The sequence below is a fragment of the Amborella trichopoda genome, chromosome 3 (assembly GCF_054954075.1).
Source record: "Amborella trichopoda isolate Santa Cruz 75 chromosome 3, AtrichopodaSantaCruz75HAP2 v2.0, whole genome shotgun sequence".
Classification (NCBI taxonomy): domain Eukaryota; kingdom Viridiplantae; phylum Streptophyta; class Magnoliopsida; order Amborellales; family Amborellaceae; genus Amborella; species Amborella trichopoda.
Window position 1 is genome coordinate 18270425 of NC_142338.1, and position 72089 is coordinate 18342513.

A 72089-nucleotide genomic window follows, 5' to 3' on the forward strand; every position below is an offset into this window, starting at 1 on the left:
TATATATATATATATATATATATATATATATATATATATATATATATATATATATATATATATATATATATATATGTGTGTGTGTGTGTGTGTGTGTGTGTGTGTGTGTGTATGTACGTGTGTGTGTATGTGTGTTAGGGTGCTCACACTATGGAGTAATTTATCATTATACTCAACAAAATTTGGACATTTATATACCATTATTTTGTACATAGAGCTTTTTCATAGTAATGGTATTTTTGGCGTAACCCGTATCTGTATCCACTTTCAGATGAGATATGCCTTGATTGACAACCTAGAGCTTTGTGTTTAGAAATTAAGTCGAGATTCTCAAGGATTCATGTTTGAGGCATTACAACCCTCCTCCTTAAAGTATCATTCAATCAGCAGTTTAAAGCTGCTCGGTGATGGCTTAATCAATGGTTTTAAAAATGGATCGGTGCCCCGGATCGGGCACTCCAAAAACCCATCCAGATCGATGAATCAGCGATCCTGATCGATGAATCGACGATCCATATCAGGAATCGACCGAATCGATTGGATTAAACTTTAAAAAAAATCTAAAAAAATATATTAAATTTCATTATAAATGTTGGCTTTTAGGAATCCAGTAAAAAATGGGGGTACTGCGTTATTAACTTTCATTTGTTTCATAAATTTTGTGAATATTGAGATGTTATTTCCCAATATGAACTTATGTTAACCATTAAATTTACATCATACAAAAGAAAAATCATAGAATTATTATGAATAAAGTATATAATCATACATATACTACAATAAAGAGTGAATTAAATCGATGAAAAAAATGACCACTAAAATCTCGAATTAGTGGAAAACCTTAATCCGCTAAAAAAAACCCCAATCATTACAACCTAACTAACTATAATATTATATACTGAAACTGAAAATTTTTATTTATATTTTATATTTATTTTATTATACAAATAATAACAAATCCAAAAAAATAATAAAATGTTGTGCTACATTTTTTTTTACTTGTTGTATTACCTTTCTTCTTCTTTTTTTACCACAAATATAAGAAAGCGATGCTACCAAGGTACCTTCTAATTTTTTTTATACTTTTTATTTTATTTTTTGACAATAAATACTTATTATATTACCTTTTAATACTTGTTATATTGCCTTTTGTTTTTTTACAAGAAAATAAAAAAAAAAAAATTTGTATTACCTTCTTTTTTCTTTGAAAAACTTTTATTTTTTATTTTTTTCCTTTTACTTTATTTTCTTCATTTTAGATTTTTTTTTTTTTTGAAAAACCTTTTATTTTTTATTTTTTTCTTTTGCTTTATTTTCTTCCTTTTAGGCAACAAAAATAAATTCCTTCTATTTTTTTACCTTTTACTTTATTTTCTTCCTTTTAGAATTTTTTTTTTTTTGAAAAACCTTTTATTTTTTATTTTTTCCTTTTACTTTATGTTCTTCTTTTTTTCCTTTTAGACCTTTATTTTAAAAAGAAAAGTTTTTTTTTTTATTTTTTTCTTTTTATTTTATTTTCTTGTTTTTAAGCAACAAAAATAAGTTAAAAATAAGTTGGATGGCGACCATAGGGCTCAAAGCTGAGACATCCAAGAAGAAATTGTGAGTCATAACCAACTTCACCACATAATAATAATGTACTTTGAATTGTCGTCTAAACATTTATAATAATTTTGCTTGCACTTATCCACATCGAAGCTTTAATATAAAGTTGTATGGTATAAATACTTCTATCGGGCCACTAACAAACACATCAATTACGTCGCAGGATTGAGACCCATGCACTGCCTGATGTGTGGCATAAAAAATGCCCATCAATTTTAAAAAAATTTCAGACTTTATCCTTGATCGTTGAAATCGCCCGTATCACTGTAGCCACTCGCCGAGTTATCATTATGAATCGCCCTGTTCTCTCTTGACATGAGCGATTTTACGTAATGTGGTGGAATCGACATGAGGGTGCCGATTTTCACGTACTAGGTGAGTTTGGTTCGACTCAGCGTCAAACACTGGGCTTGACCCATTATCATATCAATGAGCAATTTAAAGCTACCTGATGATGGCTTAATCCATCATCATATCAATCGACAGTTTAAAGTTGTTTGATGATGACCCATCATCCTCATCGCCCAACAATTAAGGCCTTAAAAGCTTTACGTATCGTGCGACATTTAGTTACCAAAATGGGGGATTTCTTCCTCGATATGAGGAGTGTCTCTCATTAAAACAGAGCTATTGGATTTTTGACTCATTGCTTTATCACCCTTAAAAGAGGTACCATTTATTAAGCTGAACAACATAAGTGGTTGCAGCTCATTGTCATCAGTGATGAATTCTTGTTTTTTGCTCACACGAGATCATGAGGTTCGAATGTTTCAAATTCAGGATGAGTATCAATGATTATCATTAAGAAATATCTGCGTGAACAACCCAAACAGTGAGATTAGTAGTATGAAAAGATAAACATGAAAGATATTAGTGTTATGAAGATAAAAATTATGCCTTGCAGATCCTGTGATTCGAACGAAAGGATAAGTCTAAGATGAAGATGAAGGGTGATGATTCAAAGATGGAAAATGCATAGTTATCCCTTGAAAAATCATAATTTGATAGTATAAAAAAGGGATTTCTCGATTAAAGAGGGGTCACACATTTTTTATAGACATGGTTAGCTGAGATAAGCATTCTTGTGGGGTTTTACCTCAATAAGAATTGAGAGTGGAAAAAGAGAGTGAGATATTCAAGACATGAAGAGAGAGGTAATCGTCTCCTACGATCCACTTGAGAACCATTATATTAGGAAGACCAAACTTGAAGGGTAATATCTCTGCATACGTCCACAAGTATATGGGCCACTATGCCCCCTGGTAATATCTTTTCTCTTTTGATATGTCTGTATATTTTCTTTCTTAAAAACAAATGTATAGGTTTCAAGGCCAGAATCAAAGGTATTCAGCTCGTTTTCTTTTTTCTTTTCTCTAGCCAATGTAAATTGTAACAAAGGATTGAATCTCGGAAATTGTTCAGTTCCCCCTATAATATAAAACATGTATTTTCTGATATGGTGTGCGCGGGCGAATTTGGCCTCGAATGTGATGTCATATGGTTTATGTTTGGAGTCTAATGTTCGTTTAAAACACACACACACATACACACACACACACACATAGACGAAAATGAACAATGATTTCACTTACCTTCATCACCATCCAAACTTCATCGCATGGTCATAGTTGTCCAGCAGTATTTCAATTTTCATATTTTTTCTACAAATCCAAATTACTTGAAATTTGGACTGTGTATACATCTTAGTGAAGTGCACCCAATAAAAATATGAAAACAATAATTCGCAAAATATAAATTGACCAAATTCCCTCGAAAATTTATGGGAGTATTTTGGTCAATTTATATTTTACAAATTATTTTTTTCATATTTTTATTAGGTGCGCCTCACTAAAATGTACCCACACTCCAAATTTTATTTCATTCCGATTAGTAAAAAAAAAAAAAACACTACGAGACAACTGTGATCGTGCGATGAAGTTTGGATGGTGATAAGGGTAGGCGAAATCACTGTTCATTTTCGCCTATATGCGTTTTATAATATCTTTCATTATATATATATATATATATATATATATATATATATAACTTTGACTCCCTTCAACGACACATTCACGAGTCATCATAACCACCCAATTTGAAATCTGATTGACAAGAGTAATTGATACCTCCTTGATTAATAGTAAAGGAAAATGGTTTAATAGGGCTGCGACCCAATCAAAGTAAGGAAAACCTTTATATTGATCATCTTGGCTTGAACATTATGGTTGTAAAAAAATTAGGATTTCAAGTTATAAAAATAGTGTATATTGTAAAAAAATTTCTCAACTGTCTATTTAGCACAAAAATTAAGTGTGCATGGGTTTGCAAGATTTGTACATTTTTTTAGCTTTAAAATTTATTGCTAGTGTTGGAAATTGAATTTAGAGCCATCATGGAGATTTTCGTTACCGAAAGTGCTTTCCTGACGAGGATCTAGGCATTTTATTTTGTTTTCATAAAGCCCGGGTCTTATAGAAGCTTCATCCTTTCATAGGTGGCAACTCCATCTAGCCCTTTAGGGATGGAAAAAGTTTATATAAGGGTGAGCCCTAAACAATCAAATTAAAGCGCACATAAAAAATGCACTAAAAGAGGTTTTTGATGCTGAAAACTCTCGATTCAATCATCTTGACTAAAGATATATGGACATGAGAAAAAATAAATTTCAAACCTTGGAAATAAGTGCATCTTGTGATGTGTTATTTAGATCGTCTATTTTCAAGAATTTGATGTGATCATAGATCTGCTTGATCTATACTATTTTTTAATTTTAAAATTTTTATAATTAGAAATCGAAATAAATTTTCAGGGCATCACAAATATTTCTTATACTGAAACAACATTTTTTGACACTATTTGAAGACACGCCTTACTTTGATTATTTAAGGGCTCGGCCTTATACAAACAACACCCATGATTATAGATTATTATTATTATCTTTCCAAATTTTTTTATCACATCAGCTTTATATTTTATTTAAGGAAAACGTTTATATATGGGCAAGGCCCTAAACAATCAAATTAAGGAGTGCCTCAAAAACTCACTAGAAGAGATTGTTTTGATGCTAAAAAATCCTCAATTCGATCATCTCGACCTCAAGATGTATGGACATGAGAATAAATAGTTTTCAAATCCTGAAAATAGTACATCTTGTAATGCATTGTCTAGACTATCAAATTTCAAGATTTTCAAGTATTCATAGATTGCTCAATTTACGCTATTTTTGACGTTTTCAATTTTATAATTAAAGATGAAAATAAATTTTCAAGCGATCACAAAGATTTTCAGTACTAAATAACTTTTTTTCGATACTATTTGAAGGCACGCCTTACTTGGATTGTTTAAGGCCTCAGCCTTATCACACCATTAAATAAAATGGTCAGCCTATTTTCACATCTCTCAAAGAACTATTTTTGGGGGTTTTGCCCTTTTTTTAAAAAAACGGTTAGCATGCGGCCTGCCCAAATATGGTAGAAATGCAGGCTTGACAATAAATATATTTTTAAAATATTAGTTGTTCTTAATTTTTAGCGAATATATAATCTTTAACATGGAAATCATGAATATGAAAAAAAAAAAAAATTGAAAACTAGAAATAGTAATTATATTAAAAAACATTTGGACATTTAGTTAAAATTGTTTTTAGATAGACCATCCATCTTTAAGATGGATGCTTTATACCTTTGGACCATATATTGTAGAAATATGGTCCATCCCGCAAGAAACTAACTCTCTTTACTCGTGTGCTAAAGCTCGAAGCAAAACTAAGATGCGCAAAGAGAATCCATATGCCAAATTTGGAGCCAAAAAGTGAGATCCTCGTGAGCCACCAAGACAGGAAGGAGAACAGATGTGCCGCTCTTTCTCTCTCTCAGGGTACTTTTTTTAAATTTTTAGTAAGTACTCATGGTACCTTTCCGTTATGGATAATTGACGAAATATTAAATTTACCAACAAACAACACCAGTAAAAATAACTATGTTTAAGAGAGATAAATAAAAATTGTAAAGGAAATCACAAGAAGAAAGAACAAAATATGCGGATACGAGTATTCTGACACGAGCGCATAAATACAAGAGAAGAAACACACCCACAAATGGTCTCTCTCTCTCTCAACGATCTCAAAGATAACATTTTTTTTTCATTCATCAAAATTCCATCCCCTCAATTACCATTCACATAAGTATGCATTCACAACCCTAAACATAATTGCCAAAAGAAGATGACTTACAAATAGAGTATTACTCAAATCTTATCCATTGTCTTACACTTCCTATTTCAAAGGACAACATAAACTTTCTTAATCTAACTTTGTCTTTTATTAACAACCTAATCTACTCCTATCAACTAAGAAAATAACCTTGGGAAAATATCTACATTTGGCTTATTTTTACGTTTCATTTTTTGATAAACCCAAAGTTTAAAAAAATATCTTCTAACCCCATGGCCATTTTAAACCTATTTTTTAAGCTAAACAAATGTGAGAAATACATGCTCTTTCTATACCCAATCATTTCTCTCTTCAATTATATACCCCAAACTTCTTTTTAATCTCTCTTCTTGCATATCTCATGCTCTCTCTCCTCCTATATTTCTCCAAACACCTCTCTCTCCTTCTGATAACCTATCACCTCTATGATATCCAACCGAGTCATTTCTCTCTCTTCACTTATATACTCCAAACTTCTTTATTTTCCTCTCTTCCTACATCTCATATTCTCTCCAGAAACATGAAGAGAGAGAGAGAGAGGAGGAGAAAGAGTGAGGGGAGAGAGATGGGAAAGACAGAGAGAAGTGGTGTAGGAAGAGAGAGAGAGAAATTTGGTGGGAGAGACAGAAATTTGGGAGGATGGCCTTTAGAAAACATATATCTCTTTAGATTTGTTTGGCTTAAAAAACGAGGTTTAAATTAGCTTAGGGGGTTAGAAGAAATAAAATTTACAATTTTTATTCCTCAAGATATCGTTTAAAGCCTTGGGTCTATTATGAAATGAAACCTAAAAATAGAGGCTATGGAGATATTTTCCCAATAACATTTTTACAAAAAAGAAACTACCAATTAATACTTTATCATTTATAACCAAAATACTTATCTTACTAAAATTACATCCTTATCTCTTATTCTCATGCACCAACAACTACTATTATACTTGCAACTAATAACTTATCCATTCCATAAAAGATAACTCCTATTTAAAACCCATAAAGATAGCTAAAGATGACCATAAAAGATAACTCCTATTCAAAATATATTATTTCAATTTCAGAACTCTTTTTGATGGCTTGAAAAATTCATTTTCATATCTAATTGTAAACTTTAAAGATTAAAAAAAATAAAATTGTTTCATGTGGCTGGAGTGCTTTTCTACATATGCGGTCTAGAAAGTATAAAGCATCCATCTTAAAGATGGATGCAAGTAGGTGTTCCATATAAAAACAATGGAAACTAGCAGTACAAATGTTTTTTTATTAGAACTATTATTCTAGTTTTTAAAATTCATTTATTTATTCATATTCACGATCTCCATGTTAGAGATTACATGCTCTTAAAAATTGTCTTAAAATCCATCTCAAAAATAGATTTATTAAGAGACCTGCATTTCTACATATGTGGGGTTGGTGGCATAGAAACCGGGTCCTTAAAAAGGAATAAGTTTATATAAAGATGTAACCTTATAATGTAGAACTACATATGCCTCTCAAAATTCCATTGGGAAATGTAGTTTTAATGTTGAAAAACCCTTTGATTGATCATCTCGATATCTAGATGTATGAATAAAAAAGATTTTAAGTCTCAGAAATAGTGCATTTTACAACATATTATCTACACCGTCCATTTTCAAGATTTTCGTATGCTTATAGATCAACTTGATTTTAACCATTTTTTAAATTTAAATTTTATAAAAGTAGATTTTGAGATAATCTTAAGAAAATTTTACATCAAAATTATATACCATGATAAAATTTGAAGGTGCACCTTACCTCGACCCCTTCACATGCATCAGTATTCCAACTGCACCAGTATTCCAACTGCACCGTTAAAAAAATAGCCTAGATCGAACAAATCCATGAGTACATAAAATTTTAAAAAATCGACGATCTAGATAATACATTAAAAAAATACACTATTTTCAAGACTTGAAATCTATTTGTTATCCTATTCATACATCTTCGGGTAAAGATAATCCAATTAAGGGTTTTTGAACATCAAAACAATTTCTTTGAATGAATTTTTGCGATGCGCCTTAATCTAATGGGTTACCCGTATACCAACTTTTTCCTTATAAGTAACGGTTGCAGTACCAAGGCAATGCTACTTTGGTAATATCCTCTACATACATGGTCGATTCCATCTCTCGTTTCAGCGTTTACTGTATTTGAAGGAAGGTTCAGCATTTTGTGCAGGGCAAGCCGACTCTGTGAGTGAGAGAGAGAGAGAGAGAGAGAGAGAGAATGGGTAGAGCCTTTCTGTATGTAATTCTTGGGGGAGGGGTTGCCGCTGGTTATGCAGCGCTTGAGTTCACCAGAAGAGGTATCGGTCATGGAGAACTATGCATTATCTCTGAGGAGCCTGTAAGTCTCTCTCGCTGGACTTGCGGATTTATTAATCTGTTTTCCTCGAATTTACTATTTCATTTATGTTTTATTTGGTATATTTTTACTTTTTTGTGTTGTATTTCTGTTTCTCTGTTCCTTTTATTTCTTGCTTTCAAATTTGCAGTACCCAATATCTTCAACATGCTTTCAAATTTGCAGTACCCAATATCTTCAATATGCTGTCAAATTTTTTGCAGTACCCAACAACTTGAATATGCAGTCAAATTTTTTTGATGGGTTTCTCTTGGTTTATTTCCATATAAGCTGTTTGTTGGTACATGCTATTTATCTTTTTATTTTATGGATTATTCGCTATTTCAACGTCGTAGCATCCATCCATCAGTAACAATCTTGCTTGTTTCTTCCTTTAATAGGTGTCCATCCTCTCTCTCTCTCTCTCTTATGGGAAAACTTTATATAAGGTTGCAACCTTATACTATAGAAGCAAGATGCACCTCAAAAATCTAGTAGAAAAGAGTCTTTCAAAGTTGAGAAACCTTCCCATTGATCATTTCGATCTCAAGACGTATGGATATAAAGAAAAAAAATAAATTTCAAGTCTTGAAAATAGTGCATCTTGTAATAAGTTATTTGAACAGTCTATTTTCAAGATTTTCAAGTGTTTATAGATATGCTTGATCTGCATAGCTTTTAGAATTTAAAATTTCATTATTAGGGTTAAAATGGTTTTTCAAGCCATCGTAAGATTTTCAACAGTGGAAGTACACCTTGTCTCAAAATTTAGGGGTGCACCTTATTTGGGCACCTAAAACAAGTTATATCATCATCCCTCGAGTCTTATCCCAACTATTTGGGGTCAGCTACATGAATTCTGTTCCATTATTGTTCTCTTTCTAGGGCCATACCCTCAGTCATGCCATAGGTCACGACGTCTCCTTATATGCTTTCCCTTTGCCCTTTTAGAGCTTTCTATTTGAACCAAATCACCCCTCCTAATCAATGTTGTTCTAAGTCGACGCTGCACGTGGCCAGACGTCTTAAGTCTACTTTTCCTGATCTTATTGCCTATTGGAGCCGCCACTAAGTTCCCTCGGATGTATTTATTTTGAATTCTATTCTTTCTTGTTTTATCACTCGTCCATCTCAGCATCCTCATCTTAACTACATTCATTATATGAATATGTTGTTTCTTGACCGCCATATTCCGTCAGGTAAAGCATGGTTGGTCTAGCAGCCGTCCTATTGAACTTCTTCTTCAGTTTCATTGGTAATATGACGATAACATAAGACGCCGAAAGCATATCTCCGCTTGCAGCTCTAATTCAATGGGAGACATCTTCCTCAATCCCTCCATTCTCATGTATTATTGATCCAAGATATTGAAAATACTATCTTTTAGGTACTTTTTAGCCATCAATCTTAACTAAATCCTCATTTCTACTTCTATAAGTGCTAAACTTGCATTTCATATACCTTGTTTCTAATTCTACCACACATACACCCATATATATATGTGGAGAGAGAGAGAGAGAGAGAGAGAGAGAGAGAGAGAGAGAGAGAGAGAGAGAGAGAGAGAGAGAGAGAGAGAGAGAGAGAGAGCTTTTATTTTTAATAATAGAGGTCACATTCAGCCATGGCTGTTGGATGTGAAATAGGGCAGCTGGGGGGTGTTCCATTTTCTAACCTCAAAGTCCCGAGAATTTTTTTTGGACTTTATGCCACATTCATACTGTTAGATTTCACATCTTATGGCGATGGGTGATTGTGACCTCCATGTACCAAAGTAAGTGGTCTTATAATATTTTATATTTCTTCGATTATGTTTCTTTTGCTTGTATTCTTTCTTGGTACCATTTATGCAACATAATGTAAATAGACTTCGTATATGAAAAAGTGGACAAATACTTGCAATATCCCACAAATAAAGTCTTGAAAACCTGTTTTCTTATTTATCTTCAACGTGTATATTCTAATGTTCATTTTGCTTCACATGGTTATTTGTTCCTTTGTTTACAATTCTTACCGGCTGAAATTATAAACTTCACATGGGAATTGAATATAATCCTTTATTTTCTTTCATTCCATTGTTGTTGTTGTTGGTGGTGGTGGTAGAAGTGGTGGTGTTGAGGTTGTTTTTTTCTGAAGTGTTGGAAATTCCTGAAGTTATATTTGTCATGCCCAAAAGTTTGACCCTACTTTTTGTTAACAAATTATGCACATATTTCAAATCGCTTGCCCATCTTAAACATTTCCTTTGAGAATAATTTTTCAGAACTACTCCTTGTTTTTCTCATTGGTTCTTCTTTTAACTCCCATTTGAAGTTTCAACATGTTCTTTCTACCTGGAACTGCTTGGGTCGATTTGGGAATTTTTTGCTTTGGGGACCGCATAATGTTTAATCTTCACCTTGTTTCTAACTTCTGAGAGTGCTTAAAGATGATTCAATAAATAAATTTAAATATTTTGTGCCAGAGGAATTTACTATTGCTTTGGGAAGAGGTGACCTAAACACTTGCTGATCTATATGGACGTTTGAGTTGCATTACTCTGCTGTTGACCCAAAAAGGAAGAAATCAAATGAGAGTGCCTTTTTTCTCATAATTAGAACAGTTGTGGATGTTGGCAATGCTGTTATGAATTTGTATCCGTTGAATCATTCATTCTTAACTATTTGTGGCCTGCTTATTGATCAATCTTTTTCACACCTTGTTGTTAGAGTTTTAAGTTGGATGGCATGATTGTATTCTCTGATTAATTTTCCTATTTAGTTTACACTTTTTAATGGCTCTAAAGGATAGGCTTTATGTTACTTTATAATTAGATTAAGCCAAGCTCATGAGTCTGATGTTTATTACTGTGCAGAGAGTGCCTCTATTTATGCTTGTGCCAAGCATCAATTAGATGAACCTGAGCACTTGAGTCAGTTTTTATTAGCATAAATATGAATATAAATTTTTGGTTTTAGACTGTTGAAGTAATTCTTACTTCCAGTCTTGTTGAACTAGCTCCTCTCCGTTAACTTTCTAGATTGTGAACATAATCTCATTTAACATTGCTTCTAAAAAGTCATAAACTCTAGGGGAGAGTTCTTGGAATAGATAGTGCAAGCTCATTTCCCTTGCAAGAGCTCAAATTCACACTATCTCATTGCACATAAAGACATCTGCCGCTATTTGTATGTCCTTGTTTTTGTTTTTGATAATATTTGTATGTCTTTTTTTGGATTAAAAAATGGTATTTTATTACTCGCTCTCTTGTTTTCCGTGATCAAGTTCCTAAGCAAGACTGAAGTGGCTAAGTAAGATGCTGCACTATGTTGCGGATTGAATTCTATTCTTGCAACGGGAAATACAGTCCAATGAGTACGTGAGCAGGTCAAGCAGACAGCCATTCTGGTGTGGACTGAAGATATCAAAGACTTTGAGGAGTAAACAAATATTTATTGAGTATCTCTTTTTAGTTGTCTGTCTACCTATCCAATGTCCATAATATCTAGAATAGCACCAGCCAAGTATACAAACCTTTCAACTAGCATCTATACAGGGTAGGTTTAGGAATTGCTGTTAAGCATTTACAATATTTCATGTTCAACTCAATGGGTTTCTTAACTATGAAAATATGATCCCAAGACTGCTCATTTTGGGATACTCTACTGAGCATGCATTCTTAAATGTCAATCAGGAATATATCATAGATGACCCATATCTGAAATTTATTGTCAACCGATTTTTAAGGTTATGGCTTGTTAATTATCACCTTATATGATTTATCATCTGCATGGGCTATGACTTGTTAATTATCACCTTATATGATGTATCATCTGCATGGGCATGGAGAATCACTGCCCCTTTTGTGTTATGTCCTGGGCACATTGAATAATCTATTTCTCTTTGTCTTAATCTGAAGGAAATAACGGGATTTTGGAATTTCCTTGGCTGTGCTTTGGGTGCATGTTTGAGACCCCTATTATACCTTTTAAAGTCATCAATCTATGGATAGAAGCTATCATATAATTGGGGTGACTTAATTCATTTGCAAAAAGAATAAATGAGTTGGCTCATCAACTACCTTGGTGAGATTTTTAGGAAGAGGACATTGCCTCCCATTAGGCTGGTAAGTTTGTGAAAAGGTCTAAAGCTTGCTTAGTTGGAGCCTGACATCATCACCTTACATGGCTGATCATCAACTAAGAAACAGGATGAATCACAATCCTGCAGCTGCAAGTAGATGGTCCAACAAATATTGAATAGCCTGCTTGGTTCTGTCCAAATCCATAGGAAATAATTCTGGTAATGGATTTTCCTAACCTGTGCTTATAGTTTAGGAGCATGTTTGAGACCATATGAGACCTTTGTAGTGGGCAAATCAAGTAAATGGTGTCAAATTACTGGGTGAAGGAGTCATTACAGAATACCTTGATCTCTACGAGAAAGCCACTGTCACATCCATTGATATATTAAATTTTTGGAATCAATAAGGGTGGTTTCCTCTTGCATGAAAGTCTCCTTATAATTAGTGCCATCTTGGAAAATGACTCTGTGCAACTATGCCAGCATTGTACGTTTGCCAGAACCATCAGTCTTGATTAATAGTGTACATCTACTTGTATTCGATAACATGTTTTCCAAGAGTCATAGTGGCGAGATTCTTTTTCTTTTGGTTTTTTAGCCCTAGGTTTGATTTGTTTGCATGAGGGAAAAAATTTTGAAGTTCAAACCCTCAATCTCATTTTAACCAGGTGCTACACGATAGGCTCAAAGGCCACAACATAAGCAAAGTAACAAGATCCTGGGTCTAATTTTGATGGTGACCATACACCCGTGATCAGTTGCAGCCCGGGGATGTGGTTCCATATATGAGTGGGGAATGCATCCATGATGAAAGACGAGTAAGACACAAAATTAAGTATGAGATAATCTTCACTTGGTCTGGAAAGGGTCTGTCATGACTTCCTGGGGACCCAGTTGAGTGCTCTGTTGAGTGAACTGGACACAAAATCTACATTAGCGAATTAGGTATCCTTTCAAATGAATCAAATTTAGCAAAAAAGGTGATGGTGAACTCGCTATAATATTTGAAACTATCCAGAAGAATGTTTTTTTGAAAATTCACTGTATCTCATATGAAAAAAAATTTATGAGCTTCAAAAGATTAGTTTAAAGTTGGATATACTCCTCCCTAAGAATGGTGGAATGTCAGCAATTGTAACATACTGAGTTATAAAGACATAGTATGTGGATTATAACTTCTATTGCCGTTTTCCTGAAGTCTTGAAGTGGGATTTGTCATTCTCATTACATTTTTTTCGTTGTTCCTCTCCAGTTTAATTGGTGATCTGTTATTGTGGCCTAAATTTCTGGATTTCGAGTCGAGTTATATCGCTTATGTTGACATCTGAGAGTCAAATGCTAGTCATTGGGAAACCTCTTGGAATGATGGTTTGTGGCTTAGATCGCTGCTTTTTATGTTAGTTTTTGGATAGATAAGCAGTGGGGTTGGAACCCTGGATGGTACGTTGTGGTTAAATACCCTAACCACTAAGCCAAGACTGCTGATCACATTGTTGCTCGCTTATCATTCTCAGTAATTTTACCATTGCTTTTTCCTTCTTTTTTTTTTTTTTTTGAGAAAAAGGTTAAATTTTATAATAGATATGTAGTAATAGCTTTTTCCTTTGATGTTATCTTTGTTTATTATCAATTCATGAATAAAAGTTATGGGGCCAAGTTATTTTAGCAATGGCCCTGTTGGAAGATTTGTCTTAGATTAGTATTTTGTAGTGGTCTTGAAATGTGTTGGCAAAACCGTAAGAAATTTTTCTTCGTTGAGCAATAGAACTAGGAGTTCGACCAAAATTGCTCGTTGAGCAATAGAATTAGGAAATTCGACCGAAATTGAGATTCCATTTCATTTCACTGATGTAAATTATGAGATCTCCCGTACATGAATTCATTTTATGCTTCCAGCTAGTTTCCCTGTTAAATCATGCAAGATCTAAAGAGAATACAACCATTAAAATTATTATATTATCGGTCAACCTGAAAGGAAAAGATCTTAATCATTGAGTAGTCTATGTAATGAATCCATATCTATATTTTCCAGACCTAGTGTAGGGGGAGGAAACTGGCATTATGGAATTGTTACTACATAAGTATTGATTCTCATGCAAAACTGAAGCCTCCTCCTTGTGATCACCATAGCCACCTTCCTGTGATCACCTTGTGCGTCTCATTGATGAAATAGATAAATTGTACAACCAGTTAAGCAGGCATATGCAGCTGCTGCATTTGTTATAAGAATGTTCGTTAATGACATTGGATTTATTTCTGAAAAATGTAATCATTGGAGAGGAAGATGTATGATGCATTTTATATAACTGGTACATCTTAGTCACTGACTCGCAAGCAGCCCCTTGTGATGCATGAGCATGAGATAGCGAGAGTGAGGGAGATCATTGAAGGAGCATTTTGGAGGAGAAATAATAGTAAAGCTTGAAAAAGAAACTAATTTTTTTTTTTTTTTAATAATGAAGGTTAGCTGTAATATTAAATAGAACTTTGTAGCCCAAAACCCCTAATAGGCAACCCACAAGATCTAGTGCTCTGTTACAAAATGGGGTGTAAATGTAAGGAAAACAGAGCAAAAAGAGCTTTAGCCATCAAGAGATAGTGTTCTGTGAGAGAGAGAGAGAGAGAGAGAGAGAGAGAGAGAGAGAGAGATGGAGGTGAGAAGATAGAGAAAGGAGAGATATTGAGATATTTTAGAGGGGAGAAGAGAGAAAGAAAGAAGATAGTTATAGGAGGGAGGTGTACAGTACAAGAAAAAGATAAAGAGACTCTGATTGAACTTGTGCTTGTTGTGTGGGTGGGGCTGCTCCTTTTTTGGCCAAGTTGACCTCCCTTTGAGTAAGGTTGAATTTGACCCAGTGTTCCCTATAAAGTGAGAAGATGTAATCAAAAGAATGGGCTAGTGTCCGTAGGGGTTGGGTTTTTCTGGTGGCCGAAGAAATGATGTTACTAAAGTTTCCCCCCACTATAAGGTTTGAGTATTCTCGATGAAGGTGATCACTCGCTTAAGACCCACTAGAAGGGCTATGGTTTTCGCTGTGGTAGAGTTGGTAGAGTCCTGTGCCCTAGGAAGCCTGAAAACGATAGAATCTCGATGTGGTGATCTGTGAGGTTACTCCTATACCACGTGGGTGGTGATTTGTATGGTTACTCCCGTACCTTGAGTGGCCCAGATTTTCGAGAGAGAATCCATCATTATTGAGCTTTAAAGTGCCCGGGGGAGGAGGGACCCAGCTGACCTGAGCGGGAAATGACTTAGGGACAAGGCAGAGAATGTTGTTCCATTTGGAAATGGGTATAGAGGAGCCCAAATTGCTACACAAAAGCAATCTTTCGGCCAGAATATGGTGAGAGCTTTGGCGCGGTCAAGGAGAAAGAGTAGTGATTGGCATTGAGCTTGGAAATGCATGAGTTCCTTTCCTTCCAGACAATCCAAAGGAAAGCTAGTAAAGTCGTTTTCCATGTGTTGCGGCCTGTTTTTGGGAGCAGCGAGATAGATAGGCCTCAAAGAGTTGCTTCACATTCTGTGGGTAGATCCAGGGCAAACCAAAAAGACCTAGAAGTTGGGCCCAAAGAGGAGAGATAGCAGGGGCATGGGAGAAGTAGGTGGGTAGCAGTCTATTTGCCCTGTTGGCACATTATGCATCGATTAGGTAGATGGAGACCACTACTTTGGAGTTGATCGATGTCAGGGCTTTAACATGTGCGAGGATCCAAGCGAGGCTTGGATCTTTAGTGAGACTGGGGCTGACGAAATCTTACCAAATATGGGTTGGAAGCTTGGATTGGCTGTAGTGATAAATAAAGGAGGCTGTCTATAAAATTCCATAAATCACCTACAGAGATGAATTCCTATATGGAATGAGCAAATTCAAGTAAGGGCATTTTGTGAAAAATCTCACATACTACCCTCCCAAATCACCTATAATACTTATTATAGATCATAGTTTTAAAAAGCGGACCACCCAGCACCTAAGTGGCCGCCTAGGCGGTCCAGAAGGCCTGGGCGCATCGCTCAGGCCTTGGCGGCCAAACTAGGTGGATATCCTTGGGTGCCCGCCTAAGCGCCCGGGAACCCGCCTTGGCGGCCGTCTAGGGCCTGCGCCCCACCCAGGGGTGGAAATGCGGCTCCTTGAGGTTATTTTTTGGTCATTTTTTTAATACTAAAGGGGAAAAATTGTGGGTTTTAGGTTCATTTTAAACTTAAAACCTATTAGAGGCCATTTCAGAGAGAGAAAACCCAAAAAAAAAAAACATTTCTACTAGGCTGCTCAGGTTCTGGGTGGCCTGGACCCCCAAGATCGCCTAGGTGCCGCCTAGCGCTTTTTGAAACACTGTTATAGATAGATTAATGTCGTTATTTAAACTTCAAATATACTTATGAAAATAGTACACATGGCTAACTTGTAATTAATGCGGGAAAATAGTACACATGGCTAACTTGTAATTAATGTGGTTATTAAGACTGGACATTATTTAAGAAAATCACCTAATTTTAGATGAGGTTATGAACAAATTTAAAAAACCATATGAAAGAGATCGTTTTTTATGGAATTAAGGCCATTTAAGCATGGCGTTCTATGAAGAAGATGACATGCGACCATCTCATGCAATACACAAGGAGTGAATGAGAGAGCTGTTTTACCAGATTTTGGTGGTCCGTTTGCTTTAGAAAATGTACAAAACTTTAAGATAGTTATTATTATTATTATTATTTTTAATATATATATATAAAAGCCAGTGTAGGCCAGTGGGCCTACAACGATATATGAGCCCAATGGGCCAAATTGAATCTGAGCCGATCCAATGATCACGATTGCATTTCGTATTTGAATTTTAATTTTTTTTCTATAAATCCAAATCACTTGAAATTTTGGGGGTGTGTTCTTTAAAAATAGGAGAATCCAATAAAAATATCAAAAAAATATTTCATGAGAAAGAAATTGATCAAAATACTCCTGAAACTTTTCAGGGGTATTTTGATCAATTTATATCTTGCGAATTATTTTTTAAATATTTTTATTAGGTGAATCTTGATGAGAAGAATATACGCCTAAAATGTCACATGATTTGGATTTGTAAAAAAAAATTAAAATTAAAATCCAACATGAGGTCGTATTCCTCAAATTGGCTTAGATTGAATCTGGGCCGTTGGGCTCATATGTAGCTGTAGGCCCATTGACCTACGCTAGCATTTCCCATATATATAGGGAGAATCTAAGGTTAGTTCGCTAGCTGACAACTACAGTAAACACGGAATGGCCCACATTGAATCTGACCCGATCCAATGATCATGATTGCATTTCATATTTGAATTTTAATTTTTTTTCTAGAAATTCAAATCACTTTAAATTTGTAGCATTTATTCTCTAAAAATAGTAGAATCTAATAAAAATATTAAAAAAATAATTCACAAAAAATTTGACCAAAATATCCCTGAAAGTTTCAGGGGTATTTTGGTCAATTTGTTTTTGTGAATTATTTTTTAATATTTTCATTAGGTGCGCCTTGATGAGAAGAGTGGACACCCCAAATTTTATGTTATTTGGGTTTGAATAAAAAATATTAAAATCATATTACGAAATGCAGTCGTGATCGTCAGATCAGCTCAGATTATTGGGCTTACACTATTCCATTAGCCCATGGGCTGATAACTTCTTTTTCCATATATATATATATATATATATATATATATATATGTATATATTGGCGCTGTAAAAACTATACAAAAGATAGAAGTTTTAGTTGAAAATGGAGCTTTTATATTCCCTATCATTAGATAGTGCCGCACTTAAAAACAATATCAAATTAATTTTGGGATTAAGGAAATCATAGTTATTGAAGCATGACTAGGAGTGATGACGAGGGATTATCACATGCTAGAAGCTCCTTAGGTTGGGAGTGCATTCAGTACAATTATTTAATTAATATACGAATAGTTTTTATCAATTAAAAATCCAACAATCCATGGAATGTAATAAAAACTCGTACACAACAATTAAAAAAGGAATTATAAAAACACCCCTAGGAGTGGAACTGTGTAACATCTCAGGATGTCTTTTTGATCTATTTCAAATAGCCCATCATTCTTTCGATCAAATCTCAAATAGCCCATCAAATGACACATCATTATAGGCTTTGAAATTTATCAAATCACACCTATGGTGAATTGATAAATTTCCCTTAAAAATAATTATTTATTAATTAATATTTATTTAATTGATAAATAATGTTTTATATTTCATTTGACATGTAACAATAATCCGACAAAATACAATAGAAAAATATTATAATGAGGCACATTGGGATAACTGATAAGTGATAACAATATAAGGGAGCTGATTTTTTTATTGATAAAATCTGGTTTACTCCAAGACATAACAAGCTGCTTTATTTATGATTTTACCGTTTATAACCTCCAAAAGCAATATTTAAAGAGTATGATTACAACTAAAATCCAAATGAATCATCTTCTAGGCCTCTTGTTCCTCCTTCGAGCAGCTAGGACCGATCCTTAAAAGTGGGATTGAGATCCCAAAATGTTTAAAGTACAATCCCATTAAGATCCTTTTCGGTGAGTGCTAAAGCCCGATCTTAGAGTGGGAAGGACACTTAGGTTGGGAGATCCCATAACTATGAAGGAATAGATGATCTATGTGAAGTTAAGAATTAGTTATTGTACATAATACCTTCTTCTTTATTATTCCTCTAAAAGGGATGGTGCAAATAAATGTAAGTTTAATCAATGTGCTATTAATCTATTAATTAATATTGTTTCCTTGAAAAGAGCCCCTGATATAGACATTATTCCAGAAAACCTTAAAGCTAGGGAGTATTTTTGACCAAAACACTGACACAGGTTGTTTGGAAACAAAATAGTGGTTGTTTAAATTGAATGGTGTTATTTTAAAAAATAATACATGTGAGTAGGGGAATTTTAAAATATAACAAACCTGTGTTCAGTAGATAGTACTGCGTTAGTAAGCAATGCTTTAGCATAATGTGAGGGTAAGGACTTGAGTGGAAATAAAAGAAATAAATGAATGATTCTTCTTTACTGCTGTATTCATATGTTGCTTCATTTATTGATATTATTTATTTTCACACTGCTTGTTCGTTCCCCACATTTGTTAGTTACATGATTAGAGCAAACTTAATTTTATGCCTGATCAGAGTTCGCCATATGCAATGTAGGTTGCACCATATGAGCGACCAGCATTGAGCAAAGGATTTCTACTTCCAGAAGGTATTTTCTGCATTTATTTTATAGGAACAAAAAGAAGCTTATTAAATCTGCAGTATAGCGAGTAATGCGGTGGTGAACATGTTTGAATTTCCTTAGTTTGGTGAGTACTTCTCTTTTATTTTTTTGACTAGTTATTACCATCAGATAAATATGTATAAACTGTATATGATGATCAGCAATGGGGTCCCTCCTGTCTATCAAGGTTTTGCTATTGAGAAAAGGTTTTAGAATTACATGTTAGTAGGTTACTGATATGGACTTCCTACATTGGTTTTCTCATTTTTTTCCCTTAAGACCTTAGAGTTGCAGAATGTCGATTATATTGTCAAGGAAACTGTTGAGCTGCATTTTCAATTATTAGAATTGTGTTCAAAACTTACTTGCAGGAATCTTGCATATAGGAGGCACTCAAGTTCCTAAAATTAATGTTCCTGAACTTTTGATAACCTTCTTTTGCAAGCTCAACTGGAGCCGAGATTGAACCATTAGCAATCTCGAAGATTCTAACACTAGGGTCCTAACTTCCCTGCAATATTGACTCATAAGTGTGACACATGTGGCAGGAGCCATGCACATGCAACTGCAGAATGTGATGTTGCATGCTGAACTGCTGAAGAATGCAGTGTTTCAGGTTCATCTGGTTTTGAAAATAGTCCAGTCCATTCTTGTCTAGTTTCAACTGTTGAATGTTTTTCGATATTAGAGTTTGAATACTTAGATTTGGGTTTCCAAACACTCTGGTGTCATTTCATTTAAGAAACAGAGAACATGGAATGATTTTTCGTCTAAGTTGTGATGTGGCCAATGTGGTTTATGTACAACTCAATAGAGGGACAAATTGACTAAAATACCCCTTGTTCCAGATCAACTAAGATGCCCCTGCTTATATGTCAGTACCTGTGAAATATTAATATTTTATTCAGGATGAGTTTTTTTGGCACCAAATGTTGAAGTGAGGTTGCTTGAGAGAAAGCATGACGCCAATTCTTTCCACAAAACTGAGATCGCACAAATGAGGCATGTCATTAGGAGCATAAAGATATGTACTTTCTATGTGTTGTTATGTGGTGGAAGGAGATTTTTAAATTCTTCCAGGAGTTGTACACTGTCAACCCCTTCCACTAGGGATGTTATTGAGTTTGATTGTGTTCTGTCGAACACAGTTGATTGCTTTTTGCGTGTTGAATTAGAAGGCCCTGGGCCCATTTAGTCACACCCTAGCCTTGTCCCAATATTGCTGGGATATGTTAGAGGGTAGCATTTTGAAGGTTTCTGAAGGGTTCCATGAGAAGGTCCAGTATTAAGGGATGAACACCTTCTTTGTCATTTTCATAGACACTGGAAGCCGTTGTTGATGTTAGCGATTTTTGCCCTATTGGTTTGGTTAGCAAGATACACAATCATGTAGCACAAGCCCTGTCCACCAGAATTGGGGAGGTTTTGTTTGTTGTTTCCCTTTTCAAGGGGCTTTTGTCTGGGGAGTCCTTAGGTTTCAAATGGGACCATTTTTACGTTCGAGCGTTTGAACTTTAGGTTTAGAAGAGAAACCCCCTTATGATTCATGAGGATGACATAGATAAACCGTAGAGTATGACCATTTGGATTGGATTTCTTGATATCTGAGAGGATGTAACAATGGCAGATGGAGGTGGTGTGGATCAGCTTGACTTCAAGCACTTGATTTGCTAGTTGATTTTTGGGAACTCTCTCCCTAGGATCTATCTTGGTCTTCGCCTTATGTTTACTAGTAAACATAAAAAAGACCTAATAATGGAATGTTTCGAACAAATATTGGCACCTTGAAGAATTCACTCTCTTTGGGTGGAATAATGGCACATATTTAGCATTTAGGTCATGTGCAGTTCATTTTACAAGAGGAGTTTGGAAAGATGTCCAGAGGGGGTCAGGTGGAAGTTCATTATTTCCAATTATACATGTATTTGTGAGTTTAAAAAGCAAGGTGATACGAGGACAAACATACCTAGCGAGGTTCTTTTGGGTCAGTAGTTATGGCAATTTAGGTATGATGGTTTGGGTCTTGGAGTAGACTTGGTTATTTCTGACAAGGTGTGGGGCCTTCAAGGTGTAGTATGATTGTGGGTTGGGAGTTTATTGGGGAAATTAATTACCAGGTGGAAGATGGGGAGTAGGTGCTTGGGCAATAATCTAGGGGATATTTGGATTGGGAGTTTTGGATTTCAATGCTGGAGTTTCAAAATGTTTTCGGTAACGTGGAAGCAACGATGTCTGGTGGTCATATTTTTGCGAATCTTCTAAGGATTAGGAGCTTGGGGAGTTTTCTAGTTTTGATAGGTAGGTTAGAGGTTTTTTCCATCCCCATGATAGGTGTCTTTGGAGAATTTAGATTTGGGATGGTTAGAGAAATTTCCTAGTTTGATCATTTTATTTTCCATTCTCATTGACAGAGTCCTTTGTGTTCCTGGTCCTCTGGATGAGAGTTTCCTATACCACTTGGTTTATTAGTGATTGGCATGCCTGGACAAGATCTTGACAGTGGGACAATATTTACATCATGTGCAGTGAGATTGCTGAAGATATTCATCATCTCTCCTCACTACTTGTAAGTTTGGTACATAATTACAAGAATCTCTTGCCAAAGGTCGCGATTCCAATTCGGAATTTTTATTCTGCGATTCCGACAAGGAATCTTCAAGGAATTCATTTTTGTGAAATTAAGAGTATCGATTCCTTATTTTAGAAATCTCAATTCCAACACTTATAGAATATTGTTTCTAATGTTTATTGATTCTTCATTCCGCAATTTTTGGATCTTGATTCTACATTTATTGGATCTGGATTCCACATATAATGATACTCTCTCCATCAAATTAGAGACACAAACATAAGGCTATGTACTACAAAATAAACAATTCAAATTCTATGAGAAGCATCAAATCAGAAACTCAATTACGAAGATATTGGAATCTCGATTCCATATATGAAGGAATCTCAATTTTATATGGGATGATTTCGAATTGGTAAGAAACGCTATTCCAAAGAGGACGGAATCTGGATTCCATATATGTAGGGATCTTGTTTTCATTTGGGTCGAATCTCGATTCTTATAAAGTAGGAATCTCATTTCCCCTTGTACAAACTTCATTTCTGAAAATAGGACTCATCTAGCCAGATGTGATTCCGTGATTTTGATTCCTAAAATGATTTAGAATCTCAGTGTTTCCAACAACTATAGTTTGGTAGATACGTTTCGGGCTTTGACTTGAGCACCTACTCTGTTGAGTGGGAAAATGTGCATCTGTGGTTCCTCTTACTAAAATTTGATCCTCATGCCCCTATCCACTATAACAGAGAAGATCCTTTTCAGTTGAACTCTTTTACCAAATTTCTGGGGGATTTGACTTGAACATAAAGTGAATAGGCACCTTGTGTGTCAGTTTCGATGGCAGGCTTTTCTATGGCTTTAACACAATAGCAGGTCCTTTAGACATGTTTAAAGCTATTGCAGTGATGATAACAGCCTGACTAGCTTGACTTGCATTCATCTCTTAGTAAATTATTGGTGTGGTCCTTTGGTAGGCAACTTGTGAGCACAAGTAGATGGGCCCACTATGAGGTGTATACTCCTTGGCATCTTTGAGCTTCCATGTCATTGGGAAAGTCAATTGAAAAGAGGAGTTTCTAGCAAGGAATATCCACATTTAAATTGTTGTTCTGATGTATGTTTTGATGTTTTGCTTCTTTCACTTCTGGTACTTTATGGAATGATTTGAATTCTTGAATGAAATTTGCCCATCAAAGTCAATACTTGATTCTTGTTATGGTCTCAAGTCTCTCTCTACCGTTCAATTCTAAGTTGAAGGGACAATGACCTCATATCTGTTATGTGAGAATGTTTACATTGTGAGCAGTGTTTACCAAAATGATTTGTTCGGTAGTTATTTACTGGCTACAAAATATCCTCTTTATATATTCGGTCAAAAGTAGCTGATAAACGTCTCTCAATGGGGGTTCATATGTATTCTGCTATCCACCGAATAATAATTTCAATATGTGCTTTGTGTGGAAATTTGCAGATCCGGCTCGCCTGCCATCATTTCATACTTGTGTTGGTGCCCATGAGGAGAGACTGACACCAAAATGGTATAAGGAACATGGTAAGCTTCTGTTGAATGCCCCATGAAAGGCTAGTTCTCACATCCTGTCTTTGTCAATGCCCTGTGATGATTCTTCGCTCCTAGTAAATTTGTTAGTCCTTTGTAATGGCATGCTTCTTTGTTATATCTGGTTGATCTGCTCCTTTTAGTTTACCACAAATATTATTGAGCTTGGCATGATAAAAGACAGTTTGCAAGTTAATAACATAGGTATGAAGAACATCCATCATCTTATTTCTAGAAAAGTAGGGACTTTCTGAGTTTCTGAACTTTCTATGAAATGTCTTAAGCTATTCGCAATGTACTGTAGAACCATAAATTGTTACATAATGTAGTACTTGGCAAGTTTCTGGTTTTCCATCTTTTTTGGGGATCAATTTGGGCCTGCAGATTCCATTGAGGCATAGGCTAAATAATACTTAGTTGGATGTAGTTTGCCTGCACTCTTTCTTCAGTCACTTTTAAAAGGGCTTTCTGATGAATTTGGTTTGTTGGGTCAGTATGTATGGTTTCATCCCTATAGACTCCTAGGTTGCAGTATGGTGTTCCGGTTGGTTTGAGTGTTTGGGATGTCTGAAATCCATAAATTTAATTAAAATGATGTACCTCTTTTACTTCTTTCTTATTCTGCAATGAAATTTACTGATCAGAGATGTAAAGGTTTTTGGGTGTTCATGCCTAGTGTTCTACTTCTCTCAGATACATTGTGAGGTGGCTGATCTCTCAGATTGATTGCAATCAGTGATCAGCTACATATCCAATTAAGATTGCAGCTTTATTTAAAGTTCTTTACCACAGCTGTGCTTTTCGGCTTGTAGGCTTAGGATGTGCTTTTTCAGCTTCATTTAAAGTTCTTTACCACTGCTTTGCTTTTCGGCTTGTAGGCTTAGGATGTGCTTTTTCAGCTTCTAGATAATCCTCCATGTCAAGTCTAGGTAAGCTTGGTTTTCACATGGCTGATTGAAAATTCAGACCTTCCGCTGCAAACCTGGTGTCTCAAGCTCACCCTTATACGAAAGCCTTGGTTTAGAACAAACATATCGCTGAGTAGCCGAAATATAGTACCAAAAGACCTGCAAATTTCTGCAATGGAAAAAGTCCCTAATAAATGTGTTTATGTTTATTTGAGTTTGTAAGGATTGTGGCAAAATTATGGCAATTTGTCGTGCAGAATTTTACTTCTTAAATTCGGGTACTTTGGAGGAAGGTTTGCAAGCTGAATTTTCTTTGAATTGATGCCATGCAAAAATCTAGGTTAGAATTATTCAGAGTTAACTAAGAATTTTCACCCTGTAATTTTTTTTCCTTCATTCCTTAAGGATTGAGTATGTCTGCCATATGATCTGATGCAGGGAGAGAATAAAACCGGAAAATTAACAATAAAAAGAAGGAAGGTTGAGAGAAAATACCCTCTCTCAAAGGTCTGCAAGGGAATCAACCCCCAAAACAATATCTTTCACGAGACCAATTTTTATTCAATTCATAGACTGCTTTACAATAAAGGGAAACCTCCCTTTAAATAGACTAAAAAACAAGATAAGCAAAAGAGAAAAAAAAACCTCCATGCACTCCCTTTTTTTTCTCTCTTTCCTATTTTCTCTCATCCCTATTTTTCTCTCTTAACTTCACATGCTAATAGATAACCATGTTTTTATCAAAGCAAAGCCTCCCACGTTTTACCCAAAGCCATGTTTTACTCAAAGCCTTCCTATTGTGAGAAAGATAAAACTCCCCTAATTTTAACCTTATCCTATTTACATCCCAAACTAACTAACCCAATGGATACAAGATAAACACAATATAAATTTATGCCCTCCTAATTGTCCGTGCGTACTCCCTATTCTTATCAAAAGAATAAAGATTAAAATAATCCTAATAATCTAAACTCACATAATTATTAAAAATCCCCAAAATATAACCCTTAATTAAAATACGTAAAAAAATCCAAATTAGGTCATTCCATGACTGCAACAATGTCCTCTGGTTGGAGAAAACTCGTCATTGAGTTTTGAAGAGGACTAAGATGAGATCTACATCAAACTCGCATCATTCTTTTGCCTTTTTCTCCTTTGGCTCTAAAAATATCAATGGTTGTGATACGTCAAAGAATGGATCAAAATTTGAAGAAAAAAGTATTAATGCAAATATTTCGAACTTAGCCATCCTTTCATCATTTATGGGCTTGTGATTGACATTGTCCTCAACATCCAACGCCTTCTCTGAGATAGGATTTTCCACATGATCCAACGTCTTCTGTGAGATAGGATTTTCCACATGATTTTCGATATGGGCATGAAACTTGATCTCAGAAATATCATTTTTGATAGGAACGATGATCTCAGAAATATCGTTTTTGATAGGAACAAGATGAAAGTCACCTCCTTCACCTTCATTGCCTTGATCTCCAACATTACTCTCCAAATTTCATTCACACTGAAGCTGAGCAAACTTGTGCGTGAGCTCTTCTACTCTATTAGCTAAAGGCAGGAGTTTTTCAACTTTCTCCACTAGGGCTTGAACTTTCTGAGTCAACAACTACAACTCTAATCTTTCAAGGGATCTTTCGAGGGGTGCCTCCTTCGTAACCCGCTCTGGTACCAATTGATGCAAATTGATACTCTGATACCAAATGATGCAGGGAGAAAATAAAACCAAAAAATTAACAATAAAAAGAAGGAAGGTTGAGAGAAAATACCCTCTCTCAAAGGTCTGCAAGGGAATCCACTCCCAAAACAATCTCTTTCACGAGATCGATTTGTATTCAATTCATAGACTGCTTTACAATGAAGGGAAACCTCCTTTTAAATAGACTAAAAAATAAGATAAGCAAAAGAGAAAAAAAACCTCCACGCACTCCCTTTTTTTTCTCTCTTCCCTATTTTCCCTCATCCTTATTTTTCTCTCTTAACTTCACATGCTAATAGATAGCCACGTTTTTATCAAAGTAAAGCCTCCTACGTTTTACTCAAAGCCTTCCTATTGTGATAAAGATAAAACTCCCATAATTTTGACCTTATCCTATTTACATCCCAAACTAACTTAACCCAATTGATACAAGATAAACACAATATAAATTTATGCCCTCCTAATTATCCCTGCGTACTACCTATTCTTATCAAAAGAATAAAAATCAAAATAATTCTAATGATCTAAACTCACATATTATTAAATATCCCCAAAATATAACCCTTAATTAAAGTACGTAAAAAAATCCGAATTAGGTCATTCCATAACTGCATCAAGATCTCTGTGCACAACTTTAAAAACTGGATTCAAGCAACTATTTTTTTCTTGATCTGCTAAGTTGAATTCAGACAAGTTGGTGAATTTGTTGAGGAATGTTCTGAAAGAAAGAATAAAGCTAATGAAGAAACAATTGATTAATTCTAATATATGTTCAGTTTAGAATTTGTATGATTAGGTCTTGAGCATGTTCCGAGGACTCAAAATGCTAATTAGGAATGGGTTTGAGAATTGTGGAGCATTGATTCTTTTAGGATATTACTTCATGACTATTGCTTTATGTGGCATTCATGTTTAGGGCACATTTGGTTCGCGTGAAGATATTTTCGTGAATATTTTCATATGAAAAACTTCCCTCATGTTGTTAGGTATAGGAATATTTTCACACAAATTAGCTGCCGATTAGGGTGCTTTTGATAACCTTCTCTAGGAAAATCCCTATTGCTGACCTTCCTAAAATATTAGAGGAAAGTGAAAATTGGTAGCCTGAAAGTTGGGAACCCTATTTGATAAACTGTGGTGCTTGTATTTTTATCTATTTGGCATTAGAAGAGTTGAAAACTACCTCTTATACCCTCAGAGCCCATGAAAGCAAAGTTTTCTTCAAGTTTGCCTTCTCATGGGATATCATTCTTATAAATAAACTACCCATTCAAAGAGAAATGAATAACATAAGCTTGGGAGCTTGACCAATGCTTTGTCCAAAGCATATGAACTGCCATGCCATCAGACCAATTGAGTGCCTCATTTTGAAACATTCGGTCTAAGCATTTGTACTTATGTGTCCATCAATCTTTCTCTTGTAAATATATTTAAATACTTCAGAGCATGGTTGTATGTAAAATTCATTTCAATGTTTTCTCAGTGTGTACGATTTATGCACATAACAATTGTTCCAAGCCCTTTTAAATCTATTCAAACTATGAAAATATATTAAGCATCAATCAATTACCAAACCATCACTTATCCATCCAAACTCAGAGTATGGCTGAGAATTTACCGATCTGGATCCGAAACTCGAAATTCGGATCCTATTTGGATCCAGGTATGGATCAAGATTTAGATCCAAAATTCAGATCTTGATCCAAAATCTAGATCTGAATAGTAATTCAGGTTGGATCTGGGTATAGGTGGATCCGATTTGGATCCAATCCAGTTTTTAAGATAATATATATTGTTATATATTTATTAATTTATATTTATAATATATAATATTTTTAACTTTTAAAACCTAATCCGCACCGTAGGTTTATGGAAGATGAACGGTGGGGATTGGATCCTTGCTTATTTCTCACTCTAAATGAAAATTTAGGGTTTCTCTATGACTCTTACTCTCGATCTGTAAACCCATCTCTCTCATATCTCTCTCCATTGAAGCCCATCTTTGATCTCTGCCCAAAATTCTCCAATTTGAGCTCCCTATCGGTTGAAGTTTGTCTTCGTTGTCTTCGAGAAGAGAGAGAATATCGCTGAAGCATGCTCTTTGTGGTGAGCCTGTTGGCTTTCCTTCTTCCTCTTTGCAATGCTTTCTCTCACTATTAGCCATTGAGGACTGGTTTTAGAGAGAGAAAGGAGGGCAGTGTTGCAGGAAAACGGTGGGGGGTGGGAGTTTTAGATTTTGGGAGGAGAGAGGATGGAAATAAAGATATGGGCTTTCAGTTTTAGACTTGGAATTTGGGAAATAGCATAAAGAGAGAGAGAGAGAGAGACAGAGAGGGAGAGAGATTCTTAAGAGCTAGAGAGAAAATGTATAGAGAGAGGATTTGGAGAGATGAAAGAGAGTGAAGTTTATTAGGGCAAGGCAGATTAATAAGGATGAGACAGGATAAAGATGGTTTGCCAGAGAGAGCAAGGCACTGTTGGGAGCAAAGTACTGGAGAGAGAGAAACCTGGATATGCTATAGGCCCAGGATAAGAGTTCAACAAATTTAAAGGCTTCAAATCGCTATGCATAATAAAGCAACCATGACATGCTTCAACCCCCTTCAAGACCTGAATCATCCATCTCTTCATCTCTGAAACGCTTATTCCTCCATTCCATTCCTTCTTGGCCTCTGTGATCAAACCAGCTAAATCCATGGGCAGAAACTGAAGAACAAGAATTGGGCCATCATGATCAGACCAGAAATACTCAAATAAGTTGGACAATGCTGGTGCCCCATGTAGGGTTTGCAGAGCTTGAAGATCTCTAATGGTAGATTGCTGGCCATGTATCTCTTTGAGGGCAACGATTAAGCAATCAAAGAGAGTTTGCTTTGTAAATGTTAGAATAGGCACCTGAGCCTATGGAATGGAGGATTTGGTAGCGCTGGGTGATTGTTGGGGTTCTTGGGAATGCTCCAGCTTCGGGACTCAGGTTCCATGGAGGTGAAAAAGGTGAAATCGAGAGAGAGAGAGAGAGAGAGAGAGAGAGAGAGAGAGAGGTGCTTCCTCTTGGAAAAAAGGTTTTGTAGAGAGAGAGCTTAGAAAGAGTTTTGGGTGAAATATCACATATTTCTCTCTACCCTATTTCTCTCTCCTCTCCTCTCTCGAGATAAGGACTGGAGCCATGGGTTTCGGGTGTTGTTGTTGGGTTTGGGGCTCCCATGGCATGTTGGTCTCTCTGAAATTGTGATAAATGGATTTGGAGGATGTTGCACCAGTGCAGGTAGAGAGGGAGACTGAAAGATTGATGAAACAAAATGCAACTGATTCGGATCCATATCCCATGGATGATTTTGGATCTGGATTCGAATCTAAATATTTTGGATCCGGATTCGATGTATACTAATCGCATCTGGATCCGGGTGGATCCAGACCCGATCTGGAAAATTCTCAGTCCTAACCCAGAGAGTTAAACTGAAAAGGGAAAATATGGGAAATAAAATGACCTTTTTTGGAAATCCCCATTACCATCCGTTCTATGAGTGAGGATCGGAAAGGAATAAAAACAACATTGCAGCCTTCTTTTAATCAGAGAATGATTTCTTGATCATTATAGCAAGAACAATAAAACTAAGTGATTGCACAAGGCACAAAAATCAATTCTTATGGTACAAAATACACCACGCCCCATCGTCTGATATGCAAACAATCGCAGTCATGAATATTCCAATTATTAAATATATTGAGAATTATGTTCTGTTTATTGTATTACATATATTCTTTTCTTTCACCTGTTACAAAAAATAAATAAATAAACAAATAATATTTACCATCACTATGAAACCTTTTAGATCCAAATGAACCTCTGTGATCAACCTATACTAACAACCATTTGCAGAGATTAATTGTTTAAATAAATGAGAAGTTACATGGATTAAACCGCTTATAAATCAAATAAAACATCTGAACTCACTAAAAAACGATTAGTAGCTATCATAAGGCAACACATACAAGTCACTGCGATTGTATGGCGCGCAAGACTCAATATTAGTGGTAGAACTATAACATGAGATGCAACTGAGTGTAGCAGAAAAATAAAAAGAAATAAAAACCGTAGTTACTGTTTGTTTGACTTGTTCTCTCGCAATTATGTTGTTTCGGAGGTTCATGAGAATTTCAATTTTTCTGTTTACTCATGGAGGTCCTAGAGTTTCCTTCCTACACTGCTTTTAGGAAATGGCATTCTTAGGTTACAGAGGGAACCCTAATTTCTATCCCTTTTTCTTAACAGACTTTTCCATTTGTTGGGGTTTGATATTTTTAGTTTCTTCTAGAGAGAGGGACGAGAGAAGTAGAAAGAGTGTGTAAACTGACATTTACCAAAGACATTGTGGGATGAAGATGCAGAGAGAGAGAGAGAGAGAGAGAGAGAGAGAGAGGTATTTGCGCTGGGAGTGCAAGACCTGGAGGCAAGAGACCATGCATTGTGGGAGAGGAATGGTGGAGAGAGAGAGACAGAGAGAGCAGTCGTTTTTGTCTCGTGAATTTTCCCAGAAAGTGGCAGCGAAGGGTTACCCATGGGCTGCCACTTTATTCATTTAAGCACTGCAATGGGTAATGTTTAAGTTCCGGCTTTCACCTTTTTTACTGTACCCAAATGGGAAAAAGCTACAGTAGAGGGGAAAGTCGGAGATGTTCCCAGGGATTCGCTGTTATCAAACATACCCTTAGTGTAAAAAAATACAGTAAGACTAATTGGTGTGAAAATATTCCCACAGCTAATCACATGATGAAACTCTTTTATGTGAAAATATTTCCCGAGAAATATTTTTACACGAAACAAACATGCCCTTAATTTTAATTTATTTTCATAAGCTAGTTATCTTGGTTCAGTTTTGTCTTGCCAACTAGAACTTCTCTAAATCAATTATTTTGTATACTTTTTTGTCAATCTGATTTCTGAATTATAAGTTACTGGTTCTTTATTCATGTGACCATAGTGGTCAACCAGACCATGTATGGTTTTTATCATCATGAATTTGTCATTGAACACTGGCAGATGTTCTTTACTCGCTTGATAGTTTATCAAGAGTTGTACGATAATTTGGAATAGGAATATTAGAAAAAGCCTTGTAAACGTATATGCTTTTGAACCATATTAAGTTGGAAGCTCCAAACAATGCAATTTTCATTTTTTTTATTTGTTTTTTTGAGTCATTGCCATAAGACTTGCATATTGTTGTTGTCTCAGATCTCCCTTTTTTGCGCTCATAAGTTGTTGCATAGTTTATTCTAACTCTTCAAGCAGGACTTTGTTATAGATAGTGTTATTTCTTCTTATTTGGCTTATAAACAGTAGTTCCACAGGCTAGTTACATATGAGAATGCTGTATTCACCCTTCTCTTTTTGGTTCTCCGACTGTGGCATATTTGAGTACAGTGGATCTTGATATAAATACATTCTTTTGAGTTTAATCCTGAATTGAAAAGGCCATATTGGATGTTCTTCCATGCAGCTGCTAATAATCAGAATCTGGATCTTCCTTTTCAGGAATTGAATTGGTTCTTGGAACTCGCGTAATGTCTGCTGATGTGAGGCGTCAAACACTTTTGACATCATCAGGAGAAACTATCAGCTACAAAACTCTGATCATAGCAACAGGTGCTCGGGTATGGATTATTTCATATTAAAAGTTGATGATATAGTTTTTAAACTAGACAGAACTAAGATTGTATTCTAGTTTCAGTTATGCATTTAAAATTTTGGAATACTCTAAATTCTGTAATTCCTTTGGCATCTCCTTGATGACTAACAATTGTTCTATATATAGGCATTGAAGCTTGAAGAATTTGGAGTGATGGGTTCTGATGCTCCAAATGTTTGTTACCTGCGCAATTTGGCTGATGCATCTAGACTCGTCAATGTAATGCAGTCTGCTGCTGGTGGAAAGGCTGTTGTGATTGGTGGTGGCTACATTGGCATGGAATGTGCTGCATCTCTTGTCACAAATAAAATCAGTGTGACCATGGTCTTCCCAGAAGAACATATAAGTATGCTCTTCTTATAGTGCATATTCTGTTATTATTTCAAAATTCAATTGTGTTGTTATTTTTGCATTCCGAATGAAAAGATGATTTGGTATGAACTTTGATCTCCCATTGACATGGAAAAATTTTATTCGAATTACTTGTCGGAGATCCTTCATATTTCTTATTCTTCTTTTATCTTGGTTTCTCCAGTGGCTCGTTTATTTACGCCTACAATTGCTGCTTTCTATGAAGATTACTACAGTTCAAAAGGAGTGGAGTTCATTAAAGGCACTGTTTTATCATCATTAGAAACTAATTCTCTTGGCCAGGTAACTCTTGTTGTTGTTGATGACCATCTATTAAAGTGAATATTTCTTTTCAGAATGTACAGTAGCTTTGACTTTTTACAGACTCCAATTTTGAATACCTATTGTCAATGTTCAACAATTCGGCCACCCAGCCGCCTAGGTGGCCAAATTGCTAAAACGCCTAGGCGGAACTTAGGTGGGGCACCTAGGCGGAACTTAGGCGGGGCACCTAAGCGGCTTGCGTCTAGGCGCCCGCGTAGGCAGGCAAGGTGCCGCCGAGGTGCTACAAGAAATGCGGCCGCCTAGGCGTTGCCTCGATGCAGGTTGTCGAGGGCAGAAAAATGCCCTTGGCTAGGGTCGAAATTAGTAATTTCCCCCCCCGCCCCTAAAAAGGGGGAAAAAGGTTTTTGGGGGGTATTCTAACACAACCTAATTCGTGGCTCTTAGAGAGATTAAAACTCCCTAAAAACCTCGAATATGTGATTTAGCTGGTATTAGAGGGGATGTGGCCGCATGCACTTGGTGTCTGAGAGAGATGATAAGGCATTTGGAGGGGGTGAAAAACAAGAAATAGGAGGTGAGAAAAAGACATGATGAACTTCTAAGGAGTGTAGGTATTTTTGGAGTTCAAGAAGAGGAAGAAGACATTTATATTGAGGTTGGATCTTCTAGTCGGCCAAAAACAAGAGGGTCTATGGATCTTTCTTCCCCCGCCCTAATCTTGAGCTACTACCACAAGAAAAGGGTAAAAAAAGTTTAGAGACCCATTTTAAGAAAGAAGATAGAGATACAATATGTGGGGAGGTGGTTGTTCCAAGTAGGCATTTTTTTTAATGTTGCTAACTTCAGTAGCTTCCAGGCTATGTTGGAAGCAATGGGCTAGTTTGGAGCAGGGTTGAAGGCTCCATCTATTTATTAGCTTAAAGGGCCACTACTTAAGAAAGACGTGGAGCTAACAAATAAATATTTGAAGACCCACAGGGATGCGTGGGGTGTATATGGTTGTATTGGTCATGGCTTGAAGATGTATTGGTCATGGCCTGAAGATGTATTGGTCACAAGAAAGACTGACTTATAGAGCTACATAAATAATCCCTTATTATTTACGCAAAAATAAATAAATCCATTGTTAACGGCGGGGGGCGCTTGCTAAAGGATCCCTGGTAAATGGCACTTGCAGACCGCAGGGCCAATCAGCTGACCTTGATTCCTATACTTTAAGAGTTCTGATATTTGAACAGGAGGAACCCCGGTATATGACAGACTTAAACTTCGATTCCTTAATCAAGGGAACTCGTACTAGCTCTACTTACAACCTCATTTTTTGTATATTGGAGCTTAGATTTCTGCTAGTCAAAACATCGAACCCAATTACATCAGATCTCTCTCCCATAAACCTAAGAATCTCGCTTCTTGTGTTGTTCATTGTATGGATGCCGATCCCAACACCAGGGAGCTTCCACTATAATGCGGTTCGGTGAATTCCGAACCGATCCCACTCCCACCTCCAACAACTATGGGCGTGGAGGAGTGAGAGAGACTCCAATTGTGTGTAATGAGAAAGGGGGTTCACCTCCCTATATAAGGCTCAACACCCATGTATGCCTATCCAATGATTCACATTGAGTAATAGGAATTTAGGAAATATGTGAGGTGAGAGAAATAAATTTGAGCCATCCATCCCACAAATCAGCCATCATGATTTAGGGAGGCATATTATGAACTTTATCCCCTTAATATTTGACCCATATACACTTATAGTCTAATTAGTATTAGCCCTAAAACCTTCTAGAACTTCCTTTTTTATCTAACTAATCTTAAAAAAAAAACAAATTAATTAACGCAACATTTAATTCAAAAGAGGAGAGGGGCATGCCTTCCCTATGGGTGACATGTGGGTCCTATGGGCCCAACGCCCCAGCCATGGGGTGTGGCGCACATGTGTGGCTGGATCCAAGGGCCCCACATGTGCCACTACACTTTTCCATATTTTCAGAATTACCCTTTCTAAGGAATTTACAGCAAAAATTAATTTTAAAAATTCTGAAAAAAATTCTAAAATTCACAGAAACAATTCTAATATTGAAAATAAAAAAAATAGAATTGGACTGACACGAGTGAGTCAAAACAAGTGACTATAGGGGCTCTCCGCCCTACCTCGAGAGTACGATGCACAATTGTCTTTTCAAACCGACTCAACGAAATTGATGATCCACAGTTTCATGCAGGGACTCATAATTGGTTATTCAAAGCTCACCAATAAACAATGGATCCACGATCTCGAAATATGCGGATTATAGGTCTCCCCCCCGCCCCCCCCATAAGAGCAAGCCAAGCACATATTACTGTAGTGCATAGGGAACTTTCTTTATGCGCATGTACACGTATCCTTTTTTAGGGTTGCTTCCCAGTAAGGTGGTTGTCATATGTGTATATTGTGCGATAGTTTGTCAAGGATTTAGCCCTCGCACTCACAGGACTACATCCACACAGAGGAGACTGCACAACTTTCCTAGCTTATAAACCATCCCTGGGCATCTCTCCGACCTCAATAAGGGAGTGCCGCATGCCTAGGGGTAAGGGTTTTGGACAAGACAAGAGCTATAAGCCGCTTAAGCCTTGGTCAGTCAAACAACACACATTCCCATTGAAACATATAATCCATTATAAATTCCTTTTTACATGCTAACACGACTTTTAAAGGCCACAAACCCCAACATGTTTTTTGTCCTCTCAAAGGGGGTATAATATTTTGTCCTGGGCACATGTGGGCCACACATTTGACCCAAATGTAACCACATTTTTTGCAAAGAGGTGTAGTGAGCCCCACTGGCCATGAAGGCCCACATGGAACTAAAATAAGGAGAATGATGTGGGCTCCACTGGTCATGGGCCCCACATCAACAAGCCTCTCCTAATTCTATTTTTGAGTTTATTGTTTAATGGGCTCCGATGGGACAAGGGAACCACACAATATTTACATTCTCTTGTTTGTTTTAGAATGTTATTAAAATCCTCTAAAGATTTGATAGGGTAACATGAGTTCTTCTTTCAGTAGGGTTGTTCTTTAAAAGAAAGGATTAGCTTTCTAGAAGTTTTTAGGATTTTATATTGGTATCCTTTATGAATTGGAATGTACAGCTGTTTGGAATAATAAGGGCAACTAGGAACAATGGGGCAATTGTCATTCTTAGATCATGATGGCTGGTTTGAGAATAAAGGAGTAAGATTAAAATCCTCCTATTAGATGTTAAAATCCTCTCCTTCAGTAACTCTTTAACTTTTGGACTAAGATTAAAATCCTCCTATTAGATGTTAAAATCCTCTCCTTCGGTAACTCTTTAACTCTTGGACAAGGATATAATAGGACTTGGCCTACTCTCCCATTGGGTTAAATAAGAATGATTTGGAGGGCTAGGATATGACTAAAAAGAAGGTTCTCCTAGGGTTCCTCATGAGAGAGAGAGAGAGAGAGAGAGAGAGAGAGAGAGAGAGAGAGAGAGAGAGAGAGAGGAGAGCTTTCTCCTTGGGTTTCATGTGAAAGAGAAAAAGATCTTTCACAATGGTCTACACATCAAGCAAAAGGGCCTTCTAGGGCAGCACATGGTAAAGAAAAGGGGGCTACTGAAGGCATCTCAGAGCAGGATGAGATGAATGCAGTGAAACCATGGGCATCAACGTGGAAGACGTGCATCATGGGGCCGGTACCTGACAAGAAAAGGGAAGACTTTTTTGTAGCATCCACATGAATGTGAAAGAGTACCATAGTTTTAAAAAGCGCTAGGCGGGTCTTAGGTGTCCTGGGGGGTCCAGGCCGCCCAACGCCTAGGCGAGCGCCCAGAACCTGGGCGGTCCAGTTGAATCCAAAAAGGATTCTACAGTTATATATTTTATAAAATATACGAATTAGGTATTTAGGGCATATCAAAATTCAAAGTATATTACACATTAGCGCACACTCCATAAGTATAATCATAAGTCGGTCTATATCCAATTGAAACTTAAAATTTACCAACCAAATTACCAAACCAAAGTTACCAAATACCAAACCAGTGGAACTACAAATCCACTATCCACAAGACCACAATACACAACCAAGAGGAAGAAAACAAAAATGAAAGTAATACAAGAATCTTCAATAGTTCAATCAATGTTCAAAGTTTAATCATTATTCAACATTAATCATTCATCATCAGAAAAAGTAGGGTCAGCTGCATTTGCATCATATGCATCGCCATCGGAGTCGTCACCCTCCTCGACATATTGGTCGTCCTCCTACGTCTCTTCTGAAGCATCCATGACCATGTCTCATGTCAATCCTTCATGCCCCTCGATCTCATCATCATCAACTAACCACTCCATAGCATTGTCCATATTTTTTGATCTAATGGGTCTCTCTTATCTCTCTTAGCAAACCTGTCCTTCAAGAATCGATTATACTTGACATAGACTACGTCATTGAGCCTCTTTGACGCAAGCCTGTTCCTTCTCTTTGTATGAATCTAACAAAATCAAATGACATTAATTAAACGCTATGGTTCATGTATTATTAATACAATTATATAAATTACCCTTATGGCCTTACCCCTTCAAAAGTACTTCAATTGTGCTTACAACCGGATGAGAAAATGGTTAGGTTTAAGATCCGAATGGCTAATTTTTGTAAATTTGGAGAACTACACCCATGTTGGCTCTACCAATTGGCTGCAAAGATATAGAATAAAATCATAAATAAATAATAGAATTATAAAAATGAAACTTGATTACTTGAACTTGATGAACTTAAGAATATTATTACTACTTGGATCAATTTTGGTCCTTTGCCTCATCGCCATTGGGCTCCCAAAAGACTTTAATGAGCACTTGTAATTTATCAGCTCATCAGCGCATATTATATCCTGGATACCAGGATCAGGGACTAGCACATCTACACACTTATTAAATCCAGTCATAATTGTGTCATTTGTTTGTATATCCTTGTCAAGATAAAAAAAATCTGGGTTCAAATAATAACGAGTTGCATGCAATGGCCGATGTAGCTGCCTATCCTACTTCTCATCAATAATCTCCCAAACAAGCTTGTAGTGGTTCTTATCATCATCAAAATTTTGGGCAATCTCTCTTTTGCATTTCTCCATAGCCTCATATATATAGCCCATAGAAGCCTTGTGACTATCAATCATGCGAAGGACTTTGACAAGAGGAAAAAGTACCTTAAGAGCGCCCTTCACCCCTCGCTAAAAAGCCTTAGAAAGGATAATATCTCTCACCTTCTTCCCAACCTGATCCTTGGACCACTTGCATGCTCTCTAGTCATCCGAGGCAAACATTTGCCTCAACTGCACTCTCCTCAAATGTATGCTATCTAGGAATTAGTACTAGGTCGCAAATCTCGTGACCTTAGGCCCCACAATCTCTTTCTTCTTTGTAAATCTACGCATCATGCAGAGGGTGAGATGGTGACTATAAATGAAATTTGTAACTGACTTTGCCTTCTTCGGTGCACTTGATATCTTGGTTAAACCACCAAGAGCCTCAAGCATGAGGTCTATACAATGTGCTGCACATGGTGTCCAAAAGATTCTAGGATAAGCTATGCACAACAAATTAGTTGCAGCAACATTAGAAGTAGCATTGTTTGTAGCAACTTGTACAACAAGATGCTGCCCAACCTCCTTGATTCCCTTTTCTATAAATTGGAATATGTAATGGATATCATGGATATGATCAGAGGCATCAATAGACCTAAAAAAACAGTCCCTAAAGGACAATTCACAAGCAAATTCATCTGACATCTTCTCTTCCTATCACTCTAAGCATCAATCGTAATAGTAACCCCATATTGAGCCCATGCATTCTTCTTAACTTCTACAACTTCCTTCGTGACACTTACCTCTTTTTTCAAAAGAGGCTCTGAAGCTCATATGGGGTTGGGGGTTTCATCCCAGGCCCAAATTGAGCAATTGCCTCTACTGCGGCATAGAAGTTGCTTAGGCGAGAGGTATTGAAAGGGATGTCCGCCTCATAAAACCATGTAGCAATATAATAAGCAGCTCTATCTCTCTCTTCCTTCTTCATTTTATTTTCAATGGTGGTTTGTTTGTTTGTTTTCTCTCCTGCAACCTCGAGGTCAGACAGAGGCAAAAAACTATCCATAGGGCCTCGAACCTGAGGCTTCTTACTCCCAGAACCAGAAGCAATTACAACTCCCTTTCCCTTCCCCCTAATAATGGATTGTTCTACCTCTTGACATCCCTCCCTAATCCCATCCTCATCACTATCATTATCATCATAATTGACCCGAACCCCAGACCTAATCTCTGCTATGGAGGCAAATCTCTCATCTTTTTTCATTTTTACCATACTAAAAAAATTGGTTATTTCCTCTTTAACAGCTTCATGAGTCTTTTTATATGGGGCAACATCCCCCCTGATAGCGGCAAGATGTTTCTTGAACCAGTTTATGCCCCCTTTTGTATTCTTTTCACAAAACTTGCATCTTATGCAATTTTTATCATTAGGATCTGGGTTGTAGCCATATTTCCAACCGGGATCATCACTCCTATTAGATCCAGAAGAAGACATCTCAAAATAATACAACTTATACAAGCAATAAAAAAAATCACTTACTTTGATTGCTCAATCTCCAAACTTCCACCTTATAGATGCTTCTAAGGAATCAAAATCTTCTAAAACACCCCCCAATAGATTTATAAATATCAAAAATTAAATCTAATATCAATGGGTGATGTTTTGATCAATTTCTTATAACTTTGAGAAACCCTTCGATCTGAAAAAAATCACAAAAAACTAGTTTTTTGGGGGGCTTTCTCTTTCTAAAATAGGCTCTAATGAGTTTTAGGTTTCAAATGAACCTAAAACCCCCATTTTTGACCCCTTAGTATAAAAACAAATGGACAAAAATAGACCCCACCGAAAGTGTTTTCCTCCTCTGGGTGGGGCGCTGGACTTGGGCGGCTGCCTAGGCGGTTTCCTGGGAACCTAGGCGGGTGCCCAGAAACCTCCGCTTTTTTTGGGCGCCTAGCCCTGGACGATGCGCCCAGGCCCCAAGATCTGCCTAGGCGGCCGCCCAGGCAGTGGGCAGTTCGCATTTTTAAACACTGAAGAGTACCTCCATGCCATCTAGATTAGCGAGAAGATAGAGTAGTTTTCTTTGAGGGCCATTCATGTGGGAGAAAGAGGGAGAAAAGACTCTCTAGGGCTGCTACAAGTTCAAGATAGAGAAAGATGTTTATCTAGAGTCTTCTACATGTGCAAGAAAGAGAGACGCTCTCTATGGGCTGCCCCCTGGAAAACTGAGGGGCTTCTTACGGGTTGCTGCACGTGTAAACAGGGACTGAACAAGTGAGAGATCAATAAAGAGAAGACACTAGAAAACAGAGAACCTTAGAAGGGAAACCTCTGAGAGAGAGAAAAGGAGCTTTCTTTCCTATTATCATGTCTTGAGTTCTTGGGATGATTTATGTTTCCCCAAAAAGAGCTGAGAAAGGACTTTGCCTTCAGTTTGGAGTGAACCCACTCTTAGGATGTAATCCTAAGAAACTCTCATATTATGACTTCTTGCTGCTTTTCTTTTTGTTTCTGCAGGCATTTTTTTTGAGCAAGTGTTGATGAATGTAATTAAAAGCATGGTGAAATTACATGAGTGAAGTATCTCTAGACATTTGCAAAAGTTGACATAAGCTTGGTGGGAACCCTTTACAGTGGTAGAAAAGCACACAACTCTAGGGAACACAGCTCAAAAAGTGCTATAATGGTCCCGTTCAGTTAGCTTCATTTTTAGCGAGGTTATCAGCTCTGTTGTTTGTCTCATGCCACATATGCTGAAAGGAGGCATGAGTAGACCTGTATAAACTCAAAAATGGGGTCAAAGATCTGTTTTAGTCGGCATGGGCAGATTCAGGCTCTTGATGCTGGACAGATGGCATAGAATCGCCCTCCAAGACTAAGAAGGGGATCCACTTCGTTGAAGCTTTTGATACCTTGAGTAGTGCGATGGCCTTAGCTGTTGTAGAGTCAATGTGGCTAGTAAATCCTGAATAAGAGAGTAGTGTATTTCCTTCATGATCTCTGAAGAGGCCACCATAACCTGCCGGACCCATGTTGCCGAGAGAGAAGCCATTGAAGTTGAGCTTGACGTGCCCTTGTTCCAGTGATGCCTTGGTGAATGTGGCCACAACAAGGTATTGGGGGTGATCTTTGTTTTGCACTTGTAAAATGGCTGTATCTATATAAGTGAGAAAATATGATGCAACTGAAAGGAGTAGCTATGCGGAATTCAAGGGAGTAAAATAAAAAATTTTCTTCTATTTTTTTATTAATGTATCGAAATTCCACTTACAAGTGCAACAAAACAATGCTGTAAACAAGAAATAAAATCCCAAGTATAACTTGGGATCTTTCCTTTTATTGTCGAATAGAATAGACAATCCAGGAAAAAAGCTTTCACTATAAATTTTAGTACAAATAATGTTCCTGGAAAATCAAAAAAACAAGCAAAGAATGACTGAAAAATAAAAACAAACAGCTGGGAAGACTTACTTGAATTTGCCGTTGGCCACCTCCTTAGGACTTACTAAACCCCACACATGATTCCTAACTGATGGCGCACTCTGTTCCTATTGGCTTTGCTGAATTTTCGAGTTCGGAAGCTTCCTTAGGGAATACCTTTTTGGATCTAGGGTTTTGGGACAATAAGCAAGCTCAGGGTTTCTAGATCCCTTTTTAGACCTTGCAAAGGGCATGCCTTGTAAGGTACCTCCCTTGGTCTTACTTTGGGCTGGGCGTGGCGCTCTATGTTATCTTTGGGTGGCGTGCCGCCCTTAGTATCCTAGGGTGGTACATACCAGCCTTTGGTGACTAGACAACAGAGAGAGATAGAGAGTGGCACATGGAGGAGAGAGAAGGAAGAGAGCAAGAGAGGCTAGAATATGATGTAGAGAATGAGGGAATCCCCCTCCTTATATAGGTCTTAAGGGCCCTTGGTGTGCCTATCCATATTGTGAATCATCATGCCCAATAGAATTTTAGAAAATTTGTAAAGTCAGATAGGATTAAATCTGAGCTATCCATTCCATGAATCGGCCATCATGATTTAGGGAGGAGTTTAGGAACCTTATTCTTTGAATCTTTGATCTATATCCACTTCTAGTCAAACTAGGATACAAAGAAGCAAAACCTAATCTTCTAGAACTCCCATATCTCTCACAAAGATTGTAGAAATTCAAAAGATAAAAGATTTGAAAGATAAAAGATTTGGTCAAAAACAAAATATTCTTTTAACTCCCTCAAAATAAAGACTTAATGCCTGTATGGGCTCAACACCCCACATGTGTGAGGGTGGTGCACGTGTGGGCTGGATCCCAAGGCTCACACATGTCTTGCCTTGCCCCTCCACAAATTAGAAATTTCTACAATGCCCTTTTAAGAGATTTTATTACTAAAAATCATTTTAAAACTGTGAAAAAAATTGTAAAATTCACAGAAACATCTCTTACATTAACAAGAAGATATCTTGAAGTTAGGAAACGGGCTAGGTCAAGACGGTAGAGGCTAGGTTTTCGTAGCCCAACGTCTCAAGTTCCATTCCTATGTAACCTTGTCAAAAAGAAAAAATAAAAAATAAAAAATTTTGAAGTGGATTGGCACTAATGGGTCAAGATAAGTGTCGGTCAGGGCACTCCACCCGCCCCAATAACCGTGATCCTCGACTATCTTCTCAAACAACCTAACCGGACCCATGACTCATAGTCTTATGCAGGGGATCAAGATCGGCTCATCAAAGCTAGCCAATAAACAGTAGAACTAGAGTTCCAGAATCAGGATCACAGGTTCCCCCCTCAAGTGCAAGTCATAAGCACATATCACTATAGTGCGAGGGGGAGACTTTATATGCACATGTACTTGTATTCAATTTTCAGGATTGCTTCCCGGTATGCGGCTGTCATGTGTACATGCTGTGCGGAAGTTTGTTGAGGATTTAACCCTTGCTCTCATAAGTGTACATCCGTACACAGGAGACCATGAAGCTCTCCTGACCTAAAAATCATCCCTGGGCATCTCTCTGACCTCAACTAGAGATGACGCTCTCAACCCTCTTCGATAGTTCCACGTGCTCAGGGGTAAAGGTTTTAGATATGATTAGGCCCTCAATCAATGCACATACTCCCACTAAAGTGTAAAATCCACTATAATTCGTATTGACATCCTTCATGGCCTTTAAAGGCCACAAACCTCAACAAGAATAATTTTTGTATTTCTATACCTGGCAAGCACCACTATAGCTACTCACAAAATGGTTACAACTTTGTACTTTTAGTATAAAGTGAGGCTATTTCCGTATGGTTGAGATTTGATGAGTTAATCTTTATGGAGTTTTTCTTGGTCACTGCAGCAAATGTCTCCTGATTGTATTGTACCTTTGAATATGATCAAGTTATCATAAATTTGTATGAACTGCTTGCTACTACGCGTGCCTTGTACCTCTGAATATACCTTTTTCGTTTTAAATTTTATAGTTTCACGCATTTACACTAAGCGGGCATTCTCTTACTGGTAGAAGAATATCGTGTTTGGTTTTCCTCAATTCGGCTGCTTGGATTTGAGAGGCCATGTAGGAATTGTGGATGTATCATACATGCTGATTTAGGTTGTGTTATGAAATATGATATTGGCTGGAGCTTGCTGCTTATGGATGCTTCTTAGAAATGTTTGTATTGGATGTAGGATTCTTGCATATGTTTGTGGTGGTTGTAGGATTCTTACAAATGTTTGTATCAGGTGTAGGATTCTATTGATTTTTGCATAGAAGTTTGGAGGTTGTGTGTGTGTGCGCTTGTGTGTGCTCCATGCACGTGTGTGCACGTGGGCTACTTCATTTGCATCTCGTTTAACTGTTGGGAAATTATGCAATAGTTGCACAGGTAGCCCTTTGGTTCGTCATTATCAAATAAATGAATGGTCTGAGATGGTGAGTGTGGGACCCACCAGAGTGCAACGTGACCCCAATGTTGGATTTCTCCAAGGTTTAAAAAAACACTAGGTGGCCCTAGGCGGCCTGCCTGGCGCCCAGAACCTCGGGCGCCCTGTGTTTCAATAAGTTTAGAGATTGATTTCTTTATTTTTTTCACTTTGGAGGTTAAAAAATAAAACCCATATACAAACTTGGGGGTCAAAATGACCCCCTTTGCCCTTTTGGGTGAATTTAAAAATTGAAAAACGCCATAAGGCCTTGGGCGCTGCCTAGCTCGCCTGGGCGCTCACTCAGTTACAACTGCCGGTGTAGGGCTGCCTGGGTCGAGGCGTTTAGTTTTTTTGTTCAGGCCACCTAGGCGGGCGCCTAGGTGCCGGGCAGACCGTTTTTTGAAACCTTGGATTTCTCTTTCCTCCACTGTAACGATGGGTTGGATGGTGATGACCAGAAGTCTCTTGTTTTTTTCATAATCTCAGGATTATGGTATGCTTTTCCAGGCTTAGTTTATGTATATGTACGTGTTTGGAAGCCCTCCCTCTCTCTCTCTCTCTCTCTGCATATATTTGCATGGACAAATGTTACTTCATGTGGTTTGATCTGTTTTGTGTACTCTCCCCTCAGCATTTATTGCGAAACCAATCTCCACCATAATGCATGGTGCAGGTGGTAGCAGTGAACCTGAAGGACGGCCGGAGGCTCCCGGCAGACATGGTGGTGGTGGGCATTGGCATCCGCCCCAACACCATGCTCTTTGAGGGTCAGCTCACAATAGATGAGAAAAATGGCGGGATCAAAGTTGACGCCAAGATGCAAACTAGCAACCGAAGCGTGTACGCTGTTGGTGATGTCGCCTCCTTTCCCCTCCCTCTTCTTGGCAGCAGGAACCGCCGCCTCGAGCATGTTGACTGTGCACGCAAGTCTGCCATTCATGTTGTTTCTTCCATAATGGACCCCAAGGACACTGGAAATTTCGATTACCTGCCTTTCTTCTATTCTAGGGTCTTCACTCTCTCTTGGCAATTTTATGGGGACAATGCAGGTGAGCTTCTGTCCCCTGAGCTTCAGCTTAGTGGCATATGTATTAGTTTTGGTGAGGTAAATCAAGTGTTCATACCCTTGAAGTTTGTGCTGAAAGACTAAGTATGCTGACCGACTTTTTCTTTTTCTAATGCAGGTGAGGTTGTGCATTTTGGAGATCTTTCTTCTTTTCAAGGGCCATTTGGGGCATATTGGGTTAATGGGAAGGGTCAGATAGTGGGGGCTTTTCTTGAGGGAGGGAGCAAGGATGAGTATGAGGCCATAGCTAGGATTTGTAGAGTGCAGCCAGTTGTGGGGGACAGGCTTGATCTGGCGAGTCGCGGGTTGGAGTTTGCGGTGTCAGGCGATTACGGGCCCCCACTTTCAGCGGGAGATGATATGGGGTTGGTTGTGGAGAGGCAATTGTATGCATGGCATGCGGCAGCCGGGGTGTTGGTGGCATTCTCGATTTCAGCCTTCGCATATTGGTATGGGAGGCGGAGACGAAGGTGGTGAGAGGCGTTGCTGCCTGAAGACCAGCAGCCAATGTATTGTAGACGAGCTTTTACTCACTGTCTGCATTGTTTGTAGCATATGATGTTGAAACATTGCATACATGATGATTGGACTGCTCCCCTTAGATAAAAATGAATATTGAGGGAAATTACAAGGGTGCCTCTGATTTTCAGAAATTTGACTGGCTGCCATTTTGCTGTCTCCTCCCCTGCCAACTCTCGCATCATATTGTTTTTAGCATTTGATATTGCAGCATTACAAAGTTCTCTCTGGCCTCTCTCTCTCTCTCTCTCTCTCTCTCTCTCTCATTTGCATACTCTCCCCCATATTGTCACTACTAGTTGATATTGCAGCATTACAAAGTTGTATATATGATTGAACTAGACCCAGTTATAAGATGAAAATAATGACGTAGGAAACCCGAGTATGTCCCTGTTTTTGAGGAAGTTGGTCTCGTCTGTTTTTCCTTATTTTTTACTCTCGAGTTATACTATTTTTTACTGTCTCCTCTCTCTTATGAAGTTCAGGAAATTCTAGCATTACAAAGTGGTATAAGTATGAACTACTTAACAGAATAAGATGAAAATGGATCCGTGGGAAACTTCAAGGATGTTCCTGATATTAAGGAAGTTGGTATGTTGTACTCAATTTATCATTTTTACTCTCTCTCGGAGGCACTGTTTGCTTTCCTAGTCAAATTGTAATTGTAATTGTAATTTGGGCCTATTTGAAAATTTCTCCCCTGCCCTTAACCTGAAAAGATGTTTGATTTGCAAATTTGAAATGATTTTTAACGGCTCCTAGCCACCACTCCAATACCACCAACACCACCTAGCCACAGCTACACCACCACCACTGTCGCCAGCCGCAATGCAGGCCCACTGCCTACCCCTGCCACCACCACTCCACTATCACCTCCATGCCACCATTACAACCAGCCTTCTCTACTACCTCTGCACCACCACTATGCAGCTGCCGCCACAACCACAACAGCATAGCTGCCGTAACAACCACAACCACCACTCTTACCATCACCAGTCCACCACCATTGCCTCCCTGCTGCCACCACCACCACCATTATCATCACCACTCTAACACCACCTCGCTGTCACTGCCACTACCTACCATCATTCTCTACCAACACTGCATCACTGCTCACTCGCTACCACCACCACTCTACTGCCTGCCCCCTACCACCTCCACTGCCATCTCCATAGCCACCACTACCACCACGACAACACCAGCACTACTTGCTCCTGTATAACCACCACCATCATCGCATTGCCACCGCCTACAATGTTACACTATGCCACCACCATCACATTATCTCCAGCATTACAATCACACCATATAATAATAATTTATAATTCAAAATGTAAATCAACCACTTACAGAGACCAACTGACAGCAACATTTGGTCAATTGCAAATTGAAAAACAAAACATTATCTAAAAAAGTTTCAATCAAACAGTCCCTCGGTTGTTGGTGCTTTTAGCACATGCTGCAACATATGTTTTATCAGAATGCGAAAAATTGCCCATCCTACTCAGAAATGCCCAAGTCGGATTAGGATCGGGGATACCCAATAGAACCCCTGGGTAAGCAAAAACATGCTTTTATAGCTTGTTTTGTCTTCTTTGATCAAATAATTCGATCGCAACATACTTGAACCCTCGTCTTGATGGATTGTTTTCACAAGTCAATCTTAGCCCTGAGACAAAAAAGCAATTTTTTTTGGATTAAAACTTGCTTTGGACAAAATTGTCATCAAAATCTCATCAGTTTTTAGCCTCAAAGCCCCGATTCAATTTCTTTTTATTTATTTATTCTCAACTCAACCATATCATATTTTAAATTGATTATTTTGGAGTCCTATAATCGATGCCTAACATAATTTGTTGAATCAAATCACCAGTTGGGAATGACCTAGCCTCAAGAATTTCAGCTCTTTTGAGTCCTGAGCTCAAATGCGTTGATTTTTTGTGTTTTTCTCCACAATGAGTGTCCCTAGAAGGGGTTAGATTCAATCTACAACATGATATTTTATTTTTAAATAAATTTTTATTTCAACGTTTTTAGCTGTTTTCTATTTTTCGTAAGAAAGGCTCTAATCAAAAGCTGCCTTTTTTTTTTTGTAAGTATTACGTTTAATTTATTGGGGTTCTTGAAAGAGAATACATTATGGATGATTTCGATAATTTTTTGTTTGTTTTTCTCTGATTTCAAAAGAATTTGATTTTTTTGCTTGGTCTTTTATCAGGATAATTATAGTCTATTTACTATGAGCCCTCATGTTGTTATGAAGAAATTTAGAGGAGAATGTTTTTTTGGAAAACTCACCACACCATAGAGAAGGTTGTGTTCTTTTATATTTGGTAAAAAACCTTGACCGACTCAATTAAGGATTCTGTAACGTCAATCTTTACAAATATGGATAGATGTTACAATGTGAAGAGATTACAATAAAATCAAATGTAGTTTGTTGGATCTTTTTAAATCATTTCTAATACTCCCCTTCAAACTATTGTCTTTGTAAAACGTAGACAACTTGTTTTCTATTGAACGATGCTGAGAAGTAGGAAGGCCTTTTGCAAACACGTTAGCAAGCTGAGAAGTAGTAAGGCCAAGCTGCTCCATCGTTAAATCATAGGCATAATCTCTCTGCTTTCAACAATTTCTTGAATAAAATGACAATCCAGTTCGATATGCTTAGTTGGTACATGAAGAACTAGTTTGATAGTAAGCTTTTATTGTATTCTAATTATTACAATGAAGAATTGCATGTTCAATTTTGATACCCAATTTTGATAGAATGTGGCAGTACTTAGTGATTTCAGCAGCAGCGAAAGACATTGCATGATATTTTACTTCTAAGCATGAGTGTGAAACTTCCATTTGCTTTTTACTACTCTAAGATACCAAAGACCCAACAAAGAAAATGCAAAATCTTGATATTAGCTTTATTGTATTTAGATCTATAACCTAGTTAGCATCAGAATAAGCGATGAGATTAACTTCTCTTTTACCAATAGAAAAGGAAAAACCACCACTCAGGGAACCCTTCACATATCGGAGAATTCTTTAGCTGCTTTGAGGTCCACTTATTGAGAATCATGCATAAATTGGTATATTTGATTGACAACATAACAATATCTAGTCGAGTGAACTTAAGGTATTATAAAAAACCAATAAGGCTTCTATACTTTCTCATATCATGATTAAGATCACCATCTCTACAAGATAATTTTTGTATGTGACCATTAGTTTTGGTGATGGTTTACAGTCACTTATTCCAAATTTTCTTCCTAGATACAATGTATACTTGTGTTGTGTCAATTTCATGCATGGTCTTGTGTGCTCGACTTCCACACCTAGGACATACTGTAGATTACCAAGATTCTTCATAGCCAATTACATTATGAGTATTACCTTTGGCTGCTTTATTTTGCCCTAATTATTCCCTGTTACAGTGATCATCAACATAGAGAAGCGGCATCACTATTTTTTGTTTTTCTCTTTTGATAAATAGGAGGTTGTTTGCAATATTTTATGAATAACTTCTTCTAAGAAGAGCTTTCCAAAAGCTTTCAAACCAAAGCTCTTGGAGCTTGTTTAATACCATATTTATTGCCTTCCCCAATCTACACACAAGGTCAGACCTTTTTGGTTCCTTATACCCCGATGGTTGCTTCATGTAAACTTCTTCTTAGAGATCACCATACAAAATGGAAATTTCTACATCTAACTGATGTGACCTCCAACAATAGGGATTAGCCATTGGCGATGCTACTCTTGTAGTACCCATATTTACAATTGGACTAAAGGTCTCTTCATAGTCCAACCCATACTTTTGACAGTAGCCTGTAGCTACCAATCTGGTTTTATATCATTCAATAATGCCATTAGCCTTGTACCTTATCTTATAGACCCATCTACATCTAACAACATTCTTATTTTTTGCCTATATGACTTCTCTCTAGGTATTTGATTTTGAATGCTTGGTAAGTTTAATGAGAAATTAATAATGTTTAGAGAAATGTTCACAATATGGTGCCCAATCTTCTATATGAAAGGACCTTCGTAGCAGAACATCTCAAAAGGATTGACGTGGGTGATTATCAGGGATTGAAATACTTGAAGTACTTTTTTGGAGGGATTAAAATCTTCACCACCACCCAGTACTTAATCAATAGCTCCATCTACCAAAAAGTCAGAACCACTATGCGGCGGCAACAATTGAGATCTACCCGATAACGCTTGCTTATCCTACCCACAGGAACAACATATTTTTTCTTGATTCTATTGTCATGCTGGTGTCTTAAAATCACTCAAAACAAGAGATGTCCAACTGCATGGCCTGACCACCCCTCATTCTCTCAAAGATTGGATAAGAATCTTTGTTAAGAGGATTGGGTGGCCCTTGCACTCACAACAAGCTCTCTCTCATTGGTTACGTTATGATATGAATGAGACCATCATTGTGTTGCATCTCTTTCTAATTGAGGGGCACACTCCACCTAAAACACCAATGCTTCAATCCCAAAAAGTTTTGTGGACTCGAACCATGTCAATAGAGAAGGAAAACAAATGCCACTTATAGGGACAGTAATAATACATGCAACTTTTATTAACCAACTATTGCAAAAGCAAGCAATAGATAAATCTAGTACTTGCTTTTCCAAGATGATAAAAGCATTCCACCAAGCCCCTTTTCTTTATTTCATTATTTTTCAGGCTTCTCCCTTCTTTTCTTGGATGAATACTCGCAAGTAACTGAAACGTGCACTGTTTTGTTTCTTCACGGCTGCCTCTCGGACCGTTGCGTTCTTTTTTGTGCTCATTTCGTGGCATATGATAACTTTCACTGTAATTTTTCTGGAAAAATTACTGCTGCTCATTTTTTTAGAATATAATATAATATTATAATATATATTATTAGAACACCATTGTCCCAGTGTAGCTTTCATTGATGGTGCGGGTTTTTTTTAAAGCAGCCGGTAACCCAAAATAGCAGGTTTTTTTAAGAGAATAGTGAATTGGGCGAACTTGTTTTCCGATTTTCTTCCATTTTTACTATTTCCAAATAGAAAAACTATAGAGAAAGTTAGACACTTTCACTTATTTATTCGGTTATCAAATGCCCCCTTTGTCTACTTTATAATACCTAGTATCTCAATTCCTTTTTCACTCATTTCAATATTGGAATAAGTCTAAAACACAAGGTGTTCAAATTGATAAATGACTGGGGAAAAGATAATTTATTTTAAGAACACTATTCGGGTTTGGTCTGGGTCCGGTTGGACCTGACCCGTACCTGATCCAGACCTGACCCGCGCAAATATTGGACCCATACCCGGACCCGTGTCAGATATACCCACTGGGTCCAAGTCCATTGCCACCCCTATAATTATTATTGCCCGTCTGATTTTTAATCGAGTGGTTGTAAATATATCATTGACTAGAATTAAAATTCAAAACAATTTCTCGAACTTCTTGACACACCCTCAAGCTATCCAATTTGACATCTAATATCTAGAGGTGGTTGTAACCTCCCCGTAACAATTTTCTCTATAACCTTTTCATGTATGACATAAAAATCATTACCTTAGCCAAGCAAAGGCACTACCACAAGCTTGACAAGTTGAGGCATCTATATCTACCTAGAACAGGATTTTCTCAGAATCATCACTTTCTCAATGTATTACATCAAGATTTTTTTCAAGACTTGCATATCCTTAATCTAGCCGCAACATCCTTCAACGAAAGAAGTATTCAAACTCGCTAGGGTTGTCCAATTGGGTCTTAGAGGAGGTCAAATGATTGGATATTTGGGGCATGGAAACCATATAAACATACATCAGGGTGGACCCATATTCCAGTAGTTTGAATGAGATTTGGAAGTTCCACTTTAGTGGAGAATGATCTCAACGGCCACTAGCTACTTCTAAAGATAGGGAAGCCCCACAATCATTATTACAATGATATGGACTGCACCATATTACAATGATATGGATTGCAACTTTTTGACAACCGCGTCGGCAGCTAATATATATATATATATATATATATATATAATATATGAAATATATATATGAAAAACTCTTGTAGGCGAGACTACAAAATGCCTATGGTGAAAATGAGTAGTAATTTTGCCTCTTTTTCAGATGCCATGGATTAAGACTTAACATGTCAGTGGCGGTCCGTCATGGACATAGCAAGTCCGTGGCGGGATTTTTTCACGCAAATTTGAAGCAAAAAATATGGAGGGACCTTCATGGCTCCCATAGGTTCGCGGCGGTTTTTAAGCAAAACTGTCATGGATATAGCATGTCCTTGATGAGGGCGAAACATTGTAGCACTTCGCCTATAAATGTTTTTAAGAATTTTCATATATATATATATATATATATATATATATATATGAGAAATGACACTATGAGACCCTCCCACACCCATGTGCGTAAGACCCCAAAGGATCACTATTAAATTTTGACACAGATCTCTAGAAAAATCATGACATAGGTGTGAGACTTAGGTAAGTGGGGTTTCTAGAGATCTGTGTCAAAATTTAATAATAATCTTTTGAGGTCCTACTCACATGAGTGTGGGAGGGTCATAGTATCATTACTCATATATATATATATATATATATATATATATATATATATATATGGAAAACTCTTAAAAATGCTTATAGGTGATTTTGAGCAGTGTTTTGCCCCGCTATATATATATATATATATATATGGAAAACTCTTAAAAATGCTTATAGGTGATTTTGAGCAGTGTTTTGCCCCGCTATAGACATGCTATGTCCATGGCGGTTTATTGAACGAAGCTGCAATGGACGGTGCGTAGTCTGTAGCAGTTTCCATATGTTTTTTGACCGCAACAGATCTACTTTGTTCGTTGTGGTCTTTTAATCTACACTGTTCGAAAAAATGAATACTATATATAAATTTTAAAAATTACAAATTATATTTTTTGAAAAAAATATTTGAACGGTTGATTTTACTTTTTCTTTGAAAGACTATTATTTTCCATATATAGGCAAAAGGAGCATGTACTTTACAAGAGCCCAAGATTCCATGCTGCCACAAGACCATTTCCCCAATTCACCTCCTCACATAAAACCCAATCTAGGATGGTAAACTCGTCAGCCAAATGCCCAACCTCCAAACCAAAAAAAGAAAAAAAAAAGAAAAAAAGAAAAAAAAAAGTGTGATTGAACAAAGACCGTCCAATTTGTGCGTGGAAAAAAAAGAAAGAAAAAAAAGCAGTATGCAGATTTTTAGGTACATCCCAAAATTTAAGATGGAGAAAATCTCCTAAGTAGCTCCTTTGGCCAAGAGACTTACTGTACAGTGTGCTCCTAAGGGACCATACACTTTGCCTCCTTTTTACAAAAGGCGTGCCTGTCATAGCTTAGAAGATGGGGGAGTGGTGAATCCACATCACCCTCCTCTAGCCAGTCCCCCATGATAAGGGACATCACCAATTCTATTTTAAATTTCCTTTATTTCTTTTTCTTGTGTTGCCTGCAATAATTTGTTATCATGGAACCTATGGTTGTCATGACACGTAAATGATTTGAGAATGACATTGAAAGGCACTCCTCAGGAATTCAAAATCAAAATCAAGATCAAAATCAAAATCAAAATCAAAATCAAAATCTATATTGCCTAGGACCACAGAGTAACCCACCTAGTGGACTTCATATGATAAACGCATGATGACTAAACTTTCTTTCTTATGTGTGGAAAGGAAGCTCAAGGATAAAGATATGATCAATAAGACTTTTTAGGTCACATTTCACGGGAGAAAATTTTTATAGGCAAAAGATTCTAGAAGAAGATGACGTGCTTTTGCTTGCACGTGGAGAAAGTAGATCTGCGCACACGCATGCACCTAATATAACCAAATGTGGCACTCTTGATTGTGAAAGGTTTCTATACTTATCCTACTTAATACATCTCTCTGCCCAATTTAGATCAAATAAGCTACTGATCGTTTGATTTAAATCCGATGCATTAGAGTTTTTTTTTTCAGTTTTCATTCTATAAATTATATGAATATGAAATTTGGTATGTGCCATCTTCTTAGCCCATCTAAAAATAATCTAAAATATTTTTTCTAATAAAATAAAATAACAAAAATACCTTTGAAAATTTCAAGGTATTTTAATAATTTATTTTTAAAAATAATTTTGTATATTTTTTATGTGCGAGTTCAAGAGAGGAGTGAACGTCCAAAATTTGGTATCAAAATATTTGTATAAAAAATATTAAAAATAAAACATTATAATTGCATCTAGCTCAACCGTTCATTCAGATCCGATGGCCATATAAGGGGAAATATAAAACTACTGTACATTAGGGGAAGAAGTACATAAAGCTTGCCCCTCTTAATAAAGGAAGCCCTTTAAGTGGGAGATCATATAACTAGAACTATTTGCTAATGCAAGCATGTTTGTCTCAAGGTTTAAAAAAAATGTATCAGTGACTCGGATTGCCCATGTGAAAAACCGGCTTAGTTTGTTGGATCGGCAGGCAGGACCAGTAGTTTGATAGAGTGACGCAACCAATATAAAATTTTTAAAAATTTAAAAATCAAACCTACTTTGTAATAGAACCGGTTGATTCTACCAGTTCATGAAGGCAACCGGCTGATTCTCAATATTTTGAGGGAACCGAAACGCCTTGACTGATTTTCAATCCAGATCGATCGATTCTGATCTGAATCACCATTTTTTTAAACCTTGATTTCTTTTATGTGCTTGCATTAAAATGTAAGCATGAGCCCGTATGTTCAGTTGGCTATTGCTGGCACCAAAATTTTTGGAGTGGGCCAATGATTTTTAGTCATTTTTGGATGAGAGCAAACTCATCATTTTTGAGGTGCAATGTCAAAATTACAGTTTCAAGGTAAAAACTTCAACTTCAACCAACAAATTAAAATGCGTCATCCATTTGGTGTTCAACGCCAACTTTTAATTTGTGGTGTATTTGTATTGTTACCTTAGAAATGGACAAAAATATCCTGTCAAAATGATTAAAAATAATAATTGGAAGTTGAAAAACTTGAAAGTTGTGGATTCTAAAGCCGAGAGATTTGTATTTAGTTAAGTACTGTGTTTGATAATTTATTTGGAATTACAATGGGTCATAAAAAATCTGGAGTATTTCAGTTTCGAGAACACGTTGGATTATTTTAATTTTGGGTTGCAACCTTAAACAATCTAAGGAGCACCTGTAAATTTGATCATAAATGTAATTTTTGATATAATTTTTTTTTAGGATGGCTTCATAATCTATTTGTATCTCTTATTATAAAATTTTAAAATCTAAAAATGGTTCAAAGCAAGTAGATCTATAAACACGTGAAAATCTTGAAAATGGACGGTTCAGATAATCTGTTGCAAGATATACTATTTTGCGGACCCGAAAATATTTTTTCTTTTCATAATCATACTGGTCGATGTTGAGATAATCAATTAGAGGGTTTTCCAACATCGAAACCACCTTTTATGACGGATTTTTGAGGTACACCTTTAATTCTACATTTTAAGGTTGCAACCTTATATAAATTTTTTCCTTTAATTCATTTCATTTTTCTTCGTAATGGATTGGTCTTGAACTTAAGCTAGAAATACTTCTGACCATAGGAGCCCAAAATAAACATATTAAAAATATCAAAATTATAAAATGACCAAAATATTCTTGTTAGCACATTTTGGTCTTTTTGAAAAACTAATTTATTTTATATTTGTAAACGTGCCCAAATGGGGCGAATTCACCCTCAATTTTTACTTTCAATTGAACTTAAAAGTAAAGAAAAAAAATAGAAATAGTTATGGGCAAGCTCCTGATGTGAAGTGCCCCCTTCCCATTCAATGGGAAGCTCAGCCTTCTATGGGTGGGGTCACGGATATGCGCACTTCTCATTTGTTAAGTGCATATTTTCAAGTGTTTAGCTGTTCCTAGTTATTAAACTGAGAACTGCTACAATACCTGGGAAATTCTGAATTCCAGTGCAGAAAATTTTCATTGTCAAACGTACCAGCAAAGATGTTAAAACTCCTCTTTAAATTTGTTGTTTGTTGGCAATTCTTTTAGATGAAGAAATAGTTTTGAATGCTCAAAAGGGCCAAGAAGGCAACAAAAGTTCAAAAGAAAAAAAAAAAAAAATGCAACCTTTGTCGATTTTCTCTGGGACCTTTAGACCTAGTAATTGTAGCAGGAAGGTTTCGCTTGCTGTTTGGGCTGAAAAAAAAAACAAAATTTTATGTAGCCCCGGTTATTTTTGACAATGACCGGGGCTATATACAATCACATTGTACAAACCCCGGGTCATTATAGTGGGAAGTAAGAACATCTTGTTACTATCAAATGTATGATCATAATTCACCTCGACAAGCTCTATTTTGAAAACGTTATGTTCTAACTAGAAAATTGCTCAAGAACTAAAAAAGCATTTTAAATTTTACAGAGACACACGACGGGACAGAAACAGTTTAAAGTTTAAAATTTCTCAGAGATACGGGCCTTCTACGCCTCCAAGGAAGCTGCAAGTTGGAAGTCCAATTTCCAGAACCAACTTCCAAAAGACGTTACAATGATTACCACGGTGATATGAACGACAACCTCGTTGAAATTTCGGTGGACGAAATGTGGGCATAACAAACAAGGTACAAGTAGCAGCACTCAATTACTATCGCTTAAAAATGATGCATTAAAAGATACTTTCCCTATTAGAACTGTTGAATAGAAATCAAAGGAAGTGCAACTTGCTTAAAAATGACCCATTAAAAGATAACTTTTCATGTTACAACTGTTGAATAGAAATCAAAGGAGGTGCAACTTGTTGTTAAGGACTTTGAATGTGAGAAGAGCAATGGCCTTTTTTTTATTTTGTTTTCTTTTTTTTCTTTTTTTACGGTTCCCTATGGAATTGGTGGCATATACTTTTAAGCCTTAAATATAAAGCTAGTGGATATCGCGGTATCCACTTTACTATAAAACTTATATGTTATGAAATGGGGAAACGTTATAGTATCCGATGACATGATTTTCAAAACAGCATCTTTCAAGAATCAAACACACCATTATTGTTTGTGGCTTTTTTTTTTTTTTTTTTTGTTGGGACTCGTAACTTAAGTTATGAGTGCCAAAAGTCCTTTTCATTCAATATTTACCCCTATGTTGTTTTCCTTGCTAATTTTTGCACGTTAAAGCCATGAAGTGCTTGTGCTTTATATCAATTTTAAATTTTTGGGAAAATATTACTTTAGTAGGCAAATCATCTCACAAAATTAATAAGGTGGTCAATCATCTAATTTAACATTCTAATGTTTATAAGTTTCTTGTCACTCATATGCCTCTTCAAAAAATTGTCTGAATTTATCCAAATTACCCCTCGTTCAGTTTTACAAGCATGAACAAGTAGGGGTAGTTTAGTAATTTGGCCCTACATAAGTATCTCAAGACAGATAATGTGAACACATCACTTGTTCGACTCCTGAATTTGGAATATGTTTTCTATATTAAAATATCTTATTTAGGGGTCCTAAAATGAAACAATTATTTACATCATTTAGCACTCCGAATGTGGCATGAGCCAAATGACTATTAACCCGTAGTTTTTGAGGTTTGGGGACCCAAAACTCATTTTTTTCATTGCGTATGCCTATTCCATGTTACCAACTTTAAACTTGAAGGTGTAATTTAATCATTGTACTCAAAATAATCTGCCTAATGACCGTTCTATTCCCCGTTTGATTAAGTTTAGAAACTCAAAGACTTTTCTCTTTTCACTGAGAGTCCTTGTTGTGTCCATGAGTCTAAAGTCACTGCTCTTTAACTCAGGGATCCAAGCAAAATGATGGTTCTACCCCTTTTTTTCAAGGTTAACAATATGGAACTTATTATTATTATTATTTTTAATTAAAAACCTCCATTGTGATTCACTAAGTCTGTACAACCTGGTGTATTAACATTATTTGACTTGAGACATTTTACGGCGGAATTGCCGAAATCCTCCTTATTCAGCTTTTAGCAGCTAAACAAGACAATCTTGGTTGTTTTAAATAAATTTTTTGAGGAGGTATCTAGGTGAAATGAAACTGAAAAGATAATCATTATTACATAAATGACTTAAAATTAATTATTATTTTTAAGAAAAAGGTTGGATTTGAACAGTTAGTTGTCTAATAATTGGAAGGTGCATTCAATTTTAGAACATTATTTTTTTTAAGTTTACATAGAATGTCTTTGACTTTGATGTTGGCTGCTAGGTAGAAGAGAATATATCCCAAAATTTAGGTCTTACAAATAATCTTATATTGAGATTACACAAAGGAATAAATGGATAGTATGCTACGGTAGGAGTGTGAAATTGAAATATTAGTAGAAACTAAAAATAAGTTTTTCAATGATGGTCCATATTTTTAGACATCTTAAATTGAGATCCAAAATTTTTGAGTTTTTTATGCCCATTTTGCATCCCATTAGAAAAAGCAACTTTCAAACAACCCAACAGACAACAAACTAAGTGTAGACAGTTCGAAAAGGAAGGCTTTAAAGCCCCTAAAAATGCAATGCAAAAAGAATCAAGATTTGGGCAGTTTGAAAATCTAATATTCTAACCAGTTAAATATAAAAAAATAATGAAAAAGATTAAGTGTTTGGGGGTTCAAACAATTCAAACACTTATGGGTCGGTTGGTCTTGTCATATGCAAAATTTGATTTTTCATATCCAGAATACAAGACATTGTAGGATGTTTGGATGTGTATTCGGCCTCTAAGTTCAGGTTATGAGGCCCCAAAACTTGGATATGCTCATTCTAACTGGAAACATACAATGCGCAAATGCAAACTTTTGAGAAAGCTGGATTTTGATCATTTCCTCCCACTTCTACTAGCTCAAACCCCGTAATCTCAATTCGTCTCATCTCCTAATTCATATGACATGCACACCACATTGTATTCCAACAACCTAGAATTTTAAAAGTTAGACTCAGGCTCCAACTCAATGGGATCGGAGCTTGGGATCCCCCAGTTTGAGTCAGGTGAGGACGACTTGGAAAAAGCAATATTTAATAAGAAATATTAAAATTTTTGAGAGATTGGGAGAGTCAGGTGATTCTTCATTTCTCGAGAGAGAGAGAGAGAGAGAGAGAGGGAGATGAACATTTGAGAGAGATCTTTACGAGGATTCAGATATGAGTGTTTGTGAGGATATTGGACTCAGAGATGGCATATCTTATGCACAGGCTTTTGTCAGAAGTGAGTCACCTGGATTTGTGCATAGAGATAAGGAAGAAAATGGATGTGTGATGGAAGGTTTTTCAGAATCAATCCCGATCCTCAAGGTGTCAAATGAGATTTGTAATGCTAGGAGGAAGGCCCTATGATCGACAATTTTGGGATCTTTTTCACCTCCTGTAACTGATATTGAAGGTCTTCATCGGTGGGCACGGAAAGTATGGAACTTATTTGTAAAATTCTCTTGCAAAATATTTAGAAAAAATTCAGTTATGTTCTTTCTGACTGGAAGTGATGTATTTGATGAAATTATTAACAAAAGAAATTGGAGTTTGAAAGGAAAATTGCTGACTATTCAAGATTGGAGTGAATCGATTAAGGTTTTGAAAATTTCACCAGAAAAAGTTTGGATCAGGATTGAAGGTTTGCCAATTTATGTTTGGAATTTTGATGTTTTTAAGCCCATTGCAACCTAGTGTGGTGAATTCATTGAAATTGTCTAGGATTCGATTATTGGTACAAATATAGGTGCGATTCATATCAAAATTGAAAAAGTTCACGGGCTTGAAATTCTTTTACGAGGTGAGAATTCTGAATTTATGTTAAAAATTCTATTAGTGCTAGAAGAGGTACATGGTAATGTAGCAGTTGGAGTAACCCGAAATGTGCCTTTTGTATGATGATCATGGAAGAGATCTAAATAGAGGATGGCAAATGGAGCACAATAAGCAGGGAAGGAGGCTGATGTTCATCAATGGTGGAACAAGGAGCAACAGAGGAGAACGATGAACCAGGGGAATAGATGGGGCACATGGAATAGAGGGAATACGTGGCCCAATAAAGTGATAGATGCGTGTTTTGCACATGGTTTAAGACAATTAAGAAAAATTCAAATTGGGTGGAAGAAAAATGTGGGCAGCAAATAGGAATGGAGAGTGAAAGGGCAAAATGATCAGTTTATTAGTAATGCATGCATCTTAAATCGTAGGGTTGTGGATGGCTCATCAAAGTGTGATACTGGAAATAGAAATCGTAGGGTTGGGGATGATTCATCATGTTGTGATACTGGGAATTTAAACATGGGGTATACCAGGAGTGCAGGGAAAAATAGTAATTTGTCTACTGGTAACTGGAATGAACTGATGAAGAAAATGTAATCTAAAAGGGCGAATGGTGTTCGACAGATAGAGGTTATGAATGCGTTAGAAAATGGTGATATGAAATGGAAAACAATGATGGACAGAGAATTTCATCATGACATTGTATTGGGGCATTGAAGTAGGCTATACACAGTTGTACGTTGTGTATTGGGAAAGATGGTGCTTTGATCCAGAAACAGGTGTGGATCAGAGTGAAAGAAATGAGAGGTATCCGATGATTTCTGCCTTATCTTAAGGCAGTGTTTGTGGGCAAGATTACGCCCCCAAATGAATCAGATGGAAGTGATTGACCCAAGGATTTAGTAGTTGTAATTGATGATGAAAAAAAAAAAAATATAATGGAAAGCAATATGATCATACCACAGTCAGAGGTGAGTGAATCATCAAATACAAATAAGTGGAGAAATGAAGAAATCATTGAATATGCAGTTCCTCTGAGAATGGTGCTAGCTAATGTTGTAAACCAGACGGAGCCTGACCATGTGGTGTTAATGCTCGAAGGGACGAAAGTATAGATTTCGGGCACAATTGAGAGTATTGTGGAAGCAGTGCAGACTGAAAAACAGTTTCGAAAAAATCGGCCTTTAGCACCCTGAAATGGACCCTATAACAAGAGATACATTTTCAGTGTCTCAATTTGCTATGGGACCATCATCATTGGATCCGACATGGTTGAAAATCCTCAGGGGTCAAATTTTAGCTTGAACGGATGCTCTAGGAAGAAGTTATAGGCAAAAGAGTGAAACAGGAGGAGCCGCACGCTATTCTCGTGGGGCCATCTTGCAACTCCACACCATTGAAGGGATAGTCACGACCAGCAACTTTCAATGCTCATATCTCACTTGTTCAAGGTCGGATCAAGTCCAAATTTTGTGAATGTATTCGTCTCATTAAGATGAGCGCTTCGATATGTGGCACGCCCCATGACGTCGCCCGAGCGCGAAGAAAAGCTAGAGAGAAGTTGTTGATTTGTGAAGAAAGTGTAGAAAAATCAGTAGCATCATGCCTTGCTCAAGCGGCCAAATCACGCCGCTCGTGAGCTCGATCGACATGTGACCAATTCCATTGCGTACGTAACGTCTCGGGCTATCTCTGACCCAAACCCCATGGATTATGAACAGTCCAATTCTGTACACGAAGCCAACAAAGCAACTACAAATTCTGTTGCCGAAATTTCAAATCCGGCCAAAATTTCAAAGTTGTAAAATCGTCTTTCGGGCACGAAATCGAGCTACGTTTGTTGCGCCGTGATCGTAACGATATGCTCAATGTGATCCAAGGAAGAAATCACTGAAAAAAAAATCAAGGACCGATCACACTATCGATCCTAAGTTTCAAGATTCAACCAAAATTCAAGTCACATGATAGTGCCTTAAAAACACGATCCATGGCTTGAAGTTGCTATCGAAACGATCGCCATGCCGAGCCCTACAAGAAAACAATCATCTTTTGATCAACCGGGCAACCCCAAATCATCTATGAAAAATCATACACGTTCTAAGGCAACACAGGGACTGTTTTGGAATTCTGAAAATTGTTAGGAAGGGGTAAATCTGTCATTTTATACCCTATTTTTCAATTTATTTTAATTCAATTTAATCTTAATTTTCAGCAATTAGGGTTACTTTTGATCATCCACCAATGTTTGGGGCAAATTCTATATATACCACGTACCATCATTGTACGTTGGAGGCAATAGACACACACGAAGAATACACAAAGAGAGAGTTTTTACTTAATAAAGTTTCTCTTTCTTCTCATTATTGTGTCACATTTGGAGAGAGAGTAAGGTGAGAGAAAGTTTTGGATTGGTACCCTTAAGCTCGAGGTAAATCTTCTCTCTCTTCCTCTCTTCCATCTGACATGCTTGCCTCTCCTGTGGTCTCACAGGTCACGCATTGCGATGGCAGCACCATACATGAGCCTCCTTATACTTTTGTTCGTCCATCTCTACCTCCTAGTGAGGCTTGCAGATGGCACTGCTCATCGCTGACCGCAGACGCGTCCTCAGTGCCTCAGTGAAGATCGCAGACGGCGAAACTCATTGCCGCCCACGGGGGTCTTCCCCTGTTGCGTACTTATCACGAACGGAGATGCCTATCACTGCCCGCGAGAGGTCTCGACAATGCCTATTTCCGTCAGCGAGCTTTCTTCGTGTGTGTGGTGCCTATCGCCATCTACGAGCCTCCTTTGTGCTTTCAGTACTCATCGCCGTTCCCCCTGTGTCCTACGCCTACCACCGTGTGCCTCATGAGAACTATCTCCGTCGCTTCGCAAACGGCTATTGCCGTACGCTTCATGAGAGGCTATCGCAGCCGCGCAGGGGTGCGCTACCTTCTTGTGTTGCCAATGGCAGTGCCTAGCGCCGTCTGTAGTTCCCTACTTCCTCTCATGCCACAAGCAGTAGTGTCTAGCGTCGTCCAAGGGCCATACACTGCTACTCCACAGTCGTGGGTGGCAACGCCTAGCACCGTTAGGACCCTATCTCTCTGCCATCTCGTGCCTTCTCTTCATTCTCTCCTCTTCTCACTTGATTGAGGGTTGACCTATCCTAGCACCGCCACATCGTCATTGTTTTTGAGTAAGTCTTGCCATCGTGCTGGTCTTCAGTACCATGCTCGTCTTGCTATCACTCCGAGTCGGTCACTGTTCGGCTATCAAGCTAGTCTCGTCCCTTGGTCAAGTTTTCTTCTCTTTTTGACCTTTGCTCGAAACTTCCACTCCATCATTCTAACCTCTCACATTCTTATCCACAGAAAGTGCATTGCCCTAAGACAAAGGTGGGTCTCTTCGACCCACTTGTCTTGCAAATTAACCATAGAAGTGTTATGCAGAAAAACAAGGGAGGTGATTCCAAACCAAGTAAAGCAGCTGGAGGGCTTTCCGACGTGATTTAAGAGGGCGCCCATGTGAGCCACCCCGAGTAAGTCCCGAACCCACCTTAAATTCCTCTCTCATCGGTTGGTATACCTGCCTTTGCTCTTGAGCAAGGTTTTGAGAGAGCGATCTCAAATCCCGAGTTCACCTAGATCTGGAGGGCGAGATCGAGGCACCTAACCAGCTTGGCGACTCCACTAGAGACTTATTACCCTGTAGTCCGTTTGCTTTTATTTGACCAGTATCCACTTTTACTTTCTACATTAATTTCTATGGCATCTGGGTTGTTCAACCCGTTCATTCGAGTCGGGGACTTCCTTATCCCAACACTTGTGATTGTCTCAGATAAGCAAAATGCTCAAGCTTCATTCCCTGCTTTCTTGCTGAGTCGCGACTCACTGTCCGGCTCCCAGGTTCTTTCCTGGGTTGGTGCGAGAGGGGACTTGAAGGTCCCTGACTCCCCGCTTCCTTGCCCTGGTGGACCCTCCACCAAGGCCCCTTGCATTGGTAGCACATTTTCTACCGCACACAACACGCACCCTGCTATCGGCAAGTTTCTTGCCCGTCATATTGCTGAGGCACACCGGAAGGCTGACCCCACCACTTTCAAGAAAAGGCAAGCAGGTTGCCGTCGCATCTGATATTCACTGCAAGGCAACCCCCCATACTCCTTCACTATTTCGAGCCCCTACACCTAGAGGCTCAATAAACCGAGGTGGAGACCCTACAGCCTCTACCTCTCGCACATTCCTACCTGCTGGTGGTCTATCAACTAGAGCGACACCTCGGGATAACCTTCACGTCGGCTTGAGCTCACTTCCAGGGCATGTGCCACACATTTGCTTTCCATTGCTCGAGGCAGTGCTAGCTCTATGCCAGCTCGAGCACAGGGGGGTTGACAACTCCGTCCTCCCTCCCAGCACACACAGTTCTACTCTATGAGAAATGAGCTTCCGCCTCGTCCCTCACAGACACAAGCTCGTGGGTCTCGACCTCCCAAGGTCAAACCAGTTGATCGAGCCCGGGTTGACCCCCAAGTCACCTAGGCAACTAACAATAAAGGTGCACACTCTAGACACAGGCGGAGTCATGGACCAGCTACTTTCTCTGTCCCTCACCCGACACCAGGCAAGCACCTCAAGACCTGGTACTCATAGGTCTTCCCTAAGAGTACCATCTTGAGTCAGCCTTAGGTCAGCCGCGCACCCGGGCCTCACAAAGGGATTCGGGCCAGCGGCCTAATGTCAGACAGAAGCCTCCAGTCTCCAATGCAGAAACCCAGGCTGCCTTCTGTCCTTGGACCCCACTTCCTGCTCCAACTCATAGACATGGCCCTTGCATGTTCAAAGAAGGCAGGGTAGTCCAGGTCTCAGGCTTGGTTCTGGAATGAAGTCCACAACCGTCTCAGGATTAAGCAGAGAAGGGGCCTGTAGATCATGACTAAGAAACCTCTAAGGCAGTTGAGGTCACCACCCTTGACGACCTCTTGCCTCGTAACCCCTTTTTCCCTCTCTAAACTCTAGAACCTAAGCGAGTCCAAGAGTATTATTGGGTCGTCACTACCAAGAAACCATTATACCTAGACCTCCGAGAATCGGTCCTCACAAGATCAACATATAAGGCTCAAGTCTAGTCGGGGAAAGCTGAGCCCCTACAAACTGACTTGCCACACCTGACTCGCCAACCTCGGCAGTCCTCTACGCCACCCGGCTCTGACCTTCTAAAAGAAACAATCAGTTCCATGGTGATAGTGATCCAGATGACGCTCAGGAAGAGTGGATTAGTGGGTTTGAGGTAATGGTGCAATTCATCCTCAAGAAGATGGAACACTTAGAAGCCTCCAGATCCCCTTCGTCTCACCATGAGACTGATTCCCCGACTGGTGAGGACACAGTGCCCAAGAAAACTCCCCCACCGGCCTCCCAAGACAGTTTTGCCTCCCGCGGGGTCTCCCAAACCAACATAGATGCTATGGTGGCTCATAACCTCAAGAACAAAGTCCTAGGTATTCAGGAGGCGCTGCTCTACCATAAGCCATACCCCTCATACATTGATCAGGTGCCGTTTCCCCTAAACTATCAAAAAGGGAAAGTCCCCCTGTTCAACAATACTACATCCCCTCATCAGCATACTGCCCACTTCCAAGCGGCTTGTAGGGAGATGGCAACTGACAGACGACTTCTCCTTCATCAGTTCGTTGAGACTCTTGAAGGGCCAGCCTTCCAGTGGTATGCTCAGCTGCCCCCAAACTCGGTCCACAAGTGGCAAGAAATGGAGCAGCTTTTTTACGAGCGCTTCTATGAAGTCCAAAGGAACATGGAAACCATCGAGCTCCTCACATTGACTCAAGACCCTGGTGAGCCAGTTGTTCATCGCCCGATGGAGAGAGCTGACAACCTTTCATGCCACTCCCATGACAAAAAAAGAAGCTGTCCAGACCTGTATATGGAACATGCTTCCTGAGATAGCCCTACATGTTGAGGCCTCCAATCCACCCTCTATGTTAGAGCTCATCACTAAAGTAGTTCGTATTGAGGGATTGTCCAAGCACCATGGCAGCTCTCGTCATCAACCTTCAAGCTCAAATTCTTGCTCCAACAGTCGGGGCAACCAAAAGGCAGTGATCAACGCAACTATCACCATGACTGACACTAAGAGCGTGGATCCTCAAACCTTGGACCTCTCTAAGGCACAAACGCCTCAGGTCCGGGTGAAGCAGTAGATCTACAATGAGGTCCCCCTCCTAAAAATTCTAGTGAATTGACTTCTGGATCCAGCACTAGAACAAAGTTTACCCCTTCGACAAAGAGTGGACTCCTTCATTGCTTCGACTGCATCTAAAGTAGAATATGATCCAGTTGCCGGAGATCACCACTGTAGAACCGGCTAGGCAAGAGACAAATGAGAGGTATTGCACCTATCACAGGAGAGTAGGCCACCCTACTCATGACTGCTATAAGCTCAACGACACGATCGAAGCCCTTATTAACAAGGGTCAGATAAAGCTCGAAGAGTTAAAGAAGGCATTCAGGGAAATTGAGGCTTCTCATATAGTGACAATCCAAGAGGGTGATGAGGCACCCGCCGTCCTCTGCGCACTATTTTCTATAATGCTTGAGGAGGGACTCATCACATCGAAGCCGACAAGGCAACCCAAGTTCCTGCCTACAGGAACTGAGAACCTCTGGTGCGCCTATCACCTTGTTCGAGGCCATGACGTGAACGAATGTACCAGCTTCCATGAGATCTTGGCAAAGAAAATGCAGCAGTGCTAGGAAGTTCAAAGCAAGCTAGAAGGACGCCCTCAAGTCCCTCTTCCGCCTATGCAAGAAAACCTTCTGACCCTCTTTGAAGCAATGCTCCAAGAGAGCCTCGTCACTCCCAAGCCTGCCAGGTCGCCGAGGCGTCTTGCCCAGGGAACGGAGAAACTCTGGTGCCCTTATCACCTAGTATGGGGCCATGAACTCAAGGAGTGCTATAGGTTCGAAGCTATAGTCGCAAAAAATGTCCCGGAGGGCCACATTGGCTTTGCCGTCCTCCCAGAATGCTTCCAAGCCGTCGCTCCCGTTCGAGAGAAAGCCACGCTACAAGCCCCTCATGAGCATACACTTGACTCTTCAAAGCCCTTGACCTCTCAGCCCTGAGAAGTCTACCATAGGAGAAGCAGGCTCAAATCCCAAAAGCGTGAGGCAATCGATCAAGCTAGGGCTACTCACTAGCCCGATAGGGCGGTTCAGACACCTCCTCAGGGATCCAGAAATAGAAGGCAAGCATCCAGGTCAGCTCACCAAAGGAATCGTATCCCTCAGCCACCGGTCGAGGAAGAATTTCTTAGGACTCTTACTCCTCTGCCAACCTTATAGGACTTCATCTCAGGCGTAGCTCACCTTGTCCTTTCGTCAAATCAGGTGAACATCGTTGAGTCACCAGCAGCTCGGGATTCCTCCAATATGGGTGATGATGCTAAAAGGACCCCACAATGGTCAAAGCTGAGGAAAGACCTTAAATACCCTTGCAAAAGTCCAATTTCGGTGACGACGTAAAAAGCTGCTCGGAATGTTCTAACTCTTCTTCTCCTCCCTCCTCCTCTATTTTCTCCACAAGTGCAGCTAGACGGTGCCCAGACTTCGACACTCTAAATAGAGAGTTCGGAGGCACCAGCCTCACCAAGCCACAATAAGAGTGCCTCAGAGAGATGTTGGCCCAGGCAACTGGATTCTCGACAGTTTTCGATGCCTTATAAACCCGTGACAAAACAGAACCATCATCAAGCTCCTCTTCCAAAGAAACCTCCCATATGGTGCAGATCTTAGAAGTACCATCCAGCATTGGGCAAATGAGTCTAAGATCGGGGAAGAAGCTACAAACCACACCTCAAAAGCTTAAGGTCCTCAAATTTTCTGATCGTTCACTTTTCCCTAAGCCTAAACCTCAAAGCTCTACATCCCTAATACAAGTCCCTTTTACTTCCCCATTAACCCAGACCACACCGGCTGAACAACAAAGTCAGCCAGTGTCACAAACCAAAACCAAACAAAAGCCTGTTCTTAAGCCTACCCTACCACCTCCACCAGTGACTTGATCTAGAACACAAAAGACTAATGAGGATAAAGTGAAATACGATGTAATTGGCCACTTGAGAAAGCTTCCAGCCCTTTTAAGTATCTATGATGCCCTCCTACTATCTAAGGACTATCGTATAGATCTGGTTCAAGCTCTTTCCAACCCAGAGGTGTCCGTCACCGAAGTGGAGCCCATTGAAGTTGACCCAGCCATCCTGAGTGGGAGCTTGGCAATCTCTTTTTCCTAAGATGACCTTTAGTTGGGAGGAAAGTTCCACAATCACCCTCTCTTTGTGAATGGTGAACTGCATGCCTACCCTATCAATCGAATTATGCTCACCCGATTGGGATTACGGTTTGACGACCTCACTCCTACCATAATTATCGTGCAAGGGTTCAACCAATCAGGAGAGAAGCCAGCTGTCATAGTGTGCCTTCATCTCAAGATTGGTGACCTCAACGATTACGCTCAATTCTACATAATCGACAACGATACCTCTTACAACATTCTGCTTGGTCGCCCTTGGCTTCACGATCAGGGGGTGGTTCCTTCCATGCTCGACCAATGCTTCAAGTACAGCCGAGATGGAAGACAGCACATGTCTATGCTGATAAACAACCGTTCCCTATAGTTGAGACTCACTATGCCGATGTCAAGTACTATTTTACAGACCTTTCAGCGCTAGAAAAGTCAAAGGATGATGATTGGAAGCCTGTGAGAGAGACAGGACCCTCGCCTCAAGATGATGCTGAAGATCTGGGGTTAATGATCGTGGACATGTTCAAAGAAGAGGAAAAGCAGGGCAAGATCGTCCCTTTGACTCCGATCCACCCGAGTATACCTTGCCACCTCTCCGAGGTCATCGTATCTTCTTCCGAAGACAAAGCTTCCCTCTCTACTTCAAAATGACGAGTTGGAAGTAACGGCTGAGCCCGAGGAAGCCCTAGAGGTAGACCTTCCAACACCGAGGGTCACTTATACGTCGGACCAGCGAAAGGTCCTGCATATCCCCATTGCTCTTTTAAAAGCAGAATTGGCACGTCAACCTCTAAGGAAAGTACTCCAAATTCCATCCCCATTGAACAAGGGGATCACCAGTAGCCATGAGAAGGTCCTATATCTCTCAGAGGCACCCAAAAAGATACAGGTGGACAAGAGTCAACCCTCTGGTCCTCAGGAACGAGACCTCATGGTTGAGCTGAGAAGCGAGGTTCGTAGCCTCCAAAATCAGTTGGAGGTTATGTGAGTCGCTTCAAAGCATTTAAAGAGGTTCATCCTTGAGACTCAAACTTATGATGAGCTCAAGGGCATTGCACCTTGAATCGAAGCCAAGGCTCCCCCAGACTGGAGCATTTATAGCAAGCAGGCTCACTAAATCATGAGAACTATAAATTATGAGCCCCTGTCCAATCAAACACAAAGGGGTGAGGAAGAAGCTATTCCCCCATGCGAGGTTATCGAAGCCATGGCAAGTAGTCAAAAGACGAAGCAAGGAGTGGGATATCTTTTTTCGTCTCACTTGGTGAAAGGGAAGAAGCAATAAAAAAGAGAAGGAAGAATAAAAGAGTCGCACAACACTGTAAGCAAAAGACTGACATTTCATTCATAAATCAAAAAATTCATACAATTTTCAGCATTATCAATACCAAAGAATTTGTTTACAAAGAGTTATAAATGAGAGCGTTCACTCAAGCTTAAAGACTGAGCTTACAATAGTCCTGTTGTGTCCACTTGATGCCATCCTTCATAGCTGCCGCTTGAAGGGCAAACTTTATAACTAAAGGGGGGTGATCTCCGCGTACTAGTTGAGGTGAAAACGGGTCTCTTCCTATTTCACGGGCCATAGCATCCAAATCATTAATGTTCCGCTGAAGAATCGCCATGTCATCTTCATTTCAAAACATGCGATTTCTTTAGATATCAAAGGAACCTTTAAAGACAAGCTCTCAAATTCCAAGTGAACGAACTGTCGCATGAGCAAGTTCGTTTTAACGTTACCTAGGTGCACCACCGCAGCATGTGAAACAGTCAAAGGTCCAGGGAAGAATCTAAGTAAAGGCCTAACATAAGCTTATTTTTGAATAGAAGCTGATTGTTCTAAATCCAGAACTGCCCTAGCTTGTTGAGCCACTTCGGTCACCTTCTTTTTGAACAAGTCTGCACAAGGGATGTCGAAGTTTATGAGGTTGTCCATCAGCCTCTTCATCAAAAGTGAGAACGCGATCAACTCAAAGAAAGAAGCTTGGCTAAAAAGTTGATAAGCGACTCTGAGAAGATCATGCCCATTGTCCTTGGAGACATTACGAAGATTGAGCTTAGCAACCTGTACAGGGAAAGGCATCTTGGCCTGTGATATGACAAATCCACTGTGAGTGCGCCAAATGAGAGGATGAACAACTTGCCCCGAGGTGACTACAAAAGCTGTACCTATGATAAGTTTCCTTCAAGCAGGAAACATAAGTCCCTCTCACAAGGTTGCAAGAGAAATAGCCCCGTTGCCCATTTACTATCAGGTCGAAAAAAGGCACCGGCTCATCCTCGCCCCTAGAAACTGAGATGAAGGATGTGGTTCGTTCCCAGCAATGGGAGGCTCTTTGTCCTCGATAACAATAAGGTCCATTTTTGAAGAGACCTGCATTTTGGGAACTTTCGAAGCTTTGACCGATTGCTGGGAAGACATTTGACTGAGAGGCTTCCACCCAACCACTTGCTATGTGAAAAAACAAACAAGAATGCAAGACTATCACGGTTTCACGGCCAAGGAGCTAACGGCAAGGAGCTATCGCCGTCTGCCTGCTGAGATGGTATCGCCGTGCGCAGAAGGCAAAACTATTGCCGTCTCCCGACCAAGGGGGCTATCGCCATCTCGTGACCAAGGGGGCTATTGCCGTCTCGAGACCAAGGGGGCTATCGCCATCTTAAGACCAAGGGGGCTATCACCGTCTGCCAAAATAAAACACTTGATGCCTCCTGTGCGCCAGCTGTTTGCACACATTTCATGTACAGCGTACCATATCCCTTAAAACCTGAGCACGCCGCCTGATAATCGTGACGTGGCCCGATGCCGTATGTGTGGAAGGTGACCGTTTGCTGTCTCACAACCCTTCATCTTTCGATCATTGTAGGCCTGTGACACCTCGGGTTCTCGCCAACACTTCCTCTCCTTACCGGGAGTGCTTCTGTTCACCGAAAAGCCCTTTCCCACCTTCTACTCGTTACTAGAGTTCACGAAAAACTACCGAAATCCCCGAAAGCTTCCCTGAGATCCTACGGGCCTCCCCTCTCCCTATTTTTGCGATTCGACAGTTTGCCACAAAATCACCGAAATTCTGCTGAGTTCCCCGTGAGCCCACTATTGCTGTTCCTTCTTTCCCCCTGATAGCTAGAGGACCACCAGATTTGTCTGACTTCTTTGCAACTTCCCTTCAGCCATGTAACTGCTGGAGAAACACTCAAACCCCCGTAGAAGCACCTTTGCAAAACCTGCTAAGGCTTTGAGACACCCTTTTTCCCCCTCAGAGAGCTTCGACATTCCCCGAAAACGTCTGCAATCACGGTATGAAGCTTCGCAAGCTCCTGAAGCTCGTCAGAAAAGCTTATGAAGACCTTTGCAAATTTTGGCCGGGAAGTTCTAGCTGGAAATCTCTTTCCAGAAGCGCTGGCTCTCTCTCTCTCTAAAACTCTTCAACTGTTTTACCCTTCGATAAAACAGTAAAATGGGGGTTTTCCCCTTTTATACTCAGCAGTGCCGCAAACTTCCCTCGATAAATTTGAAAAGACGCTACAACCCATATCTTCAGAGTGCAACAAGACCTGGCCGGGGTGGGGCAAGCCCGAGACCCGAAAGGGCTATCGCCTCGCATAGGACGCTATCGCCACTCGCTGTATAAGAAGCCATCGCCACACGCCTTCGTCAAGGGCCATGGCCGCACGCCTTCGTCAAAGGCCATGGCTGTGTGCCTTCGTCAAGGGCCGTCGCCGCACACCTTCATCAAGGGCCATCAACACGTGCCTTCGCCCAGACGCTATCGCCATGTTTGTCAAGGATCTAACGTCGCTCTCCTCAACAAGTACCTAACGCCGTGTGCTCATCATCTTGCCCTAATGCCGTGTACGCCGTCCAACATTTACTGCCATGCGCACATCATGTCACTCCCATCTGGACCATCGTCCTGCATCCTCAAGAAGTTCATTCCCTGCACCACAGTCTCACTCCTCAGGGAGCCTAGTCTCCGGTGATGGATCTGCTCCCTATTAAGTCGCATTCCCTCACCTCAGCATCGGCCCATGCTGCATGACTTAAACTGTGCAGCCACAACGCAAACTATATGACCTTAAAATGTAGCGGAGGTCTAGTTGCATGACGCTAAACTGCTTAGTCCTTGTCGCACGACTCAAAACTGTACGATGGTGGTCCAGCTATGTGACCTTAAACCATAGTGGACGTCCTGGCTGCCTGACTTAAAAGGCTTAGCGACATGGTCCAAGCTACATGACCTTAAACTGTAGCAAAGGTCTAGTTGCATGATCTTAAACTGCATAGTCTTAAATGTATGAATTTAAAATGCATAGCCACGGTCATGCCACAAGACCTTAAACTGTAACGCATGGTGTGACAAATAGTCTATACGTATAACTTGTAACCGAGAGATGGGCCACCTCTTCACTAAGGGTGTATTTCATCAACATCCCCAGTGGAGTTAGATGTATGTAAGGGTCATACCCACCCTTTTGATCCCCAATGGATATGTTTTGCACCAACATCCCAGTAGGAATCACATCTTGTTGCGACCCACTATCCTCAAGGAGGTAGGGCCATTCTTATCCTTTCAACTCTCAGTGGGGTTTATCTATGCTTTGGCCTGTCATTCTCAGCAGAGTTACATGCATGCCATTATTCATTAGTCCTGTAGAGTCACATTGGCCCTCCTAATCCGCCATATTTATCTAAACCTCTTTGCTTGTGTATAGCCTTAACTATCTTTATCCCCAGGGAGTCAGGAAACTATCCATAGGCCTATCCCTCATGCTGCTTTACCTTCATGATGACCTACTTACTAGTGTGCCCCAAAAATGAAGGAAGTCGGTGAAAACCATCTCTATGGCGCCACTTCCTATGTTCAAGTGAAAACTCATGAAAGG

At 38.7% G+C, this 72089-nt stretch overlaps 1 protein-coding gene across 4 annotated transcripts; it reads left to right on the forward strand.

The window, feature by feature from the left end:
* Positions 1-8009: 8009 nt before the first annotated feature.
* Positions 8010-45359, forward strand: MDAR4 (monodehydroascorbate reductase 4). Of its 4 annotated transcripts, none has more exons than XM_088860307.1 (9): positions 8010-8178; positions 9375-9562; positions 19426-19477; positions 23533-23613; positions 31772-31890; positions 32052-32271; positions 32461-32579; positions 44215-44590; positions 44726-45359. In XM_088860307.1, exons 5-9 carry the CDS (start codon positions 31801-31803, stop codon positions 45082-45084), a joined length of 1164 nt encoding a protein of 387 aa, XP_088716433.1. In that variant the 5' UTR covers positions 8010-8178; positions 9375-9562; positions 19426-19477; positions 23533-23613; positions 31772-31800; the 3' UTR covers positions 45085-45359. The 4 variants fall into 4 exon arrangements, with proteins under 4 accessions (XP_088716433.1, XP_088716431.1, XP_088716434.1 ...); XM_088860305.1 differs by lacking the exon at positions 9375-9562 and adding an exon at positions 10637-10663; XM_088860308.1 differs by lacking the exon at positions 9375-9562 and adding an exon at positions 11437-11591.
* The last annotated feature ends 26730 nt before the right edge of the window (positions 45360-72089 follow it).

Bases quoted from the DNA above. Each gene is read 5' to 3' on its own strand.
- MDAR4 (XM_088860305.1), top strand. From the start codon at position 8,059: ATGGGTAGAGCCTTTCTGTATGTAATTCTTGGGGGAGGGGTTGCCGCT. The intron at 19,478-23,532 runs GTATTTTCTGCA...GGAAATTTGCAG, and splicing joins AGGATTTCTACTTCCAGAAG to ATCCGGCTCGCCTGCCATCA. The intron at 31,891-32,051 runs GTATGGATTATT...TTCTATATATAG, and splicing joins TCATAGCAACAGGTGCTCGG to GCATTGAAGCTTGAAGAATT.